The sequence below is a fragment of the Homo sapiens genome, chromosome 2 (assembly GCF_000001405.40).
Source record: "Homo sapiens chromosome 2, GRCh38.p14 Primary Assembly".
Taxonomy (NCBI): Eukaryota; Metazoa; Chordata; class Mammalia; order Primates; family Hominidae; genus Homo; species Homo sapiens.
In genome coordinates this window covers 206935271-207007359 of record NC_000002.12, presented here as the reverse complement: position 1 = coordinate 207007359, position 72089 = coordinate 206935271, and the positions used below count along the sequence as shown (strand labels likewise).

Sequence of the window (72089 nt, the reverse complement as noted above, 5' to 3'; positions counted from 1 at the left end):
ACCTAGAATTACTTCTACTTTTCTCCTTCTACTGTACTGACCTACTCTGCCCACCATGGCTAATCAGTCCTATTGTATATACCATCAAATTTTCTAGCACTTTTCCTCTTCTCCATTACCAATGTCAACTCCTTGGTTGATATCCTGGTCATTTCTCCACTGTATTCGTGCTATAATAAACTAAACTGAACTGGCCACCGCATTTCACCCTCCCTTGCTTCTCTATTCATATTCAAATTGATGACAGGTTGGTTTTCTCTAAAACTTAAAAGGGATGAAAGAATGAATGACAAAACAAAAACGAGCAATTTAGAATGAAATCTACTCTCAAGTACAAATAGTATAATAGCAACAAATCAGCTAGAAAAAAATACAAGCTGTGTATACTCCTTTAAATTGAGGTAAAATGTACACACAGATATAAATCTTTTCTTTTTATTATACTTTAAGTTTTAGGGTACATGTGCACATTGTGCAGGTTAGTTACATATGTATACATGTGCCATGCTGGTGCGCTGCACCCACTAACTCGTCATCTAACATTAGGTATATCTCCCAATGCTATCCCTCCCCCCTCCCCCCACCCCACAACAGTCCCCAGAGTCTGATGTTCCCCTTCCTGTGTCCATGTGTTCTCATTGTTCAATTCCCACCTATGAGTGAGAATATGCGGTGTTTGGTTTTTTGTTCTTGCGATAGTTTACCGAGAATGATGATTTCCAATTTCATCCATGTCCCTACAAAGGACATGAACTCATCATTTTTTATGGCTGCATAGTATTCCATGGTGTATATGTGCCACATTTTCTTAATCCAGTCTATCATTGTTGGACATTTGGATTGGTTCCAAGTTTTTGCTATTGTGAATAATGCCACAATAAATATACATGTGCATGTGTCTTTATAGCAGCATGATTTATAGTCCTTTGAGTACATACCCAGTAATGGGATGGCTGGGTCAAATGGTATTTCTAGTTCTAGATCCCTGAGGAATCGCCACACTGACTTCCACAATGGTTGAACTAGTTTACAGTCCCACCAACAGTGTAAAAGTGTTCCTATTTCTCCACATCCTCTCCAGCACCTGTTGCTTCCTGACTTTTTAATGATTGCCATTCCAACTGGTGTGATATGATATCTCATTGTGGTTTTGATTTGCATGTCTCTGATGGCCAGTGATGGTGAGCATTTTTTCATGTGTTTTTTGGCTGCATAAATGTCTTCTTTTGAGAAGTGTCTGTTCATGTCCTTCGCCCACTTTTTGATGGGGTTGTTTGTTTTTTTCTTGTAAATTTGTTTGAGTTCATTGTAGATTCTGGATATTAGCCCTTTGTCAGATGAGTAGGTTGCAAAAATTTTCTCCCATTTTGTAGGTTGCCTGTTCACTCTGATGGTAGTTTCTTTTGCTGTGCAGAAGCTCTTTAGTTTAATTAGATCCCATTTGTCAATTTTGTCTTTTGTTGCCATTGCTTTTGGTGTTTTAGACATGAAGTCCTTGCCCATGCCTATGTCCTGAATGGTAATGCCTAGGTTTTCTTCTAGGGTTTTTATGGTTTTAGGTCTAACGTTTAAGTCTTTAATCCATCTTGAATTGATTTTTGTATAAGGTGTAAGGAAGGGATCCAGTTTCAGCTTTCTACATATGGCTAGCCAGTTTTCCCAGCACCATTTATTAAATAGGGAATCCTTTCCCCATTGCTTGTTTTTCTCAGGTTTGTCAAAGATCAGATAGTTGTAGATATGCGGCGTTATTTCTGAGGGCTCTGTTCTGTTCCATTGATCTATATGTCTGTTTTGGTACCAGTACCATGCTGTTTTGGTTACTGTAGCCTTGTAGTATAGTTTGAAGTCAGGTAGTGTGATGCCTCCAGCTTTGTTCTTTTGGCTTAGGATTGACTTGGCGATGCGGGCTCTTTTTTGGCTTCATGTAAACTTTAAAGTAGTTTTTTCCAATTCTGTGAAGAAAGTCATTGGTAGCTTGATGGGGATGACATTGAATCTGTAAATTACCTTGGGCAGTATGGCCATTTTCACGATATTGATTGTTCCTACCCATGAGCATGGAATGTTCTTCCATTTGTTTGTATCCTCTTTTATTTCCTTGAGCAGTGGTTTGTAGTTCTCCTTGAAGAGGTCCTTCACATCCCTTGTAAATTGGATTCCTAGGTATTTTATTCTCTTTGAAGCAATTGTGAATGGGAGTTCACTCATGATTTGGCCCTCTGTCTGTCTGTTGTTGGTGTATAAGAATGCTTGTGATTTTTGTACATTGATTTTGTATCCTGAGACTTTGCTGAAGTTGCTTATCAGCTTAAGGAGATTTTGGGCTGAGACAATGGGGTTTTCTAGATATACAATCATGTCATCTGCAAACAGGGACAATTTGACTTCCTCTTTTCCTAATTGAATACCCTTTATTTCCTTCTCCTGCCTAATTGCCCTGGCCAGAACTTCCAACACTATGTTGAATAGGAGTGGTGAGAGAGGGCATCCCTGTCTTGTGCCAGTTTTCAAAGGGAATGCTTCCAGTTTTTGCCCATTCAGTATGATATTGGCTGTGGGTTTGTCAGAGATAGTCTTATTATTTTGAAATACGTCCCATCAATACCTAATTTATTGAGAGTTTTTAGCATGAAGGGTTGTTGAATTTTGTCAAAGGGCTTTTCTGCATCTATTGAGATAATCATGTGGTTTTTGCCTTTGGTTCTGTTTATATGCTGGATTACATTTATTGATTTGCATATATTGAACCAGCCTTGCATCCCAGAGATGAAGCCCACTTGATCATGGTGGATAGGCTTTTTGATGTGCTGCTGGATTTGGTTTGCCAGTATTTTATTGAGGATTTTTGCATCAATGTTCACCAAGGATATTGGTCTAAAATTCTCTTTTTTGGTTGTGTCTTTGCCCGGCTTTGGTATCAGAATGATGCTGGCCTCATAAAATGAGGGAGGATTCCCTCTTTTTCTGTTGATTGGAATAGTTTCAATCAAATTTCAAGAAGGAATGGTACCAGTTCCTCCTTGTACCTCTGGTAGAATTCGGCTGTGAATCCATCTGGTCCTGGACTCTTTTTCGTTGGTAAGCTATTGATTATTGCCACAATTTGAGATCCTGTTATTGGTCTATTCAGAGATTCAACTTCTTCCTTGTTTAGTCTTGGGAGAGTGTATGTGTCGAGGAATGTATCCATTTCTTCTAGATTTTCTAGTTTATTTGCGTAGAGGTGTTTGTAGTATTCTCTGATGGTAGTTTGTATTTCTGTGGGATTGGTGGTGATATCCCCTTTATCATTTTTTATTGCGTCTATTTGATTCTTCTCTCTTTTTTTCTTTATTAGTCTTGCTAGCGGTCTATCAATTTTGTTGATCCTTTCAAAAAACCAGCTCCTGGATTAATTAATTTTTTGAATGGTTTTTTGTGTCTCTATTTCCTTCAGTTCTGCTCTGATTTTAGTTATTTCTTGCCTTCTGCTAGCTTTTGAATGTGTTTGCTCTTGCTTTTCTAGTTCTTTTAATTGTGATGTTAGGTGTCAATTTTGGATCTTTCCTGCTTTCTCTTGTGGGCATTTAGTGCTATAAATTTCCCTCTACACGCTGCTTTGAATGCGTCCCAGAGATTCTGGTATGTTATGTCTTTGTTCTTGTTGGTTTCAAAGAACATCTTTATTTCTGCCTTCATTTCGTTATGTACCTAGTAGTCATTCAGGAGGAGGTTGTTCAGTTTCCATGTAGTTGAGCAGTTTTGAGTGAGATTCTTAATCCTGAGTTCTAGTTTGATTGCACTGTGGTCTGAGAGATAGTTTGTTATAATCTCTGTTCTTTTACATTTGCTGAGGAGAGCTTTACTTCCAAGTATGTGGTCAATTTTGGAATAGGTGTGGTGTGGTGCTGAAAAAAATGTATAATCTGTTGATTTGGGGTAGAGAGTTCTGTAGATGTCTATTAGGTCCACTTGGTGCAGAGCTGAGTTCAATTCCTGGGTATCCTTGTTGACTTTCTGTCTTGTTGATCTGTCTAATGTTGACAGTGGGGTGTTAAAGTCTCCCATTATTAATGTGTGGGAGTCTAAGTCTCTTTGTAGGTCACTCAGGACTTGCTTTATGAATCTGGGTGCTCCTGTATTGGGTGTCTATATATTTAGGATAGTTAGCTCTTCTTGTTGAATTGATCCCTTTACCATTATGTAATGGCCTTCTTTGTCTCTTTTGATCTTTGTTGGTTTAAAGTCTGTTTTATCAGAGACGAGGATTGCAACCCCTGCCTTTTTTTGTTTTCCATTTGCTTGGTAGATCTTCCTCCATCCTTTTATTTTGAGCCTATGTGTGTCTGTGCATGTGAGATGGGTTTCCTGAATACAGCACACTGATGGGTCTTGACTCTTTATCCAATTTGCCAGTCTGTGCCTTTTAATTGGAGCATTTAGTCCATTTACATTTAAAGTTAGTATTGTTATGTGTGAATTTGATCCTGTCATTATGATGTTAGCTGGTTATTTTGCTCATTAGTTGAGGCAGTTTCTTCCTAGTCTCAATGGTCTTTACATTTTGGCATGATTTTGCAGTGGCTGGTACTTGTTGTTCCTTTCCATGTTTAGTGCTTCCTTTAGGAGCTCTTTTAGGGCAGGCCTGGTTGTGACAAAATCTCTCAGCATTTGCTTGTCTGTAAAGTATTTTATTTCTCCTTCACTTATGAAGCTTAGTTTGGCTGGATATGAAATTCTGGGTTGAAAATTCTTTTCTTTAAGAATGTTGAATATTGGCCCCACTCTCTTCTGGCTTGTAGAGTTTCTGCCGAGAGATCTGCGTTAGTCTGATGGGCTTCCCTTTGAGGGTAACCCGACCTTTCTCTCTGGCTGCCCTTAACATTTTTTCCTTCATTTCATCTTTGGTGAATCTGACAATTATGTGTCTTGGAGTTGCTCTTCTCGAGGATTATCTTTGTGGCGTTCTCTGTATTTCCTGAATCTGAATGTTGGCCTGCCTTGCTAGATTGGGGAAGTTCTCCTGGATAATATCCTGCAGAGTGTTTTCCAACTTGGTTCCATTCTCCCCATCACTTTCAGGTACACCAATCAGACATAGATTTGGTCTTTTCACGTAGTCCCATATTTCTTGGAGGCTTTGCTCATTTCTTTTTATTCTTTTTTCTCTAACCTTCCCTTCTCACTTCATTTCATTCATTTCATCTTCCATCACTGATACCCTTTCTTCCAGTTGATTGCATCGGCTCCTGAGGCTTCTGCATTCTTCACGTAGTTCTCGAGCCTTGGTTTTCAGCTCCATCAGCTCCTTTAAGCACTTTTCTGTATTGGTTATTCTAGTTATAAATTCTTCTAAATTTTTTTCACAGTTTTCCACTTCTTTGCCTTTGGTTTGCATGTCCTCCCGTAGCTCGGAGTAATTTGATCGTGTAAAGCCTTCTTCTCTTAGCTCGTCAAAGTCATTCTCCGTCCAGCTTTGTTCCATTGCTGGTGAGGAACTGCATTCCTTTGGAGGAGGAGAGGCGCTCTGCTTTTTAGAGTTTCGTTTTTCTGTTCTGTTTTTTCCCCATCTTTGTGGTTTTATCTACTTTTGGTCTTTGATGGCGGTGATGTACAGATGGGTTTTTGGTGTGGATGTCCTTTCTGTTTGTTAGTTTTCCTTCTAACAGACAGGACCCTCAGCTGCAGGTCTGTTGGAGTACCCGGCCATGTGAGCTGTAAGTCTGCCCCTGCTGGGGGGTGCCTCCCAGTTAGGCTGCTTGGGGGTCAGGGATCAGGGACCCACTTGAGGCAGTCTGCCAGTTCTCAGATCTCCAGCTGCATGCTGGGAGAACCACTGCTCTCTCCAAAGCTGTCAGACAGGGACATTTAAGTCTGCAGAGGTTACTGCTGTCTTTTTGTTTGTCTGTGCCCTGCCCCCAGAGGTGGAGCCTACAGAGGCAGGCAAGCCTCCTTGAGCTGTGGTGGGCTCCACCCAGTTCGAGCTTCCCAGCTGCTTTGTTTACCTAAGCAAGCCTGGGCAATGGCGGGCGCCCCTCCCCCAGCCTTGCTGCCGCCTTGCAGTTTGATCTCAGACTGCTGTGCTAGCAATCAGCGAGACTCCGTGGGCATAGGACCCTCTGAGCCAGGTGCGGGATATAATCTCCTGGTGCGCCATTTTTTAAGCCCATCGGAAAAGCGCAATATTCAGGTGGGAGTGACCCGATTTTCCAGGTGCCGTCTGTCACCCCTTTTTTGACTAGGAAAGGGAACTCCCTGACCCCTTGCGCTTCCTGAGTGAGGCAATGCCTCACCCTGCTTCGGCTCGCACACGGTGTGCGCACCCACTGACCTGGGCCCACTTTCTGGCACTCGCTAGTGAGATGAACCTGGTACCTCAGATGGAAATGCAGAAATCACCTGTCTTCTGCGTCGCTCACGCTGGGACCTGTAGACCGGAGCTGTTCCTATTCGGCCATCTTGGCTCCCGGGCCCAGATATAAATCTTAACTATAAATTTCAGTGAGTTTTGTGAAAATATACACCAAGGTAAATAATACTCCAATCAAGATATAGAACATTTCCATCATACTGGAAATTTCCTTATGCCTTTCCCTAATGACTAATGATTTTGAGCACTTTTCCACATGTGTATTGGCTATTTATAGATCTGCTTTTGTGAATTATCTGTTCATGTTTTTCACCTATTTTAAAATTTGGTTATCTTTGACTTGTGGATTTATAGAAATTTTGTTGTTGTTGTTGTTTGTAAATTATGGGCGATAATTTTTCAGATACAATTAATATGATTGTATTTTCCCAGACTTGCCTTTTCACTTACTTAATTGTGTTTTTTGAGGAGAAAAATGTGAATTTTGATGGCTACCATACTGCCAATTATTTTCTTTTATGATCAGTGCTTTTGAGTCTTGTCTAAATTTTTGCCAACACCTGGATTCAGTGTTTCTCTTCTATTTTCTTCTAGAAAACTATGTAATTTAAGCCCTTTTGTTTAGGTCTAGAGGCCGTTTTAACTTAATTTTGTGGAGGGTGAGAGGTAAGGGTCACAGTTTATTTTTCTTCCCTATATATAGCCGACACCATTTGTTGAAAAGATTTTCTTTCCCTATTGAATTGCCTTGGTTCCTTTGTTGAAAATCAGTTGACTTTATATGTGTCTATTTCTAAATTCTGCTCTGCTCTAGTGACCTATTTGTCTATCCTGATACCAATTCCATATCGTTGATTATTATACCTTCATAGTGAGTTTGGAAAACAATACACCTATTCCAACTTTCCAAAATTATTTTGGCTATTTTAAGTTTTAAAACATTTTTCAAATAATTAAGAAAAGAAAAGTCAGTTGAGATTTTGATTGATATTGTGTAGAATCTTTAAATTTGTTTGGGGAGAATTGACATCTTAACAATAGAGATTTTTCCAATCCATGAACATGGTGTATTTCTTCATTTTCAAAAGGTTTTGTTAATTTTCTTATAGGTGGAAGTCTTGCAGATCTTTAATTAGATTTATTATTACATTTTTAAATGCAATTTAAAATATTTATTTAAAAATTTTTAATTTTAGTTGTTGCTAGTATATGGAAATATACCTAGAATATTATACATTGTTATGTGAATATGTGAATATATGTAGTTTTGCTTTTCTTTCTTTCTAGTCACTATGCCCTTTATTTCTTTTTCTTGCCTTAAGACTTCTAGTTCAATTTGATTAGAAGTGGTGAGAATTTGCATTGCTTCCTATATTAAAGAAAAGGTCCAGCGATTCACCTCTGAGTATGATAGTAGCTTTGGCTCTTTTGTAGATGCCATTTATCAGGTTGAAAAAATTTCACTTATATATTTAGTTTACTGAAAGCTTTTATCATGAATGAGTGTTCAATTCTGTCAAATATTTTACTGCCTCTATTAAGATGAGCATAAAGTTATTCTCTATTTTCCTGTTAATGTGGTGAATTATGTTGATTGATTCTTAAAAATATTAAACCTGCCTTATATACCTGCACTAAACCTTACTTGGCCATGATGTATTATTCATTTTAGGTTCCACAGAATTTAATTTGCTCACATTTTATTAAGAAGGTTTGTAACTATGTTCATTAGAGATATTAGTCTACAATTCTCTGTACTTGTAATTAATATTCTTTGACAGGTTTTTGTGTCAGGGATATGTTGGCATCATAAAATGAGCTGAGAAGTATTTACTCCTATAGACATCTTTATTACTCTCTATTGCCTTAGAAAGATGTCTTTTATACATTTTTCTGTTTGCTTTTTTGTGACTCTAAGGTCTAGTGTTTCCCTAACCATCTGGGAAGCTTATTAAAACAAAAATTGATGGGACCTTTAACCAGAGCTCCTAATTTGGTAAGTCCAAGTAGAGGCCAATAGTTTTCATTTTGAACAAGTTCTCAGGTGATGCTGACACTTGGTCTGTGAGCCATGCTTTGAGAACCACTTTTCTGGGCATTAAAACATGCATTTTTAGTTCATCATAATGCACTTAGAGTTGATTTTCTACCAGTTCACATAAAATGTATGAATGTTACAATATTAAAATTTTATTTAATTGCTATCTTTTATTGCCATATATTGTTGTCATACGTGTGTGTATAGATAATGTATCTAAGTAATAAAAAATACAATTTTATTATTTTTCTTTTAAAAAGTGAATTGTTATTCAGCCAAACAGAGAAAAAATACATATTTTACATTAATCCTATATTTACCATTTTAGATTCTCTTCCTTTCTTCCTAAAGATCCAAATTTCTAATTGATATTATTTTATTCAAATTGAAAAGCTACCTTTAGCATTTCTTGTAGTGCCCACATGCTGGAATTCTCTCAACTTTCATCTACCTGAAAATGTTTTATTTCACCCTAATTTTTAAAGAACATTTTCACTGCATATATACTTCTGGTGGAGAGTTGTTCTTACTGTTTTTTTAGCACTTTAAAGGTGTCATTACATTGTCTTTTTACCTTAATTGTTTCCAGGGATAAGTCAGCCATTTTTTTCCACTTTATTATTCTCTTGGATGTAAGATGTCTTCTTTTTCCCTCTGGTTCCTTTAAATTTTTTTTTATATATTTGGTTTCAGTAGTTTGCTATGATCTATCTATGTGATTTTTTAAAAAAAAGTTTTGCTTGATGTATTAGTCAGAGTTCTACAGAGAAACAGAACCAACAAGAGACAGATATAGATGTAGAGATAGAGATAGATAGATATAGATAGATAGACATAGATGTATAGATATATTTATTATGAAAATTGGCTCACACAACTATAGAGGCTCAGAAGTCTTATGCTGCCATCTGCAAGCTAGAGATCCAGGAAGGCTGGTGGTGTAATTCAGTCCAAATCTGAGACCTAAGAACCAGAGGGCCAGGTGATGTAATTCCCAGTCCAAGCCCAGAGACGTGATATCGAGGAGTGGTGATGTCCAAGGGCAGGATCAAATGAACGTTTCAGCTGAAAAAGAAAGCAAATCTGCCCTTCTTCCACCTTTTTTGTTTTATTAAGGCTCTCAATTGGATGATGTCTATCCTCAATGGTAACAATGATCTTCTTTACTCTGTTTATTGTTTCAAATGCTAATCTCTTCCAAAACATTCTCACAAACACACCCAGAAATAATGTTTTACCAGCTATCTGAGCATCCTTTAGCCCTGTTAAGTTTACACATAAAATTTACCATTATTCTTGAGTTTGTCAAGTTTCTTAGATGTATATATTGATATTTTTCTCCAAATTGAGTAAACTTTTGCCAAAAATTATTCATGTATATCTTCATTTATTTTTCTGCCCAATTCTGTCTCTTCTTTTTTGGATCTCCACTTACACATATGTTATTGTATGTTAGACCACATAATATTGCCCTACAAATTAATAAATCTGTGTTCGTCTTTCTCCTCTGCTTTTCAGATTTGATAATTTCTCTTGATCTAGCTTCGTGTTCATTCACTCTTTCTTATATAGTCTCCAACGTGCTGGTAAGTCTATCCAGTGAATTTTTCATTTTAGATATAGTACTTTTCAGTTGCAGAAATGTATTCTTTTTTTTTTATAGTTTCCATTCCTAGGTTGAGATTTCCTATCTGTTCAATTACAGTGACAATCTTCTCCTTTAAGCCTTTGAACTTATTTACAATAGGTTTTTTTCATGTTCTTTTCTGTCTTGGCTAGGCATATTATTGCTTTTATTCTTTATTATGGGTCACATTTTTCTGCCTCTTCCAATATCTATTAATTTTTTGTTGTATAATGGACCTTGTGGATGATATGTTGTAGGAATCTGAATTGTTTCATCTTCTTTTAAAGAATGTTTAGTTTTGTTCTGGGAAGCAGTTAAATAACTATAGAAGTTTTTATGTTGAATTATTTTTAGGGCAATTTTATGGTGATTTTGACCTTAATCTTGTGCTGTGGTTCTTTTTCTATTAGGTTGGTGCAAAAGTAATTGTGGTTTTTGCCATTACTTTCAATGGCATTACTTTCATTACATTCCCTTTTTTTTTTTTTTTGCCATAACTTTCATTACTTTCTCTTCATCCTGGATGTGCTAGGACTCCAGTGTTCTCAGTACTGCACAACTTCCTATTTCTCCATTCAGCTGTCAGCCCCACAGCAGCTGTTCTCTACTAGACCTTGTTAGGTCTTGCCCTGAAAAAAATCTCAGTGCATTCTACAGCCATAGACCTATAGTGAATCCTCACACAGACTTCTGAGATATCTGCTTTTGGAGGTGTCTCTTTTCTGGTACCCTGCCCTGCAAATTCCAGTTACTTCTGCAGCCTGGAATCTTATTTTCTGCCTTTTCAACTTAGCAAGATTGCCGCTCCACTTGGGCCCCAGTTTTCTACATTGTGGAAGGAAAGTGCTTCCCCAGCAGAAAGCTAAGGAAACCTTGTTTGTTTCCCTTCTCTCAGGAATCATAATCTTTCACTACCTGTTGTTCAATGCTTGAAAACAGATGCCTCATATATTTTGACCATATTTATACTTGTTTATGGTGGGAAGGAAGATTCATTACTAGTTATTCCCTAATGATTGGAAGCAGAAGTATGAAAATCATTTGTACCTTTAAGATATTATGACAAACCACAATGGGTTTGATAAAAACAATGCATTAGGACCTGAAGTCTGTCTCACTACCATCCTCATCCCCCCAGTCATCTGAAGATTCTGAGCTCTGATTATTGCTGGATGTTCCAGTGTGGCTAAGACTGTGGGGATAAGACAGACCCCAGTGGTATTTTAAATTTTTTGCACAAGTTGCCATCAATTAAAAGTTTGAGAAGTTTCACATAAAAATTCAGAGTTTTTACTTTTTTTGTAAAATGGAAAGATAAGATGGCACTCAATGAGCATGGAAATAGTAGTCTGAAGCAGTATAGCAGTTTCCTTCTTTAGACAGGGTGTATATTTTCTGGTCTGCCCACAGTCCCATGCCAGTTCATTTTACTCAATCATGTTGCCTGTCTGAACCCTGTAGCTATTTGTATGTGTGACCTCAGCATGTGGGCAGAAAATTTTACACATAGATGGTGTCTTCGTCCATTTTGTGTTGCCATAAAGGAAAACTTGAGGCTGGGTAATTTATAAAGAAAGAGGTTTAGGCCAGGCGCGGCGGCTCATGCCTGTAATCCCAGCACTTTGGGAAGCTGAGGCGGGTGGATCATGAGGTCAGGAGATTGAGACCATCCTGGCTAACACAGTAAAACCCCGTCTCTACTAAAAATGCAAAAAAAATTAGCTGGGCGTGGTGGTGTGCACCTGTAGTCCCAGCTACTTGGGAGGCTGAGGCAGGAGAATGGTGTGAACCCGGGAGGCAGAGCTTGCAGTGAGCCGATATCGCACCACTGCACTCTAGCCTGGGTGACAGAGCAAGACTCCATCTCAAAAAAAAAAAAAGAAAGAAAGAAAGAAAGAGGTTTATTTGGCTCACAGTTCTGCAGACTGCAGAAGAAGCATAGTACTGGCATCTGTATCTGGTGAGGACTTCAGGCTACTTCCACTCATGGCAGAAGGTGAGGGGAGCCTATGTGTGCAGAAATCACGTTGTGGGAGAGGAAGCAAGACAGAGAGAGAGAGACAGAGAGACAGAGAGGTATCAGACTCTTTTTAAACAACCAGCTCTCAAAGGAACAAATATTCATGAGGAAATTCAAACATGATTCAAACACCTCCCATTAGGCCCCACTTCCAATACTGGGGATCAAATTTCAACATGAGTCTTAGAGGAGACAAACATTCAAACCATAGCTGGAAGAATGCTCACAATGTCCAAAATGATATACTCCATCACTGCCACATTCTCCATGATAACTTTATTGCATGAAAACACACAGTTTTCCTAAGCTCCTTTTGGGGATGTACTATCTCAGTAAGGAAGTGAAATAAAGGAACATGGAGTAGAGCTATGGAATGGAGTTAAATTTGACCAGTGTACCCTGGTCTTCATGCAGGTGGCAGTTCATTAGTAAGTGGTCAGAGGCCAGCTGTGCTATTTGCTCCCATTCTGATTCTGAGGTTGAGATGTGTTTATGTTTTTCAGCCAACAAATCTTGCTCTTCTTTAAAACTTTCTCAGGTATTGCTTTCCTGGAAATTCAGTTTGGCCCAGCTCTGAATTGTATACCCATAGTTTTACTTGAAAACTCAAAGAAATGAGAAACCGTATGTGTTTTGCTTATTGCTTATGCAATAGGGAAATTGGTCTTGGTGTCTTATAATCAAAACTTTGCTTTTAAAAAATTTATTCTGTATGTTTGCATGTGTGTTTGAAGGGATAATGACATTAATTAACATGTTTTATTACTAGGCACTCTGCTAAGCATTTTATATGAAAGATTTTTTTTTGTCTTCAACAACAATCCTGTGAAGTAGGAATGAACGTTATTCTCTTTTTACAGATCAGAAAGGGAAGTGCAGAGAGGTTAAATATCTTGCCTGAGATCAAATGGCAAATAAATAGTGAAGCTGGAATTTCAAATATCTGAATTAAAAATACCTGAACCAAGTGCTAACCAGTTTGTGCCCTCTGACACTCGTATAACAGTCCTGAGCAGCTGTGCCAAAGTCTGCCACAGACTGCACCGCTCCCTCCTCCCCAGTCCCCCCACCACTATAATAGGCCCTCAGGTTGCACAATCTAGAGGTATCTTTCATACCGGGAGTTGTGAAGCCTGGAGGCCCTGCTCACTCAAGTATTCTTTATGAAAAGGAACCTCTTAAAGTACATGCCTTTTTAGATAGACATCAGCAAAACATGCAGAATGAACCACAAAATGTCACAGTGAAATGTGCAAATGACATGGGAAGTGAATATCATCCGCTGTGCTCTTCTCTGTATATTGACCTCACATCTGTTAGGCTCAGAAAGCAGGAAGAACTAGGGCTTGAAAGAAAACCCATTAGTGTTCTCAGGGCCAAAAAGCCCTGGAAAGGATTGGCTGCAGAGACCAGGTAAACTTTGATGAATGTTGTCTCTTCTCATGCAAGGTGATAAAACACTAAAGCTGGAAGGGGCCTAGGAAGATATTTTTCTTTAGCTCTCTCATTTTACATAGGTAGATTGAAGGCCAAAGATAGGATCTGATTCGCCAGCTACCAAGTTGGTGATGGCAGAGTTGAGACTTCCAGTCCAGCCCAGGTCTTTCAACTCTCCAATATAGTGCTCTGTGCATAGCACTAGGGTGATTTGGCTGGGAAGAACTTCAGGTCTGCTCAGAAGATGACCCCACTCCACCTTCTGGCTGAAGAAGAAGGGAAGAGCAATGCATACAGAAAGGAGGAACCAGCAGTGGGAGAACAGTGATGATTCAATCACGAGCCAAAATACCAAGTTATTAAAAATAGAGCTAACTTTTTCCCTTCTATTACCACCCAAAGTTTCATAGACATCTCCAAGCTGTCTTTAGGAATTGGAAGTCAAGGGAAACAGAGGATGCTATTTTATTTTATTGGTTACCTCTCATACTAATCCAATGATTAGTGATAGGAAGCAGAGAAATTAACATTGTGGGGATACTGAGGAGGACCCACTGTCTGGTCTGTATAACATTTCATTTCAGTACTTTGACATGACACCTGCCGCTGGAAGCTCTTTTATGTGTAGTGAAGTGAAGAAAATGGGTTTGCAAAGTTGAACTGATTTTCCTAAGGTTGTAGAATTATTGATTTCAGAGGTAAGACCTAGAACTTCTAAGCATTTTGTTATTCTTTCTGTGGATATGCAATCATACATCATATAAATTATATATATACACATTTAAGGGAGACATCAGTGTGGGGAGGCAAATTTTGAGTGGTGGACAGAACTGGGTTATTGTACCCATGGACAAATACAGGCTCACTAGCTGTGTGACTATGACCAGCCACTCAAATTTCCTGGGCTTTAATGTTCTCATCTGCAAAATAATAACATAAATATCTGCCTCATGGGACTAATATAAGAATTAAGTGGTTATCCTTACATTAAATAAAATGATTTGCATGTAGCAAATGTTCAAGAAATGTTACGATTTGTTCTCTGCATTGATAATCAAAATATTGAAGAGTAACAAAAATAAAAGATCTATAATTGGTTAAGCATAATCAAGATATCAACAGAAATACCTAACCATGACTGTAATACGCCTTCTGATCAGACTTCTCTCTGGAATAATTATTTGTTTGCTTCCTTTTTTGATTTTTCAGATATTCCAATTGGCATGCAATAGATAGAATATAGCTCTTTAATCTTTCCCAACCTCTCTGTTTATCTAGAATTAGAAATCCTTTGGGTAAAACTTTGCCTATACTAATTTTGATATGCTAAGTTAGTATGTGTATGGTTCTAAAGGGAACAGTTGAAAAGAATAAAGATTATAGATAGGACTTTATTCTAAGGGTACAGACTTTATGTCAGCCATGATCTTAAGTTTTAGACATGGGACTTAGAGATCAAACATAAATTCTACCTCGAATAAGGATATCTCTTATGGCTTGCAACCACAGAAATGATCATAAGTGAAAGAATTTAATACATTGCCAGGAATGAATATAATGAATTGTAACCAAATTTGTAGTAGAAGACCTTTTGGTATATCTTCCCAGCCCCTTTTCTGGGAACTGTTCACCTACCCAAATGGGTGGACTCTTGTAGCTATTTCTGTACTGACCAACAGTTACTTTACTGGTCATAGCTGATTGGAAGAGATGGACACCTGCCCCAATCTGGGCCAATTAGATTCTCTGCTAGGAGTTTGGACCTAGTATGGTCATCAGTTACTTGGGGGTCTGGATGTTAGGAAGCAGTGTGATGCTAGGGCTGTGATAGAGCTGTCTCTCCATGTGCAAAAGGTGTGAAAAGAGAGAAAAATAAAGTAGGCACATGGAGGGAAGTAGAGGCAAGGAGCCCTAGTGCCACAGAAAGATTTGCAATAGCTCCCTTGGTCCCTACTGATTCTCCAGGCTCTGATTTCTTCTTTCCTAGAGATGAAGCGTTGTTGAGTTCTGTGTGATACACATGGGTCCTTCCAACAAATTCTCACTTTCACGCATTGGAGTCTGTTACTTGTATCAAAGATCTCTTTAATGAGACAGGGTCTATGTTGATTTAGTGGTCAAGGTTATTATTCAGCCACTCTGTATTAGAAATGTCTTATTGGGAAGGATGAGTTCCTTATGCCGCCATACAAGGAAGAAGGGCCTTGGCCAGAGCAGAGCCACAACAATCTCTTTATTTAAGTTGACCCACTGTGTATTTCTGTTTTTCCCTCCATGTACATGTATTCTCCCCAATTAAACTAGAATCTTCTTCTGGAAGATGACTCTCCCTGCTCATCTTGTCATCCCCTGTAGCACCTGCACTGTGATGTTATTGAATTTGTTGATGGTGTTTATGTTAAAAGAAATTTTTAAAAAACCTCAACTTTCTGCTTCAATAATTTTCCATTTGGACAAAACTTCTTTTGCTTCAATTTAGGAAATAATCACATTTCTTTCTCTTGTTGTTGTAACCAATCTCTCTTCGCAGCTTTGTGTCAATGAGGAGATAGGTTTATTTAGCCAGTAATTTCCACTGCAGAAATCTTGGGCCCAGATTGCCCTGCAAAAGCAATATGTTCTGTTTTATTTTTATATTACATTATATTTATTTTAATTGCATTCTCCATCTGGTCAAAGATGGCATTAGGCACCGTAAATGGAGAAAAGAAACAAAGAGATATCTAACTATGATAATAACTGGGACTATTATATTTAAAAATCATCTAGGGGCACCACAACCTCCAGGCATGAGGCAAATTCCACAGCCCTCATAGGAGAGAGCTCTAGAAGGGCTGCGGAGAGGAAGAAAAATGGACCAGATCATGATTCGCCGTGTCCCCTGTGCAGCTCTCCATGGACTCTTGTACCTAGCCCAGGCCTGGAATCAGTTCTAGGACAGCATAGGGCACAGTATGAAATGATACATGTAAATCCTAAGCTATCTGGAGCACTTTTACGATTTCCAAAGTGGTTGCAGAGGGACATTAATGCACAGTTTCAATCAAATGTTTTATTAATAAACTTTCAAAGAGACCCCTATGGGAGAGGTCATTTTCTTCTCATTTCAGGAGATGTTTCTGCAAAGCTCTGCTAACAATTGGAGGTCTTCCAAATGAAGCTGATGTTATTTCAATGGTTTAGTATACCAGAAACCAGATCCTAAAATCAGATGTCTGCAGTGGAAGGCTAGGCACTCAGCATTCAGGCCAGGATGCTTTATGAAGGGTTATAGGGGATGCTGAATCGTCTGTTCCAGCTTTTAAATCTGAACAAATTATGAGACTTAAGAGGAGAGTTTACACATGAAAGTTTGCCAAAAACAAGTGGGTGGTGACATTCCCCGAATGTAATCTATTCCTCCTCCCACTCGCTGCAGTCTATCACTTAGGATAGTTTATGTTTCAAAAAACAAAAACCCATTTGAAACTAGCTTAAGCAAATAATGGAATTTGTTGGTTCACATACTGACGGCTTCAAGGTATTTGGCTTCAGGTATGGTTTGAGGCAGAGATTCACCATATTCTCAGGGGCGCCATGGATTTGAGAGGCTTTCATCCACTTTGGGTGTCAGATCTTTTCTTCAGGTTGGTCCCAGGCTGAGGTTCCAGAAATGGTTATATGTCTCCAAACATCACATCCTTTCCCCACGCCGATCAGAAGATGAGAAAGCATCTTTCCTTAGTCTTCACCAAGAGCTAGGAATCATTTTCCCCCTGGAACTTCAAAGTCTCCCTGCATTTTATTGGTTCAAATTAGATTGTGTTCTCATCTCAAAGGTAATTGCGAGGCCTGGGAAGGGGTAGATGGACTTTGCAGATCAGCTTGCATCAATCAGAACTCACCCCTGGAACAAAGTCAGATCACTCCTATTGGAAGTGGGGCTTTTTCCCAAATGAAATCTGGGGTGCTGTCATCATGAAAGAGGGGGGAATGGACATAGGCAATAAAATCCCAGGTATCCACTGCAATGTGCAGAACCATGACGGGCACCACCACCCACCCCTGCCCTAATGGGCTTCGTATAATGGCTTCTACTCTTGATACTAATTTTAACATATTTTACAGAATAATAAAAAATATATATAACAACAAAGGGTAAAAAAGGACCACTGGGATTCATCAGGTGCTTTTTGTCCTAAGCAGTCTGAGAGGACCTGTCCCTGAAGTGGCCTGCTGGAAGAAGGAAGATGATGGAATAGGTAGAATGAAGAAAGCTGTGGTAGGCAGGGCGGGCACCCCACCCTCCTACCTTTCATCAGGCTGCAGAGCCCTTCCCCAGCCGCTAGAGGGCTGCTGGGGAGTTGCTAATAACTGACCGCATTGCCTTGCCCACCTCCCTCCCTGTCCCCATGTCAGTTGCTGACAGACAAGGCACAAAAATCCAGCCCCCTGTCCTCGAGCTGGGGCCGATCTGTGGTGCATTTGTCTTCTGATCCTCCTGGGCCTCAAGCCAAGTCTAGACTTCACCTGAAACCACTTCCTGGCTCAACCCTTTCCCTTCCTTTTGGTCCTCTCACTCCCGTACAGCCATTTCCTGAAGAGCAGCCCCTCCATAAATCAGATCACCTGAATCTCTACCTCAGGCTCTGGTTCTAGAGAACCTGGCTTTAAACAGAGGCTACTTGGGATAGAGAAAGAAAAACCAAAACAAAAGCTAACAAATAAATGGAACAGAAGTCAGAGCCTTGGTTCAAGGTGGGTTTGATGAGTAATGGGTTATAAGAATCAGAAGGTGCTTCAATTAATTAGGACTCAGTGGTTTCCCAGTAACAGACAGTCCTCTGAAGTGACTGAATGCAAAAAGATGATGTATTTCAAAGAATAAGGGTGCAGGCTGGGCACAGTGGCTCATACCTATAATCCCAGCACTTTGGAAGGCTGAGGCAGGTGGATCACTTGAAGTTGGGAGTTCAAGACCAGCCTGGCCAACATAGTAAAACCCCATCTCTACGAAAAATACAAAAATTAGCTGGGTGTGGTGGTGCACACCTGTAATCCCAGTTACTCGGGAGGCTGAGGCACACAGCCTGGACAACAGAGTAAGACTCTGTTAAAAAAAAAAAAAAAAAAAGAATTAGGTTGCCACAGAGGATCTATGGGCTGCAGGTCAGCCACAGTAGAAGGCCACCCACATTTTCCTCCTTTCTGTCACCTCTGCACCTGCTTCACTGTTTTCTTCTCTGCCCACCAGGCCCTGTGGAGGAAAGCACAGTCATGATAAAGCTCTGAATATTTCACTCGCTTCCACCTGGGAGATTGGACTGGACTCCATTGTCCCAATTTTTGGTTCCAGTAGAAGGAATTTTCATTGGTCCTGTGTCAAGTTAGCCCTGGACCAATCAATCTTAGCCAGTGTAGGATAAACATACCTGGGGGCAGTGGCTTAAGCACATCCTTAGAATGACCCTGGATGGCAGATGCATCTGAAGGTGTGCTCCAAGCTAGGGAACTTGAGACTGGGCAACATGGAGATTGTTCCTTGTCTATGAGAAACGTCAGAGCCCCAGACCCATCCCCTGGAACACAAGCTTTATGGAGATTGAGGCCCTGAGTTTTGGGTTAAATCAAGGTTGCCAGGTGGAGGTCGTTTAGGGGAGGGTGTTAAGTGAAAATGCTATATAAACTGCATGTTGTTTTCAAGTGGTTCCCCACTGGGCCATATGGATATCTTGTCCGGAACCCCTGGGCTATAGGTAAGGCAGATATCCTGTCCAGCTCAACCACTGCCACTGGACTCTCTCCTCTATATGTAAGCCTCTAATGAAACCCTATGTCTTGTTTGCTGGTTCTAGGTCTCTTCTTTGGCCTCTTGAACCTGGTGCCTTCCTCACTGAGGTAAATAGAAGTTTGGCACAGCAGCCAGGAGCAAAGGTTTGGGGCAAATGTAGCATTGTACAAACACACCCCAGAAGCCTACTTTTGTGGCCATATGAAAGAGAAAAGATGGTTCTCTAAGAAAGGCCACTGGCAGATAACATTATGGACGCCCACTATACTAGTGAAAGTAACATGCCCCAAGGGAATGTCACTTTATGAATTCTACCACCCTGAAAGTGATTTCTATCTTTGCCCTAGTCAAAACAATTATTAATGATGAGGGCAGCATACTGATTAGATTCAGGGGACACTTCAAACTGGGAGAAATAGCTAATAAGTTAGGTGACAGAAAAAGGACACTGAAAGTTTGGTAGACTTTCCTAGTGCCCAAAACAATAATATTACATATAATGGGATAAAGACTCTTTAATTAGGTTAACAATTGACTTGGCAATAACAGCATAGAAGAGCCCTGACTTGACAATTAGTTATTAAAAATCTAAGAATTTTAGTTGACCATGAGCTGGTTGTGGCATGACTTCGCTTTAAATAAAAGATTTGCCATCTCATGCTGCATTTACAAGTACAGTATCCAGATCAGATCAGAGTAGGGAGCAGGCAATGTGGGAGAAGGTGGCTCCTTCTGTGCTCTGTGCTTGTTAGATCAAAGGTGTGTTCAGCCCTAGGTGTCATATTAAAGGCCTCAGAAATCTGAACTCAGAAGTAGAGGAATGCATATTTATTTAGCAACTACTAATTACTAGATACTACAGAGAGATTTTAAAACACAGTCCCCAGGTTAGATGAGTTGTCTAGAAATTCAATTTTATGAAAACTGAAACTGAGAATGTTTTTCTGAGAGGAGAGAAGACCTCTAGAAGGAACAGGATAGCTGTGTTCAGATATATGATGTTGTCATGTGGACAACACTGAGCTACAATTGAGCTACAATTCAAGACTAAGACTGGTCCATGCTGTTCAAGAAGGTAAAAGAAGCACACCAAATGTCTAATAGAGAGAAGCTAAGGCAGATTTATGCTGAATAAGAAGGAGTTTGCTAGCAATTAGACATGTTCTGTGTGATGAAACTGGTTTGTTACCAAGTGATGAGTCTATGCTGCCTCTGGAAGTGTCCAAGAAGAGAAGGGAGGTTAACAACCACCATACTAGGTTGCTATATGCCAGTTTACATGATACGTGCTTTATATCTCAAATCCTCACAATAATCTGGCAAGGCAGAAAAAAATACTGCTCCTATTTTACAAATGAGGGACTTGAGGTCTAGAGGGGTTACATCACTTGCTTAGTATCTCATTACTTGTAAGTGGCACAGCCTGAATTCAAACCCATGTCTGTGTAGTTTCAAAGTAGGGATATAGCCAAGTGAATTCCTGCCTTAGAAGGTGTATTAGTCTGTTCTTATGCTGCTAATAAAGACATACCCGAGACTGGGTAATTTATAAAGGAAAAGAGGCTTAATGACTCATAGTTCTATGTGGCTGGGGAGGCCTCACAATGGTGGTAGAAGGTGAGGAGGGGCAAAGTCACGTCTTACATGGTGGCAGGAAAGAGAGTGTGGCAGGGGAACTGCCCTTTATACAACCATCACATCTCGTGAGACTTATTCACTATCATGAGAACAGCACGGGAAAGACCCACCTCCATGATTAAATTACCTCCCACTAGGTCCCTCCCACCACACGTGGGAATTATGGGAGCTACAATTCAAGATGAGATTTGGGTGGGGACCCACAGCCAAACCATATCAGAAGGAGGTTGGAGAAGACAAATATTAAGGTTTAGTATACTAATTTTACTACTTTACTGAGCCTCAGTTTCTGCCCAGTAGTCCATGATCTCTGTATGGGTACAGAGTACCCATAATTCTAAGTATCTTTTTGGAAGAACAAACAAGATATTCTCCTTTTATGATATCAGAGTAAAAGAAAATAGATATATCAGTAAGGATCTGCTAAACTGCAGTAATAAACAATCCCTAAATCTCAGTGGCTTAACCCAATACCTTCTGCAGGGATCGGCAGGGGAGTCTTCCTACCATAGTCAGGGAGCCTGGCTGACGCAGGCTTTATCTCACCATGTGCTTACCTGATCACAGCAGCTGCAGACAGAAAGCATCACAAACTATGCACTGGCTCTTAACACTTCTGCCTGGAAGTCATGTACAACCCTTCCACTCACATTTCTTTGTACAACACCTGGTCACACCTAACTTCAAAGAAGTTGAAGAAGTACAATCATATCACGAGACCAGAGGTAGAAAGTCATACAGATTTGAGACTACACAAGTGATTTCCACAATCACATTTTGATAACAGTCAATATTGAGTTGATATTTAAATTATAACTATGATCATTAAGAATTTTTGAAGGAAATAGTGATGGAAAGATAGTGTGGAATGCATGCCCTGAAAATGTGGGGAATAATAAATTAGATCTCATGATACCAAATCTTCAGAAGACGAGTCACATTAATGGTTTCCATTCTGTGTCGTGGAATGTCCCAGACACTTTTATAATGGGTAAGGGGTTGGGCTCCAGGCTCCTTTCCTTTTCTGTCCTCAGCTTTGTTCATCTGCTTTATTTGGTGTGTGGGGTGCATGTTTGTGTGTGTGTGTGTGTGTTTTTGATGAATTTTTGTTTCTCAGCACCCATTCCTCTCTTCTAACAGCTCCCAAATTTCCATGTGAAGAATTACACCCTTCATATTGTATAAAGCCTCAAGATGTCCTGACTATAAGCCACACAGGCTATTGGTTTCTACGAGAAGCTCTCACCACCTAGGTACAGCCAAACATGTGACCCCAGCTTAATCAGACTCTCTCCCCTTAGAGTTTGACCCTCACACCAGCAACTACAATGGCAAAAGAAAAGGTAAAAGTTCGTTGCCACTTTGGTTGTGCAGTATTAAATTATTTTTCAAAATATGGCTTTATGTTTGATCCCCAATCTAAGGAATCAAGCATTTGCCTGATGGTCAAATATCTGAATCCAGATAGTTCCTATTGACTATTTGGCAGGAATGTTATATCATTAGCCGTATTTAAACTCATAAATATCAGCCATGAAGATTGAGGAGATGGTGCCAGGATGATACAAATTATTCGTGGAAAATGGTGTCACTGTTGTGCAGAAAGGGCACAACCCTAAAAAGCACCTTATTCAAAGTCAGTAAGTGTGTGAGACAATGTTCTTTCTCTTCATCACAGAGAGAATTACCTGTATATTCAAAGCCTCATGCTTACATCCTCCCTTCAATCAGGTGCAAGCATTAGTATCTTTCAAGTGAATTTCCTTATGCTTTAGTTAGCTCATTAATTTATCTTGCCTACAACGAAATAACCCTAAGTGTATAAAGATTTATCAAGGTACGTTTTTATTTTCTTGCTTGTTTTTTTGCAAAGAGTTCCATGCTAAAATATTAAAGTTTGGACCAAATGATTTTAGATATTGCTCCTAGTCTTATGCTTTTAAGCTTAAAAAACAACAGAAGAAAATGCGTTTTGCAGATCTGGCAGCTGACTCAATGCAAATGTTACCACCAACAGGAACCACAAAGAAACCTAGGTCAGTAATATGATCATGTAAAAGATGTCTCAATATCTTTCCCACCATCTTCCTGCACTGGCCTGTGAAATTTAACTCTTTCTTAATATTTCTTAAATGACATTTTTCTTAAATGTTTCTAAACATTTAAAAGCTGCAGCCTTGCTGCATGTTCTGGAGCTGTGTGATACGGGTTTTCCTTGTAAACCTCACTGTATGCTTCTCTCCGTGATGACGAATAGGAACATTATCTCCTGCACTTACTGACTTTGAATGAGGTGCTTTTTAGGGCTGCGCCCTTTCTGCACAACAATGACACCATTTTCCATGAATAATTTGTATCATCCTGGTACCACCTTTACAATCTTCATGGCTGTTATTTCTGAGTTTAAATATGGCTAATGATATAACATTCCTGCCAGACTGTAGGAAATACCTGGATTTAGATATTTTGGCATCAGGCAAACACTTGATTCCTTAGATTGGGACTCAAACAAAAAGCTGAAAAGCTATCTTTGGAAAACAATTGAATGCAGGAATCATAAACATCATAATGAGCTGAGGGTAGACCATGCATTCCTCTCACTAGAGTGGGTAGTTGGTATCTCATTAGGACTGTTGCATGTCTTAAGAGTTCTAGCTGTGTGCTCTGTTTGGGATTCCTGTTATTGTACGGGTTGCAAAGAGTTAACATGCATTTTCTCTGTGATCTATCCAATGTGTACTTATTTTGTTTATAGGACCTTGCCACCTCACCATAATGTTTATAGGTTTTCTTGATGATTTCATTGCCTCTAGGGAATGTACTGCATCTCACCTCTTGCACATTACTCTTCTGTGGGAATCTGAACATTCTGTGTCTTGCGCTGCCCAGAGGAGTCTACATTCCACTCCTGCCTTCTGCTGAGTCCCCATGCTGAAAGCCCACCTGCTTCAGTAATTCTCCAGTCTTCCCCTTCCTGCCCCCCTCACTTGATTATTGATGAGCTTTCTTGAGCTGCCACCACCCCATTAAATAACCCAGTTCTGCACTTGGTGAATGGTTTCCCACTCTCTGCAAAATAGGCACTTCTCCCTACTTGTCCAGAAAGCAGTCTGGTCGCTGCTAGGAAGGCCTGGCCTCTTGGCAGAGGGCCATAGGAAGAACATCACCCCAGCACTGAAAACCAGTTTTTTGGTGTGTAAATGTTTTGCTTGTTTGTCTGCTTTGTTTTTTAGCTTTAAAAACATCACTCGGCCATGGGAAAGGCAGGTATATTTTGATTGCTACCAGCAAGGCATGGAAACACTACTTCTGTGCGTTCTCAACATGGATCACTCTTAGAATTAGGTAAGAGAGCTGAATAAAGAGAGTTTTGCAGAAGAAGGGATTTGCGGAGAATATAGAACAAAGTTCCAGTGCAAGAGGGTTGAGGAAATCAGAAAGCAACTAGTTTTCTAAATTAAAGGGAAACCACATACAGACTCTGGATGAATTCAAAGGCATTTAAAGGCTGGGCTTTTTTTCTTTAAGTATCATTTTCATTTGCACAGATTTCCCAAGCAATCCACCTGGCTGACTTTACTCTTCTCTCATCCATATGGAGGTCTCTGGCTAAGTCCAAGGAGCTATAAACAAAAAAATACAAATAAGAACTGTGTAAACAGGAAGTCAGGCTCCCAAGCGAGAAATGTGTCTAGTAAACGATGTGACAACACTAAGGAGTCATTGTAGCACTCCTTGCTCTGATCTTATCCAGCTCTTTCATTTCTGTAAATGTGCCTGCGTAAACCAGCACCCCAGCCAACAGCCTATTGCAGGGGAAAGACACCTGCCTAGCCTCCCTCTTATTCCTCCATCACTTAGTCTGTCCCGAGATGTCATTGTCAGGCATTGGAAATTACAGAGTCAATCTGCCCTGCCTGTGATGGACTCCGTGTGAATACATCTCTTATGTGTGTTTCACACGCACGATCTGGTCAACACCCAGTGTTCTTTTTTCTCCTCCCTCCTCCCATCACCATCATCCACACGTGGCCATTCACCTCACAGTCTGGTATCTGGGGCCAACCTTACCTCTCAGGGGAGAGACTGATTTGATTTGCTCTTCACCCTGAACAAGGAGACCTTTCATTTAAAAAGGGAAGATGCTTTATTTCCCTGTGAATTAGAATAATGAAATATTTCTTGTAAACCTGGGAATTAAAATGGAGACAATATGAGTCCTTCAGTTTCTTTTATTGGTCTTCAGAGGTGAACGTGGGAGCAGTTGTAAATATGCATCAGGGTATCTCCTGGTCTGATGGTATTGAAACTCCATTCACAGCAATGCTAAGTGTCGCTGCCGGATTTGTCTCCAAGAGCTCCCTCCCATTTCTTCCCACCCTCTACCTCGCTTCCAGCTCCCTACCCTGGTTACAGTGACTTTGAAACTAGTAAGAAGCATTTTGAGGTGACACTCGAGTAGCTGTGTGGTCTGGAATGCATTATAATGTTATGTCTCAATTACAATATTCTTTGGTTGATACACAAGGCAGGCACAGCCAAGATCCAGCCTTAGGGCGCACTGCCACCTCCTGGAAAACCCTCTGTGTGCGGCGCCTGCTATCATCCTTCCTCCAATGCCACCAACCAGAAAACAAGCACTTGTTCATGGCCTTCTGTCTTTAGAATCCAAGATCTGGGCACACCTAGCCATCTTCTCCTGTCCCTTCAAATTGGAATGTACTAATTCCTGAAGGAAGTGAAAATGTGTTGCATTGTCTTTTCTTTTTTTCTTTTTTTTGGAGACAGAGCCTCGCTCTGTCGCCCAGACTGGAGTACAGTGGCATGATCTCGGCTTATTACAACCTCCACCTCCTGGGTTCAAGCGATTCTACTGCTTCAGCCTCCCGAGTAGCTGAGATTACAGGCATGAGCCACCACACCTGGCTCACCTGGCTCATCTTTTATATTTTTGGTAGAGAAAGGGTTTCACCATGTTGGCCAGGCCGGTCTCCAATCCTGACCTCAAGTGATCTGCCCGCCTCAGCCTCCCAAAGAGCTGGGATTACAGGCATGAGCCACCGCACCCGGCTGCATTGTCATCTTAATTACAAACAAGTAACTAGGTTGGGGAAGCCACTGGTGCAGAGATCCGTGATCATTACTCTCACCTTCTGCTCCTGAGGCTGGTAACAGACGCTGCTTACTGTAAATGAGTGCCTGGCACCAGTAGGATCCTGCCCTCGGGATCTCTGGAAGAAGTGCCAACATTATTTACATCATTATGCCTAGCGTTCCATTATTGCAACGCTAACCATGTGGAAGTTATTTATATCCCACTGCTCAAGGTCATTGCCAAGGTCTGATGGCAAAAATTCAAAAAATTGCAACCTCAGGCATAAATGGGTTAAGGACTGGACCAAGGACTTGGAGCAGAAGTCACATGCACAGGCAGAGTGTTGGAGTGGAGGAAGCCCTGAGTTCTTCGGCCCTATTGCTATGTGGTGATTGTTTGAGATTCCACCTTACCAGCATGTTGAGATGTCTAATGAGATATTTTCAGAAAACACCAAAGACACAGAAAAGCACCTATAGGTTTCCATTTAGACTCACAGCAAATGAAGACCAGCACACACAACTGTGTCTTCGAAGCAACCCTGCTGACTAGAGGAGGCTAGCTGTCAGGTTTTGGCTAGAAAAGCAAAAATACATCTGGGGAGATATCAGTCCCATCATCATGAAAAATAATGGGATAACATTTCTCTATCAACAGCTTTCCTTTAAAATAACAAAAATATGATTATCAGGCAAATAAGAACATATTCTCATTAATTGAATTGATTGATTTCAGTTAATTACCTGAATTGCTTAAATTCAACTAGTATCCCTCTGAGTCAGCAGTTCTTATCTTTTGAAAGGGGGGTTACAGACTCTTTGAAAAATATTTTTAAAATGTGAAAATGTCTGTATGCTTCTTCCAGAAAAATGTATACACATTTTTTCTATTATTTAATAATATCTGTGAAACCCCATCACCACTGCCAAAGTGATCTTAACAGCACTTAATTAAAAATGCCTCTTGTAGCTAGTTTTCTTTGCAAGCCTGGGTTCAAGTTTTGGGCATCCTGGTTAATTTGGGGAGAAAGGAGGGGCCACAGGAATATTTGCAATAAGCAGATCCCTGGGTTGGGCACCTACAAGAAATGGCCAAGGATATTTCCACTTCTCTTCTGTTCCCTGGCCTCACACTGAAAGTAGATTTAAACGTTCATCTTTTGAAAATCCTGGACCTTCAGAGACACACATCTGAAAAGCTCAGATAACACCTTGCTTCAGCTCAGCTCCGGGAAAACAAAGCTGAATCAGGGTTCTGCCATAGCACCTGTTTGGACATGCTCTCTGTATTTAGCCCTAGAGAAAAACCCTAATGAAAGTGATTTGGGAACATAGGCTTTCTTGTGGCAGGAGCATCAGACACCACATTTTCTGACAGTATCATTAGTATTAATAGTCTTAACTCCTAATATTTACTAAGCTCTTACATTGTGATTAGAGTAGGTGGTCTAGGGTGGACAAGTCACTCTGTCATGGAAAATCATCATTCAAAGCACTTTACAAACGTTAACCTACCTAATCTCCCCAACAGCAGTGTAAGGTAGGTCCTCTTATCCACAGTTTATCAATGAGGCAGTTGAGACACAAACATGTTCTGCGACTTGCCCAGGTACACAGCCATGAAGTGACTGGGCGGAGCTTTACCTGGGCAATATGGCTTCAGAGTTTTTGATGTTAACGCTTCCCTAGAGTGTCTCTCACTTACCTGAATCCTGGGAATGGTTCATGAAAATAGATTCCTGAAGATTTTGTGTAAGGGCACAGAGGCATGGTTGCTACAATTAAGCAGACACAGTGAGTAGAATGGACTTTGGCTTTGCTCTGGGGAATCCTGAACCTAATTTTGAATGTATGCCCAGCACATAGTTGAGAAATAAATGATTTTACCTTCTTTTTGAGAATATGACACTTAGAATCTGCTAGGGTGAACTCTGAGACTTGTAGAAAGGCCCTGTGCTTTTTCTGGGTTAGGGGGAAGCTGTTGCTTTTTTTTTTTTCTTGAGATGGAGGTTCGCTCTTGTTGCCCAAGCTGGAGTGCAATGGTGCAATCTCGGCTCACTGCAACCTCTGCCTCCCAGGTTCAAGCGATTCTCCTGCCTCAGCCTCCCAAGTAGCTGGGATTACAGGCACTTGCCACCACGCCCGGCTAGTTTTTTGTATTTTTAGTAGAAACAGGATTTCACCATGTTAGCCAGTCTGGTCTCGAACTCCTGACCTCAGGCGATCCACCCACCTTGGCCTCCCAAAGTGTTGGGATTACAGGCGTGAGCCACCGCACCCAGCCAGTTGTTGCTTTTTAACTGACCAGTGTCTACTCACTCTTCTTCCAACATAAGCGGCCTGATTTTATTTCCTATCTCAACCTACGTGGTTTGGGAAGCTGGTCTATGAGTGAACATGTGACCTGGGCTGGGACAACAGCATATTCCAACTTCTTGACTCATGGAGGCCCATTCAGTCCCTCTTTGGGAATTGTACTGGAATCACTACAAAAGAGAAACACTTTTTTTCCAGGGTTGTGGAGAGGATAGGATCCAGGACTAGAGCTGCAGGGGATGGGCGGAAGGACAATAAGAGCAGGGGTTGCATTTTGCTCTCACATGGAAAGAGCCTGCTTCAATAAAACCAACAGAAAAAGATCTGATGCAAAATTAAAATAGGGAAACTCATTAAACTCTGATAACATCTTTGGAATCTCTGGATTCTTTTATTCTTGAACTCCCTTCAGATCTTTTAGTTATATGAACCAATGAATTTGGGAACAGGAGCTAACATCAGATGCTTGACTTTCTGAGAAGTAAAGAGCCAGAGACATCCAGGTTATTTCTTTTTTTTTTTTTTTTTTTTTTTGAGACAGAGTCTGGCTCTGTTGCCCAGGCTGGAGTGCAGTGGTGCAATCTTGGCTCACTGCAAGCGCTGCCTCCCAGGTTCACGCCATTCTCCTTCCTCAGTCTCCTGTATAGCTGGGACTACAGGCGCCCACCACCACGCCCAGCTAATTTTTTGTATTTTTAGTAGCGATGGGGTTTCACCGTGTTAGCCAGGATGGTCTCGATCTCCTGACCTCGTGATCTGCCCGCCTCGGCCTCCCAAAGTGCTGAGATTACAGGCGTGAGCCACCGCGCCTGGCTGGTTGTTTCTTGACTATGATTTAATTCCAGCCTCTTCCCCACTCTGAGGGAGGGCATGTTCAGGTTTAGCCCCTTCTCCATTGCTTCTGCTGCAAACCCCTGATTCTCAACACTCCTCCCCAACTACCGCATCCTGCCTCATAAAAGATGCTGAGATTATTTTTAATTACAAATGTAAAATTAACTGGTATGTCCATGGCTATTATCAGGATCTCAAATTGAAGATTGTGTCTTGTACAGAGTGCAGATCATTTAAGCAATCAGACTACTTCCAAGTTTTTCTCACATTCTAAGAAAACTAATGAACCCTTCCCTAGCCCGCTCCTATGCCCGCCCCACAGAGGTTGAGTTAATGGCTCTTCTCCGCTAGTTGCTTGCACGTGCTCTTCATTTTAGTACTTACCATTTTGTGAGGTGTTTGTTTACTTTTCTGCATTTTGAACTAGACTCTAAGATCCTTAAGGGCAGAAACTTTTGTCTTTCTTTTGTATTTTACTTCTTTTTATTCGAAAACTAAATCAAGATACCTCTGCTTACCTAGTGGCAACTTTTCCTAATTATGAGCCAAATGCTCTATTGCGTTCCCCAGAGAAACAGCATCAACATTGCCTGGGAACTTGTTAGATATGAAGATTCTCCACATTCCCGCCTTCTGTCCCACTGCTGAATCAGAAACTCTGATGGGGAGATGGAACCCACCAGCTCAGGTTTTAACAAGCCTTCCAGATGATTTTGATGCCCACTAACAGTGGAGAATCACTACTCTAGCTTCTTGCCACTTGATGTGCAGTAGTCTGAGGACCAGCAATATCAGCATCACCTGGGAGCTTGTTAAACATGCAGACTCTCATGCTCTACCACTGATCTATTGATATGGACAAGAATCTGTGTTTTAACAAACTTTCCAGGTGATGTCTGCACTCTAAAGCTGTGCTACCTAAATTTTCAAGAGCATCAAATTACCTAGGGATTTTGTTAAATGCAAGTTCTGATGTTGAAAAATTTGATTTTTGAGCAAGCTTTCATCTAAAACTAATGCCACTGGCCCTGGACCACAATTTGAGTAGTAAGTGCTTCAGGTCTGCAGGGAAATTGGGGGACAGGTAGTATCTTTAGACCCATTACCCAGCCTTCCCAAATCAGAGCAGTTCTGTTTTTATCTGACTTATATTTTATGCTTCAAGGTAAATTTTTATTTGAAATAAGAATTCTCCTGCACAACAAATCTTTGAAGCAACAGCCTTTGAGAAAATAGTCAACCTTTAAAGTGATAGACTTGCAAACCTAATTATAAAGGAAATGCCATAGGGTGAATTAGCGTATGTCTAAGAGGAAACTGATGGAGATTATAGTTTTTAATTTTTTAAAAGCTTTTTCAAGTTTCCATATTGAATGAGGTTTGAAATATGAGCTTGAAATGAAGGTTGCATGTGACTCAACACCTGACTATAAGATTGAAAACTAACCCTGAATTTCAACTGACACCTCAGCGTGACAATTCTGCATTTCCTATTTCCTATCTGAAAACACATGGCTCCTCATTTTTCCATTCTGCTTCCCTTCTGGCTTCTGTAGGTCTATAAGTCAATTTTCAGCATTATTATACTTTCTCAGGGATGAAACAAAGATGATTGAAGACAAGTTCTCATGATCTTATAATACTTGAATCCTTCTGAATAACCTCTCTGATTTCTGTCCCTTTGTGGGGAAAGAATGGAAATTTCTGTGGCCACCAACTCAACTTAGTTGTTATTCAATTCATGTGTGTATGAAACCACCTTGGCAAAAATCATAATAGTGAGAAAATTATGGCAGTGAAAGGGGTTTCATCTAACTAACTCCATCTTGCCTTTAACTTCCAAAATGCCCTTGGTCATTCCTGGGCCAAGCTAACTTTGGGAAAAATTTAGTTTATAGTTTAAATGATAATAGCCCTTCCCCAACTAAACCACCTTTGTAAAACTAATGGAAGGCCACCATATTAGGAGTATGAGGGGCCTGATTTATGCTAAGATGTAGGCCTTAGATTACCAGCCATTATTTTGAAGGTCGTAAGGTTTTCAACTTCCCCAATTACTTCTGTAAATAACACCTCTATTGTAAAACTTAAGATTGGCCCTTCGAGATGTCTTTTCAGGCTTTTGCATTTCTGATGATGCCTCACCTGGACTAGTGACTCCTCTGTGGCCCCCACCCAGAAGTAGACTCAGCACGTGGGGGCCATTTTCCATACCCCTATGATTGCATGCCCAACCAATCAGCATTCCCCTTGTCCTAGCCTCCTGCCTCCCAAACTATCCTTGAAAAACTCTAGCCTCCAAATTTTCAGGGTGGCTGCTTTGAGTAATAATAAAACTCCCATTTCCCGTTTAGCCAGCTCTATGTATATTAAGCTCTTTCTCTATTGTAATTCCCCTGTCTTGGTAAAGGAGCTCTATCTAGGCAGGGGGCAAAATGAACCCATTGGGTGGTTACATGCCCAGCATAATATTTTCTGAACTGTTTTTCCTGACTTCTTCCCTCTAATTATTTCACCTTAGATCATCCTTCCAGAGTAATCCTTACTCTTTACTCCCTCTGCCTCTTTACTGCTTTACTACTTCTGCTAGTACTCACCACAGCCTATAGGGAGAATGTTTAGACTCTGGTCTGGCATTCAGGCTCTTCAACCACCTGATCCTAACCTGACTTTACACCTCACCTTCTCAAGATCCTCTATCTAGTCAACTGGGTTTTTGTGGGTTCAAACTCATAATGGGAAGACACATTACTCTTTGCCTCCTTTGTGTCTCTGTGGTTGCTTTTGCACCATCTATGTAAATAAAAAGGACACTGTTCATCTTTTATTGGAAGCATCATTTTGGAGCTGACTTTCAAAAATGTTTTTCTTTTTCTTAAATCCTCAGCAAAAACATAATAAGAGCTCTGTAGGAAAGGAACATGTTGGCAGGATAAGACTTAATACACTCAGCATTAAAGCTCTTTGGAGCTTTATTTTTTAATTATTTTAAATGAATAAATCCTGAGACAGAAATAAAAGTCCTTTTTCAGAGTAGCTGAGAAAAGACTATGCAGTCTTGATTACAGTAGAGTGGAAAACTATAATAAGTGGCTATTATTTTCTCATAAAGTCTTATCATAACACCAAATACTTTAAAATTTACAAGTCCATAAAGACTAATCTTTTTTTTACTGTGCCTTCAACAAGAGGTTCAACTAAAAATATATGTTATGCTGAAATGAAAGTCTTATCTGGAAGAAGACTTCATATTCTAGAATGAGAAAATATTCAAAATAGATTCATACAACATTTGTAATCTCCAGGCATATTCTGAATATTGAATAATAGTAATACTTGTATTAAAGGTTATTTTAGGAAATTAAAAACTTATGATGTTTTGGTAATAATTCTAAAACACTGACAATTACATTGGGTTCCCTAGAGGCAGGTCCAGATGTGAGGAGTCATGCATAAGTGATTTATTAAGGAGGTACTCCCAAAATAAACTAGTACGGGAGTGAGGAAGCAAGACAAAGAAAGGGAGGAAGCCAAGCAAGGGTGCAACCTCAAGGCAAGTTCTTTGGAGAGTAAGTTTAACCTTATCCCACACTATCTCTGGAAATAGTTACACTTCCCACTGCAAGAGAACTGGGCTTTCACACCCCTGGACTCATCCGTTACCCTCTAAGCAGAGACTGGGGGTTTCTGGTGGTGGATGTATTAAATCAAGTTTAGCCTAAAGCTGCTTTCTTACATATTTTAAGTTCATCCTAAAGGTTTCTTTGTACATAGTGAGCCATAACCTAAATGGAGGTATAAACAGACTGTAACCTACTCTTGTGCCAATCACAGAGTTTTGGCCAATCAAAGGGGGCCAACTGTTCAAACTGTGTTCAAATAAGGCAAAGGACATGCTGTAACCAATCTGACTGTTTCTGTACCTCACTTTGGGTTTTCTATATGTCACTTTCCTTTTTCTGTCTATAAATCTTTTTCCACTATGTGACTTTGCCAGAGTCTCTCTGAGCCTACTCTAGCTCAGGAGTCTGCCTGATTCGTGAATCATTCCTTGCTCACTTAAAATCTGTTAACTTTAATCTGACTAAAGATTTTCTTCTAACAGGTGTCACTGTCACACACTTCTAACTCCCTGTAGCTGCAGGCAAAGTACATGCAGTAGCTCAAGGGTAGCCACTGGAAAAAGTCATGAGTATGAGCCATTGGAGGCAAAAACACGTCAAAGATGGAGAGCGATGCAGGAGAAGTTACCTGAAGGAGTTTTGGCAAAGCACTGGCAGTATCCATTAGAGAGTACTTCTGACATCCTAAAACTGGAAAATCCCTATTCCAATAAAATTAATCAATCATTAAGAACAGTGTTATCAGCCGGGTGCAGTGGCTCACGCCTGTAATCCCAGCACTTTGGGAGGCTGAGGTAGGAGGATTGCTTGAGGCCAGGAGTTCAAGACCAGCCTGGGCAACATAGCTGTCTCTACAAAAAAATAAAAAATTAGCCACATGTGGTGGTGTGCACCTACAGTCACAGCTACTCAGGAGGCTGAGGATGGAGGATCACTTGAGCCCAAGGGTTTGAGGCTGCAGCGGGCTATGATTGTGCTACTGCACTCTAGCCTGGGGCAATAGAGTGAGATCCTGTCTCTAAAAACAAACAAACAAACAAACGTGTGCCCGTGGGTGGGCATATTCTTAACCTCTCTGTCTCAGTTTCTTCATCAAATAAATAAAATATCTAACTCAAGATTCTTATGAGTATTGTCAGAGGTGTGTGAACCAGAGCAACTCCATCTTGAATAGGGTCTGAGTAAAATAAGGCTGAGACCTACTGGGCTGCATTCCCAGAAGGTTAAGGCATTCTAAGTCACAGGATGAGATAGGAGGTCTGCACAAGGTACAGGTCATAAAGACCTTGCTAATAAAACAGGTTGCAATAAAGAAGCTAGCCAAAACCCACCAAAACCAAGATGGCGACGAGAGTGACCGCTGGTCGTCCTCACTGCTATACTCCCACCAGCACCATGACAGTTTACAAATGCCATAGCAACATCAGGAAGGTACCCTACATGGTCTAAAAAGGGGAGGCATGAATAATCCACCCCTTGTTTAGCATATCATCAAGAAATAACCATAAAAATGGGCAACCAGCAGTCTTTGGGGCTGCTCTGTCTATGGAGTAGCCATTCTTTTGTTCCTTCACTTTCTTAATAAACTTGCTTTCACTTTACTCTATGGACTTGCCCTAAATTCTTTCTTGCGTGAGATCCAGGAACCCTCTCTTGGGGTCTGGATTGGGACTTTCTGGTAACATCTTCACACAAGATAATACACATAAAATATTTCAATCGCTGCACATCATAAAATAAATTAATAATTATTAATAGTTTTTTTTTAAACTCTGTATTTAGTACTGCAATTTTATGTTCTTGGGCAGTGGGCTTCTCTTAGTGACATAATAAATTTATACCAGATTCAAATGATATACATAAGATATGAATAATACTGGGGTGGTGTAAAGAATATATTTTTAATAACATATCAGGAGACTGATAAACTGCATAAGGAAGAGAAATAGGAGCTTGGTCATACATAGTGAAAACAAAAATATAACTCACTTTGACAGTGCTGTAAAAAAAAAAAAAACCCTAGAGCTAGAAGCTTGTATATCACCTGCATTTATTATTTTGCATCATTTTAAACTCTAAATTCACCTGTAAGTCAAGAAGATCTAGATCCTTTGTAGGAATAGTTATGGAAAAAGCACTGATAGAGTTTGGTGGAAAGACAGAAATAGTAACAGAAAAGGCAGAATAGTCAAACTTCCTAAAAATAAAAAAGGAGGCATTATAAACATACTTTGATTAGCACTGAGAGAATCTTAAATTGAACCATGTAAAATCACCAATACTTGAATTTTGTTGACCCACAAAAGCAGCAATTTCATAGGATTCAAACTGGCACATAAAACCTACTGGGAGACAGTCCTTTAGAACCTCTTTTTCTCCTGCACATCTTCCTAGCTGGGCCAAGGATGCAAGGCCCTGACCACTTTTACCTGGGCCATTTCTCAGTTTTATTTGCAGTAAGCAAGCAACCTTGAGTGATGGGGACATGTCTTCTTCTGGGATAAGATCAGGCTTGCTTATTGCTTGCTGTAGAAGCAGTGAATTCCAAAGTTTAGTGTTTCTCTCGGTTGCACAACTCGCTGCATGTGCACGTGGCATCTGGGCTCTTTGCATCATCCTCTTGGTGCTTGGGAGAAGGAGGAATCCCTGTAAATATGCTGATGCTCATGCTGCTTCATGTGCTTTGGGAAATAGTGTCCTTTGACTCTGACTGGGAGTTTCTTGCCTTCTACTAACATACATGAAGCATTAACAAACTAACTTCTTAGCTTTAAAGTAGGATGAAATCAAATCCCAGACCTAACCAAACTACAAACAGGATACTCTCAAGAATGCATTAGTAGCATCAGCTGTGAAGTTTTCCCAGCCAAATATCATTTTCCACCACGAAGCTGAAAACATTCTTAGAAAGATCAGTGTGGTCATTCACCATCTTTCTATCCCTGTTCTTAGGATTCTTTCACAGGAAGTAAAAAAACTTCCAGAAGCAGTAAAAAATGTGTCATGTGTCCCAGTATCCTATTCCCCCAGAGACAGGCGAAGCCCCTCAAGGAAGCTATGATCACATCCTGAAATCTGGAAAAATCCATGTGGGAGGTTTCAGGCAAGCTGATTGATTAACTGAGTTTCTCTCTATTCTCTTCTGACTTTATTTGCCCATGAGCTCCATCTCTAGACATGAATTAAACTTTGTAGATCAGAGCTCCCATAGTACTCAGAGGTCTGAATTATTTTTAAAATAGCCTTGGAGATAAAACCCAAGCTAGATGAACACTGATAACCAGTGTCTCTAAGCACAGCTCCCCTGCTTTCTTCTTGAATATAGCATTGGGTGGTCACACTAGTTTTCTTCCCTTCTAGCCTGACCGTTGATGAAACCAAACCATTTCCTCCTGACAATACCACAATTGTGGAGTTGGCATTTTTATGTTAATAGCAGTTCCCTGATTCATTAAACCCTATTGCCTCTGACATTTTCCTTTCTGACCCTTATCAGCCACACACTAGCAAAACATGAAGAAATAAAGACGACAAAGAAAGGCAATAAAAGGGTTACAACCAAGAAGTGTATTGTGACTGTGACCAACAAGGAAATTTGGCAATGGGTGACTGAACACCCAAGGATGCCCTGTCAGCTGGTCACAACTACATTTATTCGAAGCCTGACAACTGCTTAGCACCATTTCAAGGTGTCACATAGAGATACATAGGAAATGACAGTCATGGCTGCTACTTTAACAGCACTCACAGTTTAATAGATGAGATAGCACAATTAAATGCCTAGATATCCGTACACGTACAATGTGGGCCTTCCTCTCCTCTCTACTGACTTTTCATAGTATGTGTCACAAACCGCAATATTTAGTTTCTTTATTTGTGTTCTTGCTTATTGTACTCCCCTAGAGCTGGGATTCACCTGGTATGAAACAGCATGTCCATTCCAATTATTTATGGCTTCTAGTCCTGATTTCACCCACTGGAATATAAATTTCAAATAGACGGGGACTATGTCTATCTTATTCACCATTGTAACCCCAGAACCTATCAAAATGCACCTAGTAGATCCTTAATTTTTTTAATGAATAAATAAGTAAATAAAACCAGCAACAGTCATCAAGAGAGATTGTATAACTTATCCTCTGAATGCTGCTACTAACTCATTAACACAAAATTAAGAAAGCAAGACCCTGGTTCAAAAGTATAAGCAAAATTTTTGAAGAATACAGATGAGAAAAAATCCCCAGACCCCCAGGCAGAAGACCTATTCCTACTTCATTTTCCTTAGTGAATGTTGAGATCATAAATCACAAAAATTAGTAGAACACAAAAGGCCCTATCAGAATCTCATTGTGTGACTTTTAGTTAGATTTCAAGAGCAGTGGGGTTCCACTGGAACTCACAGGCTTCTCCACGTTTAAAGCTGAATAGGATAATAGCCATCTAGTTGAGTTGCCTCGAATTGTAGCTGAGCTACCGACTATGAAGCTAAGCCAGTGAAGCTCAAGGGTGTGATATAAACACCAGATAGAGTCATTTCACTGATGGCCCCAATTCTTCACTCACCACCTTCTGTTCTGCTCCACCCCTTGATGCAGAGCTCAGCCATGTGACTTCCTTTGGCAAATGGGATGTTAGCAAATAGGATGCAAGCAGAGGTTTGAAAAGCACCCGCACATTGAGACTTGCTCTGCTGCTTTTGCTCCTTCACCATGGCCATGAGTGCATAGTACTAATGTGCTGGACGAGAAGATACATGGAGCACAGCCCCCGTTCCTCATTGCAGCTGAGGCTATCCTATACTAGCCTACAGTAGCCAACCCCCAGAGTGAGTTCATCCGAGATCTACCAGCTGCCCTGAAACTGACCATGGATGCCTAAGCGAGAACAACAAAGATCACTGCATCGTGACCTGTAGATTTGCACCACTTGGTTTTAGAGAGGTTTGGTTTGTAGCATTATTGTAGCAATAACTAACTAATACCTAACTAATTCCTCGTATAAAGGAATAAAGCTCAACTCACAGAAAAACAAATATTAAAACGCAGACATGATTTTTCCTTATTGAAATAGGAAGTATTTTTAGTTAAATTATTTGGTTTCTTTACAACCATAACACACCGTTCCTCCAGCCACACTCATGCCACTGGGGTTGAGCAGGCCTGGGCAGAATGCACTTAGAGAAGAGACATGCAGGACACCAGCAGGCCCAGCAGCATAGTGGCAGATGTCACCCTTCCAGCACTGTCCGAGTGCCAGTGTTTCGCATACACATCATCCAGGACTGACAGCACAGCCTCCATGGTCTCCTCACAGGTGGGCTGGATCTGAGCTTCTGGCAGAACAAACCCATATGTTCCACTGTCCCTCAGCTCAAACGTATATGAGAAGGGAATCCCAATGTCTCGGGCCCAATCTCTTGAAGACCCTGATGAGGCATCTACAGGTGAAAACATGAAGGCAGAGGTAGAAGTCATACTTTGGAAGAATGGATTTCTATAGCCATTTCAGGAACTAAAGGTTCACTTAGTAAAATAAAGAAGCTCTTTTAGATCAGGGTCTCAGAAATAGCTGTCTTCTCTTTCTTCTTGGTTGTAAGCCCCTGCAGGGTGGGAACCACGTCTTATTCAGTATCTCTGTCCCCCATCATACCTGGCACTGTGTCTGGCACATAGAAAGGTTTGGCTAAAGTTTCTTAGCTGAGTCACTGACTGACTTGGCAACCTAATATTGCCTGGCAAGAGTGAACTGAGTCATTTAAAGAAAGGAACAGAAACAAAATGACCCATAAGAAAAATATTATACAGGTATTTAGAGGGGGGCTCATAGAGGGTGGAGATTGGGGTTGGGAGAAACAGAGCGCTCTCCTTTCAACTAAATTCTTGTCTTTAGATTTTTTTCTCCAGGGCTTTCTTAGCCTGATGGGTCCTCTGGGAACTGAATTGACTGACCAAAGGTCAGTGGACAATGTCCTTCCTGTTAACTCTTGTGCCTTCTAGCTTGCCAGCTCTTTTTAACTGAAGCCAGGAGAAGTTCTGGTCTGAGCCAACGCATTAATTCTTTTTCTTTTAGTTCATACCTTATCCCTAGAGAGTATAATTCCGGATTTGTACAGACTCCCTTTTATCCTTGGTCATTTTGATTTGTACAACTCCCTGTTGATCCCAGGAACTCTTCTGTTCCTCTCCCGCCTATCTCACCATCCAAAGTCCACTGACTTCTTTTGTGCCTTAGATACTATTGAAGAGGCAAAAAAAGATACTTACATAAAATATCTGCACTCGATCCAACTCTATAATTGGTTCCATACTTTGCTTTCAATGCATTTGCTGCCTTCTGTCCAACTTGAATCTGTAGGTGGGAAATGCAGAGACAGATATCTGGTGTTTAAAATAAATCCAACAATCCAACCATTTGGTGTTTTGTCCAGATTCATCTCCAGAGTTTTAGGCCACCTTTCCAACTTCCCATCGGACATCTACATCTAGGTAGCCTGCTGGTAACTCAGATTCAGCACACTTTATCCAGTTTCACCATCTCTCCCACTAATAAGGCTGCTCTGACTTTCATATTTCTGGGCTTGCATTCTCTTCCAAACACACACGTAGAATTCTGCAGGCATCTCTGATATTCCCTCTCTAAAACAGTTTCCAAGTTGCATTTCCAGTGCCATCATTCTATGTCAGACTCTACCTCTGAAATGGTCTGTTGCATCTTCTAATAGATTTCTCTCACCAATCCTTCTTTCAAGTGATCCCACCTGGCTTCCAGATGAAATTTGGTAGCATACAGCTGTGATCATGATCCTGTGGAAAAGTCTTCAAGAGCTCCTCATTGCTCACTGAATTAAGTACAAACTTCTCAGCCTAGTTTTTGAGATCCTCTCCAATATGACTCTAACCCACCTTCCCAACACCATATTTTGTCATCCCTCCTAGATGATAGTCAAAAACTCATTTTCCTACCATTCCTCAGCCTTACCCTACATTCCTCAGCCTCTATCTTTCCTCAGGATATTTCCTCCACATGGGACCCCTACCTCTTATCTCTGCCTGCTGAAATTCTGCCCAGCTTCAAAGGATTTTTTCAAATGCCAGCTTCTCCAAGAGGCCTTACCTGATCCCTCCAACTGGATTCTATCTCTCCCCACTTTGAATCCCCATAGCTGTTTCTTCATTCCTCTCTCTGACCCCCCTCTTCTTTTTCCTTATAGTGTTTAATCTCATTATCTATATCTATATCTATATCTATATCTATATATCTATATATATATATATATATAGCATTTCAGAGCTGGAAGTCATACCCATCCCCACACCTACCACCACTTCACCTCTGCAGCCCCTTTCCAGAGATAAGAGTCATTAACTGAGGCCCAAGTCTACTGGCTGGGCTTATTGACCTTCTGTTGCATGTCGCCTAGGTTTGCTGACAGATGCTCTAGGTATTCCCCAGCCTAAACATGTGTGTTCTACCTGTCGGACGGAATATCCCACTGCTTCCCCTGACAGTCTCCCTCCCTGCCTGGACTGTGATCTGCCAAAGCCTTACCCCTCAGGGCTTCCTGACTGCACTCCAGGTGCACCAGCTCCCCGGATGCCTGACTAGGGACAGGTCTCATTTTAGATTCTCCTTCTCCCAGCTCTGTATTGTCCAGCTGAACCCTAAGATGTTGCAGAGTAGTGCTTGTCTAGAGAGGGAACTGGCCCAGCGAAATTCAAAAGGAACAACATTTATGTTGGCCAAAAGGCAGTAAGGAAGTTGGGGGGATCATACTGGACGGTTGTGGGCAGTGTTCTTAAGGCACTTGGGGCTTTCTGTGTCTGACTAAAATCAAAGGAAAAACACTCTGTCAAACATACTTGCAAGTCACTTGCTTTCTCTCCACTCAATACTAAGAATGCCATCTTTGGCCATTCACCTCCCTCACTTCCTAAAAAGGGATTCTGAGTCTGCCTCAGTTCCTGGGTTTGTGTTATCCAGAATTGAGATAATGGGTAGGAGAGGCTAAAAACGCTGATTTAATCATTTACACTGGGAGGCGGTACAAGAATGGTCTGCTGGAGAGAGAAATTCTGGTAAGGAAATGAGAGGGAGGGGTGGGCAGGATTCAGGGTAGCTGCTGTATGTGATGAAGTTGAGAGAAGGGGCCTGGGAAAAGCATTGTGATTTACCAACCACACTCCCTTCTGAAGTTCTTTAAGAGTCTCTAGCAGAGATACGAATTGCTTTTAATTATTTTTAATTCCCATTTTTTTTTTTAAATGGAACTCCATGCTAACTGGTCCATGTGGGGCCTTACCTTTCATTGGGATATATGCATCAGACCAGACTACACTTGCCATCCCAGTGGTTCCTTGCTTTTTTTTTTTCTTTCCTGCAGCTTGCCCTAGACAACAAATTTTTTTTTTTTCACATTGCCAGCTATCATTTATTTTATCCGATATCATTGCCTTTCCTCGAATCCTGGCTGTGGGGTAGGAAACAGTCTTTCCAGTTTACCCTTCTTTGTTGATAAAATAACTTTTGAGCTCTATTTTAATAATTCCATGAGGAATTACTATGCGGAAGCAGAGAGGAGTAAGAGATAGACATGAGAAGCATTCAGTTGTGATCCTCAGCTTAGCAATTTGGGCATTTCTGAGAAGATAAAATGGAAATCCCCCAGACTACCGAATTCAACTTCTGTCTCTGGAGGTGGAACTCCTGATTGTACTTCTCTCTCCTTCGACACTACATTGCAAGGCTATAATAGAGCCAGTTTCTCTGCCGCCTTTTTTTCTCAGCTTATAGGTACTTCCTAATAAAAATAATAAAAACTCATTTGCCAATAGTACATAATACACATTTGTAAAAACCTCCGGCCCGCTTAACAACTCCTTCTCTGGGCCCAGAGAATTTCCTGTAAGCATATATTCAGAGGCAGGCCCACAGAATGGTTGAATAAAGCTCTGGCCTAGTAGGGGTGGGGGCAGCAGAGCTTGGGATGGAGTACAGAGGTTGATACAAAGAGAGTTCAAATGGAAAGAATGTAAGCATGTAAAACATTAGAATTCTTATAGCTATTCTCATTTCCAGAGCAGTTTAGAAAGAGGCTATATATAGTTATGTTTCTCCTACACAGTGATTGCCAAGCTGTCTATCATGTAGTATAATATTTACCATGATTTCTATAAACTTTTGGTTTTTGTAAATAATAGAGATTAATTACTAGTCTCTGTGGCTTGTAAATAGTACTAGAAATGGAAATCTCCTTGGAGCAGTTGGCTTGATTCTGTGTCTTTGCGCACTCTATCAAAGCTTGCCCCCAAGAACCTAAAAACACTGCTAAGTAGCTTCAATGAGGTAGACGTGTGGTAGTAAAATATTCACAGTCTTTTTATCGAAAAGTCTTGGAGACGACTGTTTATGTGAACTCTTCAGCACCTGAGACTGTAAGAGATACAGAATTGAAGCCATCTTTCTCAATTTGATTTACTGGTTTCTGTATATAGTGCTATGGAGTTGCCAGTTATTCTCTTCTTAGAGTTACTGTCCAGTAGTGATGGTGCCATTGCCTCAGGTCCCTCCTGCTGTCTTGCTCCTTCTAGCCTCTGGCCACAGCACAGGGCTCTAACCAGACAGCCAATCAGCAGTACAAGACCCTCCAATCTTTGAATACAAACTTTGCAAAATGGTCACAGAGCATCTGTTTTCCTGAACCAATTAGAGAATGAAGTAGCCAAGAAAAATACTGGAATATACTAGCCTCCTTTTTCTGCTGGCGGAAGACCCCTTTCCATCAAAGATCTCTAATTACCTGTCTTCGGAGATTCATTTGTGTTTGTCACAGATCCCTTTAAGCAGAAAGTAGGAATCTACAACAAATATCCCTGAAACTGGGAAAAAGGAGCATTCTGGGCTTCTTGACTGAAATATCTGATTCTGTAGATTTCTTTATTGAAGAAATAGAACTTCCAGGGCTCACAAACGAGAAGGAAATAGTGCATAGTTGACTGGGAATCTAGCTGATAATGACTCCTAGAAGTTGCACATCCTTTCTGAGCAGAGAGAGGCGTGCGAGGTAGTGGGATGATGAATGTGGCCTCTGGAGTCTAAAGACATGAGTTCTAGCCTGGGCCCCACCACTTCCTATTTATAGAGTTCTGATGATAAAGTTAACTCAGAGTTTCAATTTCTATACTCCAAAGTGAATGTAATATATTATCATGAGGGTCAAAGGAGATAACAGCTATAAATCTCTCTGTAAATTGTAAAGATCTAGGCAGATGTTAGTTATTTCCACATGTTACAAAATGATCATATAGTGCAAGTGTTCCTGGACCAAGAAAAGAAAGAATAATTGCAAGAAAGGTACTTGAGTGTTGTTGGACATTTTTGACTGTTGGGAGAAGGGCTCCTTCCAACAAAGGTCTACAGTGGTTTTTCTTTTAGTGTTCAGGCCTTGTGTCTTCTGGGTCGTGCTCCGGAGGGAGATGTGCAAAAGGTATAACCTAACCAATAGGTCATCAGGCCTCTGTGATATTAAGAACAGAGCAAGCTTAGCCCCACTTCTTCTCAGCATTTGCATAGAAAGAGGAGCATGTTTAAAAAAATAAAAAGATAAACAGAAAATAACAAGTGTTGGCAAGAATGTGGAGAAACCCTTATGTACTGTTGGTGGGAATATCAAATGGAGCAGCCTCTATTAAAGACAGTATGGTGGTTCCCCAAAAAATTAAAAATAGAATTGCCATGTGATCCAGCAATTACATTTTGGATATGAATCAAAAAAACTGAAAGCAGAGTCTTAGAAGTGCACACCCATATTCATAGCAGCATTGTTCGTAATAGCCAAAAGGTGAAAGCAACCCAAGTGTGTCCGTTGACAGATAAGAGGATGGGATGAACGAAATGTAGTATATACACAAAATGGAATATTGTTTGGCTTTACAAAGGAAGAAAATTTGGATACACCCTACAACATGAGGAAACTTGGGATAATATGCTTAGTGAAAGCCAGTCATAAAAAGATAAATACTGCATGGTTCCCTTATATGAGGTATGTAGAGTGGTCAGATTCATAGAAACAGACAGTAGAGTGATGGTTGTGAGGGACTCGTGTAGGAAGAAATGGAAAGTTGTTTAATAGGCATAGTTTCAATTATGCAAGATGAAGAAGTTCCAGTGATTGGCTGCATAACCATATGAATATACTTAACACTACTGAACTGTATACTTTAACAATGGTTAAGATAGTAAATTTTATGTTTATTTTACCACAATTAAAACGGAAAAAAAATAAAAATAAAAGGAAAACAAATATTACAATTTGCAATTCTAAATTTATCCTCTCTTTGACTTGTGTCTGTTGTCCTCTGGTTCACAAAAGGGCAAAGAGCCCAGTCCTTCTCAGTAATTCTGCCCAACAGTGCTTGGGTAAACACAGCTTCAGAGAAGGACACGGATAAGACCAAACAGTTTCCCTGCTCCAGCTTGCATTTCGCTGGCACTTCCCCTTACAAATAATCCTAGGCAAATACTGAAGGAAGAGTTTAGAAGAAAATAGAGCATTGTGTTTAGCAGAGAAGAGAGCAGATATTATTTAGCCATGTTATTTTAGATATGCCATATTCCACTAACAGCTGGCAAGTTCTTGAAAGCACGGTTCAAAAGCTGTAATTGCTGAACGGAGCTCCAAGAGAATTTACAGAAATGAAAGTGCATTCCTGCAGATTATTAACATAATCATCTCATTTATATTATAGATGAATACCTAAGATGTCTCCCAACTTGACACTTTATGAAACAGGTAGTTAATTAATGTAGGTAAAGCAGCATTTAACCCGAAGCCTTCCCAGCAGGCGTCTGGCAAGGTGCAAAAGCAGGAAAAAGAATATAGGGATAAGCAGAGAGAACAAAAGGGTGGCTGGAGCCAAAATCTTGGAAATGGAAATCAGAAAAAGGAAGGCAGAGGTCTTGCTGAGGTTTTTCTGGAGGCCTTGGTGCTATGGACTCACCATTTCTGGGTGGTTACTTGATTTATTTTTGGTGTAGCCGTAAGGTGTGAGAATTAACTGCCCATAAGAGTGCATGGTCAGGAAGCACAAAATATCATCCTTCTTGCTCTCTATGAAGCTGGCAACAGCTTTAGTCTCTGGTTCAGACACTGGCCCTGTCCCACAGAATGTTTGATCTTGGCAGTTTCTAGAGGCACCAATACCTAGAATATGGAAGAAACCACAAAGAAGGCTGCATGATCTCAGTTTGGAAATGACCAATGGCAAGGAGTCATCCATACTCAGGGCCTCTGTGAGTAGAATCAGCGCTTGCCCTTGGTTGTCTGAGTTAGTCCAGGCTAAATTAGTCAACTTGGATAGTCACTGAAGGATAACCATTCTAGAAGGAACTCAGAATAGCAGAAAGGGATAACGTTAGGATTTAGAAACAAACTCCATGCTTCCATGGCCCGGGAAAGGGGATACAAAATGAAATGGCATTTTAGTATACTTGTATTTTTTTTTTTTTTTTTTTTGAGACAGAGTCTCGCTCTGTCGCCCAGGCTGGAGTGCAGTGGTGCCATCTCTGCTCACTGCAAGCTCCACCTCCTGGGTTCATGCCATTCTCCTGCCTCAGCCTCCCCAGTAGCTGGGACTACAGGCACCCGCCACCACGCGAGGCTAATTTTTTTTTTTTTGGTATTTTTAGTAGAGATGGGGTTTCACTGTGTTAGCCAGGATGGTCTCAATCTCCTGACCTTGAGATCTGCCCACCTCGGCCTCCCCAAAGTGCTGGGATTACAGGCATGAGCCACCGTGCCCTGCCAGTATGCTTTTACTTAAACCTGTGGTGGGCCCTGAAACAAATGCCTGGAAAGCAGTTCTTGGGTTCCTGGGTAAGGTTCTGACATTGTCTTTTTGATTTAAGTTTTTCCTTCATGTCTTACTAGCTTGAGTCTCATTAGAGCTATTTAGCAAGGACATAAGTAGTCTGTAATCCTCATTAATAATAATAAGAATGATCAGCTGAGCACCTCCTATCTGCTAGGTACTGTGCCCAACACTTCCCATGTAGCATCCCATTTAATCCCTACAACAACCTACTGATAAGGTAGGGCTACTGTGGCTCACATTTTACGTAAAAGAAAACTAAAGCAGAGAGATGAAGCAATTTTTTCAAGACCACACAGCTGCCAAGTCTCAATTTTAACCCTTCCCATCTGGTTAATGGCAACGTTCTCAGCCATTCCTCCTTCTTTATTTGCTTCCAATTCACTGGGCATATTGAGATTTGGAAACATGAAAATGCCATAAGGAGAGAAAAATGTTTGCTTTGTTTACTGCCTGCCCCCTGCTATGAAATAATCTGCAAGGATAAGTCTCTGATTTTTCTTTTCTTTATGATAATTCATATATTTAAAAACAAAGGGATGGATTTGAAATATATTCACACTGGTCTAGGTCTACTTTTTTCTTGTTTAGCCAGCTTCACTTGGAGTCCTGTACTTGAATGCTGATAGCTCTTACTATGTAGATAATATTATCCTGTTAGAGGGAATAAAACTCATTAGGAAGCCCAGAAAGCTGTACCATATTAGATGTTATTTTCAAAAATTATACATTTAGTAATTCACCTCTTTTCTTACTTCTCAGCTTTATTTGTTCATAATTCATCTACTAAGCATGTACTTACTACACCAAGATGCATTGAAATTTCGATTGAGATCCGTCCCAAAACATGTGCCATTATTATGGGGTGAACGGGATTTCCTCCAAAGACGATCCTGTAGCAGAGGAACATACGGATGTTGCTGTTCTAAGGTTTCATAAATCACAGTGTTAGTGATGATAGGTGGTCCTTGAACATGAAAAATGTTTCCTAGGATTATCTGGAAGAACTTCCCTTTAACATTAGGCAGCTTGTGTGTGTAATTTTTAGTCTTACAGATGGGCTAGCAGCCCCCAATACTAGGAACATCTGTACAACCAAAAGTATACATACATGTAAACAATTAAATTGGAGGAAGTAGTTTGGCCTTTTCCTCATGAGCAGATTAGCAGTGCCTGTGGACGTGATCTGCTTACTCAGGGAACGTTTGCTTTGGAGTCATTTTCTACATTCAAGTGATACAGGATGAAAGGGAAATAGCTTGACAGATGGAAAAAGACCATTCCAGGTGTGTCAGAGATGGTCTCTGCACATTTCTGGAAGCTGAGGACTGATGAGTGGAGATGGGAATAAAGACAAGTGTCATCAGACAAGCTCAGAGGGAAAACTCGATTCACACACCAGGCCAGAAAGGCTGTTCCAGAGAAAGGGGCCCCTGAAGTCCTTAGGGGAGCAATGGAAAAGGGGAGGCAATGCATACTCTCTAGAAATAGGGGCTCTTATTTGAAGAGTGATAGGCTTTAGGAACATTTTAAAGAGACAGTTGTCTGCTGCATAAAAAGACTTTATGTGATGTTTGCCCCCTGTGTGAATGATTGCATTGAAAAATGTAGGCTGGTTTTGTGTTTATACATTATTCATTGCCTTCATGCTTCTAGAACTGATTTGACATGGATGCAAGTTGGTACATGAATTTTTATCAATATAATCCTAATTGGGTGGCAGGCAATCCACAAACATTAAGAAGATGGAAGAGGAGAGTAAAAAACAAAGAAAAAACCTGTAATGGACTTCAACTCTAAAAAGGCCTTAGGCTTCCTTAGGCCTAAACTTAATGTAGATGGTTTGATTAAAAATGTTAAGCTGATTTTTATCCCAAATGGGGTTCCTTTCTTTACATAGGTATGAAATATTTTTAGAGCCGGAATGGATAACATTGGAAAAATTAACCTGAATTGAGCTTTAGTTCATGAACTCATCCCAGGACCAAACATGGTGTACTCACAGTTGTCCAAGTGTAGATATAACCATCTATGTTAAGAACTGGAAGGACATAGAAGTCCAGGTTCCTAAGGAGCTTGCGTATACTTGAGTTGTCTTTATGGTTTTGTAGAATCTGGAAATTTAAGAAAGAAATGTTCAGAATTATTTTGAGATCTTTTCTCTCTTAATTTTCTACCAATTTCAACTTAATTATAAGAGGTGACTGTACATCACACCTCCACCCTCCAGTCCCCAAGCCCTCCTCCGTGTCTTATTACAGTAGTTGTTCCCAAACTTTATCACACATCAGAATCACTGAGGGACCTGTTAAGACACAGATTGCTGGCATCCACTCTCCCTTACCCCATTCACCTCCTGCCATCCCTGTCTCCGCACATTTCTAATTTACTAGGTTTGAAATGGAGCCCAAGACTTTGTATTTCTAGTAAGTTTGCAGTTGGTATTGATACTGTTGATCTGGGGACAACACTCCGAGAACTACTCTTTATGAGTTTCTCTGTGTTTGGGTTTCTGAAAAAACTGACCAAGAAAGTATTCTATATTACTTTTAAAGATTTCTTATTCCCTCAAGGGAGGATTATAAGTAATACACAAAAATTCACTGTGCTGGGTATTTTCCATATGCTAAGTCTCTTAATCCACACTACAGACCCATGAAGTAGTTATTTCGTACTCTTTTTACAGATGAAAAACTAGAAAACTGGCTGGGCATGGTGGCTCATGCCTGTAATCCCAGCACTTTGGGAGACCGAGGTAGGTGGATCACCTGAGGTCGGGGGTTCCAGACCAGTCTGACCAACATGGAGAAACCCCATCTCTACTAAAAATACAAAATTAGCTGGGCATGGTGGTGCATGCCTGTAATCCCAGCTACTCAAGAGGCTGAGGCAGGAGAATCGCTTGAACCCAGGAGGCGGAGGTTGCAGTGAGCTGAGATCGTGCCATTACACTCCAGCCTGGGCAACAAGAGCAAAACTCTGTCTTAAAAAAAAAAAAAAAAAAAAAAAAAAAAAACTAGAAAATTTGCCAAATACTATTAGAAAGAGGCACAGCCAGGATTCAAACTCATCTCTGACTCCATAGACATATGTTCTTCTACATTTAGATATGTTTACCCTCCAATAAAAATTATTTTGGATGCACTAGAAAGAGATCAGAATATTAATTCAGTTTTCAGTGAAGTTCCTCATTAATTTTATTTCACTTGAGGTGAAGGATTAGCACAGTAAAGAGTTGCATCACTAACATGTGAAAGAAGCGTGGTTTGTAAGCAGCCAAGAAGTGACAGATATTTTATGGGGGTGATTTACCAGTATGAGAAAGCTAAAGACACTTACTTCTTTGACGAACCATTGGCAAAAAGCAGGAGCAATCCATTCTCTGGCGTGAATTCCACAGTCCATCCAAATGATTTTCTTGGGATTACCAGATGGTTGGCTGATCTGGAGAAGATATCCATGCCCCATTACTAAACAATTGCTGATTATTGTAAGCCACTGTGCAAAGTTATGAGATTTTTAATTCCCCTAGAGGTTCCTTTTTCACTCCACTCTGTGGTTTCAAGAGGGAGGCAAGGATGCTAATGAGACACCCATCAACATGATTCTTTCCTCTGCTACTCTTGTTCTCCTGCCAGTTACCTTGATGGTTGTTCTCAGGACTGCACACTGGCTCCCCATAGTACCCACCCAAAGAATGATCTTCCCTATACCTTAAATTACTCCCTAACTATAGATAAAGGCATAACCCCTAATCCACAAGCTAAAAGGCTAAATATGGATAAACCTTATAAAACCTTTGCACTTAGAGTTCACTTAGAGCGGTGAAGTGCACAAGAGGTAATATTCAAGAATCATAGGTCTTTAAAATGAATCCCAATCTCCACTCAAAATTCTTGAAATTTCAAATGGATTCAATTACACAAATTCCCCTTCCCCTCAGAGACTCCCTGACTCCCTGCCAGCCCAATCTTCTTTCCTTCTCCCCATTTGCTATTCTTGTACATGAGTGCAGCCTCACTCTAAGGAAGATTCCCCTCTTTCAGAGCGGTAGGTGGGTGGGAATTAACTGCTAATTGTGGATTCTCTTTGGTGGAGAAGAGGCTGTTAACACTCCCATGCTTGGAACAGTCACATCTGTTTTGGATTTGTAAATAGCCTAGACCAAGGCTATTTGTTGAAAACCATTGGAAGCTGAGGTGATGAAGGCCCCCTTCCTCTCTATGAGAAACTTACAAAATGAGATAAATACATGGCTGGATCTATCATATTCAAGGAATCTTCTCCTTTTAGCCTCATCTATTTTTCAAATTGTCAGGACAATTCCTAATCCACCTCTTACCTTAATGTTCTCTTTTTTTTTTTTTTTGAGACAGAGTCTCGCTCTGTCACCCAGGCTGGAGTGCTGTGGCATGATCTCGGCTCACTGCAACCTCCACCTCTCGGGTTCAAGCAATTCTTCTGCCTCAGCCTCCCAAGTAGCTGGGACTACAGGCACATGCCACCACGCCCAGCTAATGTATTTATTTTTAGTAGAGACGGGGTTTTACCGTGTTAGCTAGGATGGTCTTGATCTCCTGATCTCGTGTTCCACCCGCCTCAGCCTCCCAAAGTGCTGGGATTACAGGCATGAGCCACCGCACCCGCCAATGTCCTCCTATAATTAGCCTTTTTATGAGTACGTGTATGCTAGTTACATGTTTATCTTTATCAACTCTTTATTATGTGCAACTCTTTATTATGTTCTATTCTTTTTAATATGCCCTAGGCAGAGGATATTTAGATGTCTTTTTGACTGCTTTGGCGTAGACTTGGATTGCCTATGGAAAATCAGGTAGGCAGGTGGCCCATGCTTAATACATCAACCAGTTGCTCACATAATCCCTGGGTAAATTCCATTTCAGAGCCAATAATTTTTTAAGAGTTGTAGTTAACTCTCAAATTTAGGGCTGTACTTTGTAAATTAACACACCTACACTAAGTAGTAAGAGGGCAGTAAACTAAGTAATGCTGGTTCTTAATGCCATACTACTTTAGTAGTGGTTCTTAATTAAAGAGTGGTCCTGGACCAGTGGTATCAGCATCACCTAGGAACTTGTTAGAAATGCACTGTGGTATCGCTTCTCAGCCTTTTGGCTATGATCAAGTGTAAAAATGCACTCTGGTTCTGAAACTTGAATGTGTATCAGAATCACCTGGAAGAAGCCTTGTTAAAATAGACTGTTGGGCTCCAGCCTCCGAGTTTCTGACTTAGTAGACCTTTGCAGGGACCTGAGAGTGTGCATTTGTAACAAGCCCTCAGGTGGTGATGCTGCTGCTGCTGCTGCTGATGATGATGATGATTTAAGTGCTGCCCTTTGAAAACCACTGGTTTGGTGCAGAGATTGTCAACTCTGGTTACACATTAGGATCACCTAGAGAGTGTTCGAAGTATGCCTGGTCCCATCCTGAAACAATTAGGTCAAAATCTCTAACCAAATTAGGTGGGGTCTAGGCATAAGGATTATTGGCAGCTCTCTGGTGATTTTAATGTGCAGCCTGAATTGAAAATCACTGGTGCAGAACCAGGAGCTCAGGGGTCCTGGCCCTGTGGAAAAATGGTTTTTCGGTCCCAAATACTTTTGGTCATGTTGCATGCAAAAGGGGTAGGAGACGCTGGAGACCTGGTTATCCCCCTGGCTGTGCTGACATCTGGCTGTGTGGCCTTTCACAAGTCACCTCACTTCTCTGGATCTTTGTTCCCTTAACCATAAAAGGAAGAAGCTAAAAATGAAGATTATCTGTGGTTTTTAAACATTTTTCTTTTTTTAAAAAAGAACATTTTAAAATTTAAAAATATAAACAAAATAACAACTTAAAATACAGGTGAGAAGTGAACTAGCTCTAGTTGAAGCATGAGTGGGCATTGTCCACTTCTGGGCCCTGCTGTTTTTCAGCCCTACCCCCATGGTCCCACTCAGTTCTCCAAAATTCTCTTCACTCCTGAACTTGATTTCACCCAGATAATTAAGGCAAGAGCATCTATGAGTTTTGAACTTTAAGAGCCCCATTTGGGGTGGAAAAAGCAAACTGATTCTGCATAGCCTCTTTTCCACACTTCTGATTAGAGTCCCTGAATAGTAAACACATATCCTCCTGGATAATTCTCCTGGTAAGGTAATTCTCAGCCTTCTCACTCACCTTCAGATAATACATGGGGTGGGTCTCATAGGTCACTCCTAGGAAATGCTGTGTCACCACTTCCTTGTACTTCTCACTGATCTCTCTCATCCACTCATAGATCTGAAACAGCAAGGGAGGACTGTGGCTATCAGTAGGAAGATTGTTTGCATGCCTCTGATTAAGATAACTGCTTCTTTCACTGACACATTGAACTCTGTTATCTTTGCTCTAGATTGCAACAGCTGTGTGGTAAAAGAAACAGAAAACAACCTCCCATCTTTCCCTTTCTTTAACAATTTATTCTGTCACCAAGTCTTAGGTTCTACCACTGCACTTTACCAATAAGTTATTAAGAATTAACAGTTTGAATAACCCACCAGTAACACTTCAGAAATATTGTATAACAGTACATCCTTCAATTGACCACCAGCCTTAGCTTTCATGTGGCACACAATCATGCCAGAAATTTCAGGTGAGGCTTATTTTGTGAGATTTTCTTCCATCTTTACAGATCCCGGTGATATCTTTTGCTGATGTCCATGTGATATGGTTTGGCTGGGTCTCTACCCAAATCTCATCTTGAATTCTATAATCCCCACATGTCATGGGAGGGACTCTGTGGGAGGTAATTGAATCATGGGGGTGGGCTTTTCCCATGCTGTTCTCATGATAGTGAATAAGTCTCACAAGATCTGATGGATTTAGAAGGTGCCACCCCCAACCCCTTTCACTCTGCACTTCTCCTTGCTGCCGCCATGTGAAGAAGGACTTGTTTCCCCTTCCACCATGATTGTAAGTTTCCTGAGGCCTCCCCAGCCCTGCTGAACTGTGAGTCAATTAAATCTCTTTCCTTTATGAATTACCCAGTCTTGTGTATGTTTTCATAGCATTATGAAAATGGACTACTACAGTATATTGGTACTAGTAGAGTACGGTGCTTCTATAAGGATACCTGAAAATGTGGACATGACTTTGGAACTGGGTAAAAGGCAGAGGTTGGAACAGTTTGAAGGGCCCAGTAGAAGACAGGAAAATGTGGAAAAGTTTGGAACTTCCTAGAGACTCGTTGAATGGCTTTGACCAAAATACTGATAGTGATATGGACAATAAAGTCCAGGCTAAGCTGGTCTCAGATGGAGATGAGGAACTTGCTGAGAACTGAAGCAAAGGTGACTCGTTATGCTTTAGCAAAGAGACTGGAGGCATTTTGTCCCTGCCCTAGAGATCTGTGGAACTTTGAACTTGAGAGAGATAATTTAGGGTATCTGGAGGAAGAAATTTCTAAGGAGCAAAGCATTCACGAGGGGACAGAGCATAAAGTTTTGGAAAATTTGCAGCCTGACAATGCGATAGAAAAGAAAAACTAATTTTCTGGGGAGAAATTCAAGCCTGCTGCAGAAATTTGCATAAGTAATGAGGAGTCAATTATTAATCACCAAGACAATGGGAAAATGTCTCCAGGGCATGTGAGAGACCTTCACAGCAGCCCCTCCCATCACAGGCCTGGAGGCCTAGGAGGAAAAATTGGTTTCATGGGCTGGATTCAGGGCCCCCTTGTTCTGTGCAGCATAGGAACTTGGTGCTCTGTGTCCTAGCTTCTCCAGCCATGGCTAAATGGGGCCAAGGTACAGCTCAGGCCATGGCTTCAGAGGGTGAAAGCCCAAAGCCTTGGCAGCTTCCCCATAGTGTTGAGCCTGCAGGTGCACAGAAGTCAAGAACTGAGGTTTGGGAACCTCCACCTAGATTTCAGATGATGTATGTAAATGTCTGGGTGTCCAGGCAGAAGTGTGCCGCAAGGGCAGAGCCCTCATGAAGAACTTCATGAAGAACTGCTAAGGCAGTTCAGAAAGGAAATGTGGGGTTGGAACTCCACTTAGAGTCCCCACTGGGGCACTGCCTAGTAGAGCTGTGAGAAGAGGGTCACCATTCTCCAGACCCCAGAATGGTAGATCCACTGACAGCTTGCACTGTGCACCTGGAAGAACTGCAGACACTCAATGCCAGCCTATGAAAGCAGCCAGGAGTGGGGCTATACCTTGCAAAGGCACAGGGACAGAATGTCCAAGGTTGTAGGAGCCCACCTCTTGCATCAGCATGACCTGGATGTGAGACATGGAGTCAAGGGAGATTATTTTGGAGCTTTAAGATTTAATTACTGCTCTATTGGATTTCGGACTTGCTTGGGGCCTGTGGCCCCTTTGTTTTAGCCATTTTTTTTGCATTTGGAATGGGTGTATTTACCCAATGCCTGTACCCCCATTGTATCTAGGAAGTAACTAACTTGCTTTTGATTTTACAGGCTTATAGGTGGAAGGGGCTTGCCTCATCTCAGATGAGACTTTCAACTGTGGACTTTTGAGTTAATGCTGAAATGAGTTAAGACTTTGGGGGACTGTTGGGAAGGCATGATTAGTTTTGAAATGTGATGACATGAGATTTGGGAAGGGCCAGCGGTGGAATATATGGTTTGGTTGTGTCCCCTCTCAAAACTCATCATGAATTGTAGTTTCTATAGTCCCCAGATATCATGGGAGGAAGCTGGTGGGAGGTAATTGAATCATGGGGTGGGAGACAAGTTTTCCTGAGCTGTTCTCGTGATAGTGAATAAGTCTCAGGAGACCTGATGGTTTTATAAAGGGCAGCTCCCTTGCACACACTCTCTTGCCTGCTGCCATGTCAGACATACCTTTGCTCCTCCTTCACATTCCACCATGATTTTGAGGCCTCCCCAGCCATGTGGAACTATGAGTCCATTAAACCTCTTTCCTTTATAAATTACCCAGTCTCGGGTATGTCCTTACAGCAGCATGAGAACAGACTAATACACCATGGTTCCAAGATTAGAGAAGACCTGATTATGGCCTTCTCACATGTTCTCACATGCCAACAGAAGTTTCTGAATCAAGTCCTAGGCTAGGTGTTTTGATTCAATTGAGTAGACCTGAATAGCAGCTGATTTAATTACAAGTCTTATGTTGTGCTACAAAGAGTCTTATACCTTGGTCTGGAAGTCCGTAATTTGGGGTTCCATAACAATTAATGCAATAAGAAAATTCACAAACATAAGACATATTCAGACAATCATCAGCATTTCACACCTCTTACAATCAATTTCTATATAGTTGATGTCTCTGACAACAACCAAGAGTTATAGTAAATAATAGTTAATTGGCTGGGCATGGTGGCTCATGGCTGTAATCCCAGCACTTTGGGAGGCCAAGGTGGGTGGATCACGAGGTCAGGAGTTCAAGACCAACCTGGCCAAGATGGTGAAACCCTGTCTGTACTAAAAATACAAAAAAATTAGCTGGGCATGGTGGTGAGTGCCTGTAATCTCAGCTACTCAGGAGGCTGAGGCAGAGAATTGCTTGAACCCAGGAGGTGGAGGTTGCAGTGAGCCAAGATTGCCCACTGCACTCCAGCCTGGGCAACAGAGCAAGACTCTGTCTCAAAAAAAAAAAAGTTAATTGAGGGATAACAAATATCCTATTTGAAAATTGTTATATCTCAATTGACATTCATTTTAGCATGGGCTAGGTATAGATAAAATGTATTATAACAGTAGTAATACTTACTCAAGTGAGGGTATTTTCATTTCAGTCTATTCACTGAAAAGAATAACAGCTTACCACATGGGTAGTTATGTTTATATCTGTGATGGGACTAGGTGAGATGCAGATGCCTTATGTCTTGAGAGAGCTACAAATAGCAGCCAGTAGCAGCAACAAATATTCTTTATTTATTGCTTGTTCAGTACACAGTAGTAGTGTTTATTTCATTTACTCTCACAACAATGCTACAAGATAGATACTACTATTTCTGTTTCACAGATGAGGAAGCTGAGGATTAAAAAGTTTAAGTGTCTTTGTGAAAGTCACACTGCCAGCAAGTGGTCAAGCCATGTGTGAACTCATCTCTGATACCAGGTCATAAAGTGTCCATGGGCCATACTGGACCTTTACAAAATTGTAGAACTTTCAGTACTTTGGGGTGACTGCTATATAAGAAAGTATAAATCTTTTCTTGTACTTGTTGAAAAAAAGTCTGGAAAATATGAATATATTCCTAAATGCTGAGAGAATAAATTGGTAAAGGTCATTTGAAGGGCAAATTGTGCATTTATATAAAAATGTAGACATGTGTATTCTTTGACCCAGCAACTCTATTTTTAGAAATTTATACCTCAAAAAAGATTTGCATAATGTCACATACATACACACACGTACATAAGTAGAAGCTAATTTTTCACTGTATCCAATTTTGGAAACCACCAAACTTATCTTAATAGCAATACAAATATTTCTTTTTTTGGAGGGGAAGCTACAATTCAGTTTATTCTCATATAAATTGTAAAGCATTAAATAATATTCTGACCTTTCCAGTTTTACTGTATGGAGATTATAGAGGGTGTAGTTGTAAGGTATAATTTACATGGTCTTGTCTATTTATACTTAAAAGGTACATGCAAGATAATTTTTTTTGGTTCCACCCCTTTTTTTTTTAATTATACTTTAAGTTCTAGGATACATGTGTACAACATGCAGGTTTGTTACATAGGTATACATGTGCCATGTTCGTTTGCTTCACCCATCAACTTGTCATTTACATTAGGTATTTCTCCTAATGCTATCCCTCCCCCAGGCCCCCACCCCACCCACAACTGGCCCCGGTGTGTGATGTTCCCCCTCCCTGTGACCATGTGTTCTCACTATTCAACTCCCACTTATGGGTGAGAACATGCAGCGTTTGGTTTTCTGTCCTTGTGATAGCATGCTTAGAATGATGGTTTCCAGCTTCATCCATGTCCCTGCAAAGGACATGAACTCATCCTTTTTTATGGCTGCATAGTATTCCATGGTGTATATGTGCCACATTTTCTTAATGCAATCTATCATTGATGGACATTTGGTTGGTTCCAAGTCTGCTATTGTGAATAGTGCCACAATAAACATACATGTGCATGTGTCTTTATCATAGAATGATTTATAATCCTTTGGGTATATGCCCAGTAATGGGATTGCTGGGTCAAATAGTATTTCTAGTTCTAGATCCTTGAGGAATCGCCACACTGTCTTCCACAATGGTTGAACTAATTTACACTCCTACCAACAGTGTAAAAGCGTTCCTATTTCTCCACATCCTCTCCAACATCTGTTGTTTTCTGACTTTTTAATGATCGCCATTCTAGACGTGAGATGGTATTTCATTGTTGTTTTGATTTGCATTTCTCTGATGACCAGCAGTTTTGCATATGTCTGTTGGCTTCATAATTGTCTTCTTTTGAGAGGTGTCTGTTCATATCCTTTGCCCACTTTTTGATGGGGTTGTTTGTTTTTTCTTGTAAATTTGTTTGAGTTCTTTGTAGATTCTGGATATTAGTCCTTTGTCAGATGGACAGATTATAAAAATTTTAAAAAGTTTTCCCCTCTTGAGAACTACTGCATGTGTCCTGTAAATCCTACAATAAATACATTTTCAGCTAAATATGATTCAATCAGAAGGCTTCTCCACCTCACACCCATATAAACAGCAATGCTGCCCAGCTTAAACTTGCTAAGAACTTGACAAACAAAAATAAGAGTTAATTCTGGTTCATGTTCAGAGCAGCAAAACTGGCTCGTTGGGATGTTCTTGTTCATTTTCTTTTTGTTATTAATTTTTTAAAATTTCATATCACCAGCTTTTACAGCTTCAATGGTGGTGGCGGGTGGGGAGATGTTCAGGAATCCCTTGAACTCAATGTATTGGCAGATCTTAACACCACATTTTCAGCCTCTCTAATGCATGGATATTACTAGTGAACCATTCTTTGCCCATCCTAAAGTAGGTTGTGACAACCACCAACCTCCTGCCATGTGTCCTTCCTTACCTCTCCCATGGGGTGGTATATGTTATAGGAATACGTCTCCAGGCTCCATGGACTCACTGACTTGTCCACAATCTCTTGTCTGTGTTGGGCTAAGGATCTGCAAAGGGAAGAAAGTAAGAGGAAAAGCAGTGGTGAAACTGGGATATCCTGAGGGTTGGCGGGTTGTTGAAAAAGGTAGTAGAATCAGTGTGCACAGGACTTGGAGGACAAAAGCCTGTGTTGGAGTCTTTGGCTCTGTGACTTACTAATTATGAGACCTTGGGCAGCCACTGAGCCACTCTGAGCTGAAGTTTCTTCATCTGTAGAGTGAGAACAATTATTCCAACCTTGCAGGGAGGCTAGGATAATTCAATAAAATGTTGTAGATAAAAATACTTTAAAATTTGTATATGAAATAATAACTAAGATTTATTGAAGTGAAACTTACGAGACATGCACTGTTCTAAGCAATTTAAATCTCATTTATTTCTCTCTAAAACTCTGAGATAGGTACTCTTATTATCTCCATTTCAGAGATGAAGAAACTGAATCACAGGGAAGTGTTATTAGGGCTTTAAACCCTGACAGTCTGACTGAAGACCTTGCAATATTAACCACTGTACTGCATATAATGGTGAGAACTAATCTTTTTTTTTTTTTTGCAATGGTTTATCTTTTTAAAAATAAACTTTATTATTTAGCACACTTTTAGGTTCACATAAAAATTAAGCAGAAAATGCAGATAGTTCCCATTTACCTGCTATTCTCACACATGCACAATCTTCCCTGCTATAGACATCCCACACAACAGTGGTACATTGGTTAGAATCAATGAACTTTGATACATCATTATCACCCAAAGTCCATTGTTTATATTAGGGCTCACTCTTCATACATTGAATGGATTCTGACATATGTTTGGTGACACATATTTACCATTACAGTATAATACTAAATTGTTTTGTTTTGTTTTTGAAACAAGGTCTTACTTTGTCACCCAAACTGGACTGCAATGGTATGATTATAGCTCACTGCAGCCTTGGGCTCTGGGCTCAGAATATCCTCCTACTTCAGCCTCTCAATTAATTGGCACTACAGGTCCCAGCCACTACACTCCGCTAATTTTTAATTTTTGTAGAGACAAGGTCTCACTGTGTTGCTCAGGCTGTTCTCAAACTCCCGGCCTCAAGCAATCCTCCTGCCTCAGCCTCCTAAAGTGCTGGGATTGTAAGTGTGAGCCGCTGAGCCAGGCACAAAATAGTTTTAATGCCTTAGAAATCCTCTGCATTCTTCCAATTTATCCCTCCCTTTCCCTAACCCCTGGCAACTACTGCCCTGTTTACTTCTCCATAGTTTTGTCTTTTCAGAATGTAACATAGTTGGACTCATACAGTATGCAACATTTTCAGGTTGACTTCTTTCACTGAATAGTATGCATTTAAGTTTCCTCCATGTCTTGTCATGGCTTAATAAGCTAATTTCTTTATTAGCACTGTGTAATATTCCATTGTCTGGATATACCACAGTTTATTTACCCTTACTCATCTACTGAAGAACACCCTGGTTGCTTCCAAGATATGGCAGTTATGAATAAAGCTGCTATAATCATCCCTGTACAGATTTTTATGTTGACATGTTTTCAATTCATTTGGATAAATACTAAAGAGTGCAATGGTTGGATAATATGGTAAGAGTTTGTTTAGTTTTGTAAGAAATTGCCAAACTGTCTTCCAAAGTGGCTGTACCATTTTGAATTCTCATCAGCAACGAATGAGAGTTCCTGTTGCTCCACATCCTTGTCAGCATTTAGTGTTGTCAGTGTTTTGGATTTTGGACATTCTAATAGGTGTGAAGTATATTATCTTCTTGTTTTATTAACAAGTATTATCATCTTATTTTAATTTGTGATTCCCTAGTGACATATGATGTGGAATATCTTTTTTATGTTTTCTCGCTGTCTCTATATTTTCTTTGATGAGGTGTCTGTTCAAGTCTTTTGCCAATTTTTTATTCAAGTTATTCCTTTTCTTGTTGTTGAGTTTTAAGAGTTATTTATATATTTTGGATAACAGTCCTTTATCAGATGTGTGTTTTGAAAATATACTCTGTCAGTTTGTGGCTTGTCTTTTTGTTTCTTAACATTGTCTTTTGCAAAGTAGAAGTTTCCAATTTTAATGAAGTCTAGCTTATCAATTCTTACTTTCGAGGATTGTGCCATGTGTGTTGTATCTAAAAACTCATCACCATACCCATAGTCATCTAGGTTTTCTCTTATGCTATCTTCTAGAGTTTTATAGTTTTGCATTTTCTATTCAGGTCTATGATACATTTTGAATTAATATTTGTGAAGGTGCGATGTCTATGTCTAGATTTACTTATTTTGCATTTGGATGTCTAGTTGTTCCAGCACTATTTGCTGAAAAGACTGTTTTGTTCCTTTGTCAAAGATCTTTTGACTATATTTATGTAGGTTTATTTATGGGATCCCTATTTTCTCCCTTTGATTTATTTGTTAATTTTGTTACCAATAACACCTGTCTTGATTACTGTAGCTTTATATTAAGTCTTGAGGTTGGGTACTGTCAGTCCTTTGACTTTGTTCTTCTCTTTCAATATTGAGTTGAATATTTTCGGTCTTTCACTTTTCCATAAAAACTTTAGAATCAGTTTGTCAATAACCACAAAGTAACTTGCTATCAAGTTGGGAGGAACTGACATCTTAACAATACTCAGTCTTCCTGTCTGTGAACATGGACTTTCCATTTATTTAGTTCTTCTTTGATCTCTTTCATTAGAGTTTTTTAGTTTTCCTCATATAGATCTTGTATAAATTTTGTTAGAATTATACCTAAGTATTTTATTTTGAGGGGTGCTAATGTAAATGGTAACTTGTTTTTAATTTCATATTTTACTTGTCCATTGATGTTACATAGGAAATCAATTGACTTTCTAATATTAACTTTGTATCCTGCAACTTTGCTATAATTGCTTATTCCAGGAGACTTTCTTGTGGTTGATTCTTTCTGATTTCTACATTGATAATCATGTCATCTTCAAACAAATACAGTATTATTTCTTTCTTCCCAATCTGTATACTTTTTATTTTATTTTCTTGTCTTATTACATTAGCTAGGACTTTCAGTATAATGTTGAAAAAGAGTGCTGAGAGGGAACATCCTTGCCTTCACCTTAGTAGGAAAGCTTCTAGTTTCTCATCATTAAGTATAATGTAAACTGTAGATTTTTTGGAGATGTTGTTTATCAAGTTGAGGAAGTTCCCTACTACCTTTTTAATCACAAATGTGTGTTAGATTTTGTCAAATGCTTTTTCTACATCTATTTATATAATCATGTTATGTTTCTTCTTCAGCCTGTGGGTAGAACAGATAGTACTAATTGATTTTTGAACGTTGAACCAGCTTTGCATACCTGGGACAAATTCCACTTGGTTGTGGTGTCTAATTCTTTTTATACATTGTTGAATTTGATTTGCTACTATTTCATTGAAGATTTTTCTATCTGTGTTCATGAGAGATATTGGTCTGTAATTTTTTTTTCTTTTAATTCTTTGATTTTGGCATTAAGATAATACTGATCTCATAAAATGAGTTAGGAAGCATTCTCTCTGCTTCTATTTCTGGAAGACATTGCAGAGAATTGGTATAATTTTTTCCTTAAATATTTGGCAGAATTCACCAGTGAACCTATCTTGGCCTGGTGCTTTCTGTTTTAGAAGATTATTAACTATCTTTTTTTTTAATTTAAAAAAATTTTTTTAAATATTTATTTATTTATTTTGAGTCGGAGTTTTGCTCTTGTTGCCCAGGCTGGGGTGCAATGGCATGATCTCGGCTGACTGCAACCTCCGCCTCCCAGGTTCAAGCAATCCTCCTGCCTCAGCCTCCCGAGTAGCTGGGATTACAGGCATGTGCCACCATGCCTGGCTAATTAACTATCTATTCAATTTTTAATAGATATGGGCTTATTCCAAATGTCTATTTATGCTTTATTTTTTAACAAACAGCTTAATAAAGCTACTCAGTGCCTCCTCTTTGCCAGATATTGTGCTCACACCTAAGAGAAACATTCATGCAGAGTATATAATTTTATTCTCACTACAACTCTGTAAATTGTTATTCTCCATATGTTACAAATGAGGAAACTGAGACCAAGAGAAATTAGGTAATTAGCAAAGAGTCACAGAGCTAGTAAGTCATACAGCGAATATTCTATCTCTAAGCCGCACAAACATTTGTTGAATGACTTAGTTTCCTAGTTTAAATGCCCTATGTAAGCAAGAAATGGGGTTATATTTTTATTGTCAGGGCATATTAAGTGGTAATTCATTTACCCAGCAAATATGTATAGAATGGCTACTATGTTAATGGCATTGGAGTATGAACTTTTGGAGCTGTTGGGGTACAAACTTTTGTATAGTGATACTGAGTTGCAATGAAGTGTGTTAGAGATCTAATTAGCTAACATTTCTATGACTTTTACCTATTCTTCTACATTTTCTTGAGCATTCAAAAAATGCTCAAAATAGTATTGTGTCTTCTCTTTCTCTAAGTCTTCATTTCTTTATTTGTAAAATGGGAATAATAATAGTACCTTCCCAAAGGATTTTTATGAGGATTAAATAAGATAATCTGTGTTTAACAATAAGCACAATTTCTGACATATAGTCAATTCCTAGTAAGTGTTAAAATACAATTCAAAACAAAGCATAAGCCCTATTTTGCTGCATGATATTAAAAATAAAAATTGTACAAAGAATAATTTAGCCATCCAACTAGTATTATCCTCAAACAATGCCAAACTACAAAATGTTTTGATAGAATTAATTAAAATGCAAGTTCCAGTCATATCTATGTAAGTCCTAATTTTATTTTTTTTCTGGTTCACTTAGCATCATGTACCACATTAAGCTACTCGAATGGAAATCAATTTCTCCAGACAATTCCACTACTTTAAACTTAGAGTTAGATTTATTATTATTAATTGTTAGTAATATTAATAATAATTTTAACAGAAGCTCTTTGTCCTCAAAATTAAAGATGTTTTATTACATTGTTCAATGAAGTTTGCCCTATTAGCTTGTCCAAATGAAAAGACAATCTCAGTGTCTTCATGAGATAGAATTGTCCAAATAATTGGTTAAAACAATGAAAATGAATTTTAAAAGAAGATTAAAAGAAATAAATGTTATTTACATTGTAATAGCTGAGAAACAATCATCTTCATGTTATTCACAAATCTATTTATAATATTTACCATTCATTTGATTTTTTAATAAACAAGGGTGCTTCAGAGTGAGAAATTTTAATATAAAAATATATACTGGTGCAAGTAATATGTTGAGGCTGCTTGCTTTACAAAAGATGATCATTTTGTAAAGAAAATACATGTATTTTCTAGTGTATTTAAAATTCATAAAAATTCATTCTTAACATACATTTTCAGGAGCAAATTTCGTGTCTTTATAAAGTAATCAGCAAATATGTATATTTTATACTAACAATAGTTAACCCTTACTGAGCACTACATGCTAGGCACTGGTCAAAGCACTTTATATTATTATCTTATTTAAGTCACTCAACCACCCAGTGGGTATATATTCTTACTACTCTATGCAAAAGTAGTAATAGGTAGTAGTAATTGAAAAGAAGATTTATTTCTTGCAGAATTAAAAATCTACTTAAGACAATAAGACATAAACACATCAAAAGCAAAAAAACTTTGTCATTAAATAACAAGGCATGAGGTATGATAAGCTAGTGCCTGATTAACTATCAATTAAATGGTGCACAAACTGTTTTAAGGTCAGGAGAGAGAGAATTCCAAACTCAAGCATAGCCAATAATAACAACCAATATTTTACTAGCAATTATGTATGCTAGAAACTGTTCTAAAAACCTGATATCTATATCATGTCTGTCCATCTATCTGCTTATCATCTATCTATCTATCTATCTATCTATCTATCTATCTATCTATCTATCTATCATCTATCCATCATCTATCTATCTATCTATCTATCTATCTATCTATCTATCTATCATCTATCTATCTTCATTTGATCGTAACAATAATTCTTAAGGTAAATACTATTATCCCAGTTTTTTTTTTCCTGAAGACTTTGTTACATAGGCTTAACTATTCTTTTATGACATCCTAGAAAATAAGGACGAAGTATTAATTAGTCCACTTTTAGGGGCTAAAAAATCGTCCAAATTGTCTACCTCTGATTGGGACTATAAAGAGAATAAAAATAAGTATTATAAAGTCACTGAAAAATCATTTTAACCCTTTCTCAGAATGGAAAGAGGAGAGGGAATGAAGCAAATGAAGAGGATATCCTTTTAACTCCTCCCAACCCCCCACTCCCTGTCTCTCATTCCTCACACTGGCTGTTTGGCCCATCCTGTCCTGCCATGAAGTGAGATTATTGACAATGCTTCCCCAACAGTATTGAGAACAAGGAAGCTGGCTGTTCTTCCTTCCTTCACATAGTTTAGCAAATGTTTGGGTTTTTCCTTATCACAGTTATCTACTCAGTGGTCTAGGAAAGGGAGTACACTAAAAAGTGGGGTTTGCACCTGGTGCATTCTTGTTTCAATTGGGCTGGGATTCCCTGGCAATGCCATAACACTGAGGGGAATAAATTAAATAAAGATAACCTAACACCCTCAGGCATTTGCCTTACTCTTGGCTACAATGTCTACAAAATGTGAGTCTGTTACTTCCTAAGCCCAGCATTGAGCAACTGGGTCCATTTCATATGCAAAAAAAGTGAATGGTCTGGGATTTAAGTGAAAGCCCCGATATTAAAAATGCTTATCACTTGTATATGAAACTGAAACACAATATGTAAACCTCAGAAACTCGAATACTTTGTTCAAATGAATGCTTAAACCATATACTTAGAAAAGGCTATTCTCTGTTTCTAGGCAATTTCTTGGGTGATGCATAAAACATGTAGAGAGGGGAGGAAAAAGCTGGCTAATCTCCCAAATTATCACCAGTCTCATCTCACTGATCAAATGAAAAGATTATTGTACTTTGTGTATTCTTTTTGAACAGGAATTCATAAAATGTTTAATAGAGAAAATGATCCTTTGGGGTACATTATTAATAAAGTCTGCAGATCAAAGATGATGGTCTGATAGCATTTTGACTGGAATGTATAAAGAGGCAAAAAAATCCTAATGAATATTGAGGCAAATTTTGTATTTTAAATACTTGGTGAAGAAATAGTTACATGAATATTTCATGATAGTTCTGTATTTTCAAACTTTATTTTTCTGCTTACAAAATTAACATATGCCTAACATGGAAAACGTAGAAGGTATGGAGAGGTAAAAAAGGAGGAGAAAAATAGAAAAGAGAAGAATTATCAATAATTCCACCTCCCTGAGTTAACTGCTACTGATATTTTGGCATGTTTCCTTCCAGACTTTTATCTGTGCATTTATTTTTCTTAAATGCAGGGCAGATTATATCTATATATAATTTTGTATTCGTTTCTTTGTATTCTGTATTCTACCAAAGACATTTCCTCAAACCAATGAAAACTCTTTAATGGTTGCACACTATTTGACAGTAAGTATATGTTACATAGTATCATTTATTTAAATATTTTCTTCTATGCTGGATATTAAAGCTATGTCCCTTTTGGTTTTTATACTATTATAAATAATTCTAGAGATAATACCTTATTGTGTAAATCTTTGTTCTTATTTTTTATTGTTTCCTTGAGCTACGTTCCAGAAAGAAGAATTAGTAGATCAAAGAAGATGAACATTTTCAAGCCATTTGATTGATATTGCTAAATCCCAAATGATTATACAGAGTTACACTTTTTCAGGATGTATGCAATATATAACATATGGGAGATTACCTCCCTAAATGCTCAAGAGAAATATTACAAAGCTTGTAATCTTTATTAATTTTAAATTTTCTAGACTATTATCACATGTAGTGAATAAAGATTATCAAAAATTGCAGCTAACATGTTTTGAGTTGGCGAGAGTTACATAAAAGTGACCATTATTTTTTATATCAATAACTAATAATTTAAATAAAAACAGCCAATAAAGACAAGCACGGTCAAGTGCAGTCATGAGGAACCATCCAATGGAAGCTGTCTCATCTGAGTCCCACTGCCTGAGCCTAGTCACTTCAATAATTTAACCTGGGCTTGGAATCTAATTTTTTAAATTAAAGTTTTATGTCATGTTCATTGTACGATATTTGCAAAATGAATAATAGTTGAGGGAAGGGAGAAAATATCACCAACCAAAGATAACAATTACCATTTTAGTACATATTTTTATTTTATTTTTTAAAGTACTCCATTAGATTTATATACAGCCTCTTTCCTTTAGCATAAAACATACATTTTCCTATGCCATTAAAAAGTTTTATACTTATTTTTCTATTGCATGAATAATATCCCATTGTCCTATATCACATATCAGCATTTACATAACCTAACATAGACATTCAAGTTGTTTCCAAATATTAGAATATATATATTATAAATAAAGTTGTATCCCAGAGCTGCATAAAACTCTTTCAGACTTTAGTTTATTTCCTCAGTATAGATGTCCAGAGGCAGGAACACTAGGCCAAAAGATTTATGTTTTAAGGCTCTTGATATTTTTAAGCAGCATAATTTTTTTTGTATTTCCTGTAAAATATGTAAGAGTCTTCATTTCCAATTTATGGATGAGGAATTTCAGAAAGGAAAATAAATGCCCTATGTACATGAAACCAAGTAAACTAATGGAAAAATGAGAAAGAAATATTCAAACAGGTTTTTGATATCACAGAGATCCTGGACTCTGTAAGTATCTGAAATTGAACTGAAGATAAGGAACAAGCTGAGGTCACACAATTATTGTGGGACAAAAATTGGAGTGGGTTTCTATGTTATGTGAGAGCAAGTTCATTGCAAGATTTCTTTAACCATGAAGCAAAAGAGGAAATACCAATTATAACCACATATACTTCATGAGATATGCTAAATGAGCAAAATAATGATTTGCATATGAACAAGGGAAAAACACACTTTATATGGAAACTATACACACACACATACACACACACAGATTTCAATAGAATGTATTTAGAGAACTTATGATTCATTAAGAGTAGGGAGAGACCACAAAAATGGGCAAATGACATTAATGGGCAATTTATAAAATGATAAAATTAGTAATAAAATATTTACTCTTATAAATCAACAAAATACAAAGGAAGTCAACAATGTGTATTTTTTACTTGTCAATTTGCCAAACACTTAAAAAGTGCTTTCATACACTGTTATTGGAAGTGTAGACTGATGTAATCTTTCTAGAGGGTAATTGGGCAATGTGTAGCAAGATCCTTACATTTTCCTCAGTTACTGACCCAGTAATTCCACTTCTTAGAGAAATAATTAAAGATTTGCAAAAAGCAAAAAAAATTATGTAGCTGGTTGCTCATCACAGCATTATTTGTAAAAATGAAAAAGCAGGAATTGACTAAATGACAGAATATTATTAGCAATTTCAACTGTTTTAAATAAATTGCTAATGCCATAGGAAAATTTCTGTAATACAATTTAAGTGAAATATTTCAGAAATAGTGCTGCATACATAATCAGGTAGCTATCTGAAAACATTAATAGTACTTATCTCTAGGTGAAATTATTTGGTCATTTTAACATTTTTCTTAATAATTAGGATAATGTGATTTACCAAATGAGATACTATGAAAATGAAGGATATAGAATTTGTATTACAATTTTCTTTTTCCAATCACAAAACATGACATGTCTATTTGTATATCTCATGCATTGTGTTAGGAAATGTTTGCTAGATATTTATTCATTTATTCAAGGATTATTAGAGGATTATGATTATTCAGTGATAAATTTCAGTGGTCTTTATTATTCTCATCTCATGGTGGTATATATGAGTAGCAAGGAAGGAGAAGCCAGCTGCATTGGTCTTAAAAAGAAACCATTCAATTTAGACAATCTAAATTATAATAATCAGTTCCTCTTCCCACTTTACACTCACCTATCATATCCCAGCCCTCCAGGAACCAGCATCCCCAAAAGATAAAGGGTTTCAAGCAGAGGCTTCATTCTGCCACACAGTAAGTTAGAAAATTCTGGGCCTCTCTGGCAGTGGATCAAGTGTCCTTGAGAATGAATGCATCAAGACTGTGGCTCCCACAATCAAGATGAGATAAATCAGTTAGTGGATGTCTCAGCAGAAAGTCACGGGCAATTGCTTTATTAACTCTCTCATGTCCTCAAACACCTTTTCCAGTGTGGGAAATGCTGTACCATTTGATATTTCATTTCTTCTCTAAAACCAAATTTACGTGAGCTCTCAACTTCACCAGATCCTGAAATAAATTTCCTCCCTATGTAAAGTCACCTTGGAGTATTTCTAGGAACCCCCATCACTCGTGCTCAGGAGCAATCATTCCTGCTCTTCCCCTCACACAGGTTGAATGGGAATAGTAGGCTAGTCTTTGTGAATCATGAGCCTGTTCATGAGACCAGAAAGAACACTCTGCTCTGGTCAAAATGGACATGGTCATTATTCAGAATCTCCACTTCCTCCTTCAATCTAAGGCTTTGATTGGGGTCAAATGCCTTCTCTTTTTCTGATGAACCACATCACCAGCTTCTTAAACAAACCCAGATCTCTTCAAATCTGAGCAGTGAAGACAGTTTCAATCCTTTCCCATGTGGATTTTACCCCACGCCCCTCTTACATGAAGGACTCTGTCAGATACTCCGCCATGTTTTCAGACATAGCCAAGTTATGCTTGAATCTCATTGACCAGTAAAATTAAAGACTCATGTTAAGACCATTGCTAATAGTCTAACTGAGCAAGGCAAACTTTAGCGCAGAGCAGGTAGAGTATTTAAATGGAGTCCTTGGCATTTAGGGACCCAGTTTAAATCTTCTGCCCTGTATTCATGTATTCATTCTACAAAAATCTCATGAGTACCACTGTATACCAGACACTATGCTAGATACTTAAGATACAAGGGTGAACAAGGCAGAGTCCCTTCTTTTATGGAACTCACAGTAGAGTTGAGAGAAAAATAAACGAGTATACAAACAAATGTTACAGTTTCAAGTAAAGAGAATGCAGTTAAAAAACTAGAGGAGATAAGCGCTTCCATGCTGTCTCCAGGCATGCCATCCACCCAGTCCCTCCATGTGTTTAGCAACCCAGAGGCTCTCCAAACTCTGTTCCCTTGTGTTTTTATGAAGACTTCATTACATAGGTATGATTGATCATATCATTGGTCATTGGTGATTAAATAAATCTCCAGTCCCTCTTTCCTCCCCAGAGATGGGAGGGGATTACTGAATAACATGGCTGATTCTCCTGGCAACCAGCCGCTATCCTTAGAAACTTTCCAAAAGTTACCTGTTCACTTAAACTTAGACATAGTCAAAAGGGACGTCATGAATAACAAAAATGGCCCTTTCACCTTTATTGATCTTATCACTGAGGAAATTCCAAGGGTTTTAGGAGCTCTGTGTCAGGAACCAGGGACAAAGACAAAATATGTATTTCCTATTGTATCACAATATCACGATGGTGTTTAAAGCCACTGGGCTAGAGGAGTTCATCTAGGGTGTGGGTATAGACAGAGAAAGACAAAGACTGAGACCTGGGCTGACCTAACATTTAGAGGACTTGGTAGAAGAGAAGAATCCAGCGAGGGAATTGTGAAGAACAGCCAGTGAGGTAGTTAAAAAATGGGTGACTATTGTGTCCCAGAAGCCAAATGAGGAAAGCATTAAAAACAAAAAAAATGGGAGTTACCCACTGGTCAAACGAGGACGAAGAACTAACCAATCATAACCAGCAGGATAGAGGCTCCTGGAGACCTTGAAAAGAGCAATTTCAGTAGATAACGTGGTGGGGACAAACGCCTGCCTGGAGCTGGTTAAAGAAGGAAAGGGAAGTGAGAAAGTGGAGGCGGTGAGTATAGAAAACTCAGCATAGCTTGCCTACGATAATGGCACCTTAAAGAAAACTGCATTGTTAGCATTTTGCATCCTTCCCTTGGGATTTAGTTAATTCAAAAATCCTGAATTTGAATTTTGCTGTTCAGAATGAGGGGTAAAATGCAACACTCATGCCACTCTCTTCCTCACCCAAGTGAGGGGACTGGCAGGAACCTTGGTAGTACTAATTTTGGAGCAAGGGTTCTAATGGTGCTGTCAGTTCCACAGAAAGAGAGGGGGACCTGGAAGTTAAGGGTGTCATCTTTCCATACTCTTGCTAATTGGAATGGGCTGAGATGGATTCATGGCAAAGGGACGTATGGGTAGTCTAAATAAAAAGAAAGACTGCAAAAGGCTTCCCCTGCTACCAATATGTAGTTCCATACAGTTATTCTGAAACAAAAGAATATAAATAAAAGTTTAAAAACACATAAAAATGTAGTCAAATAATACACACAAATTGTTAGTAAAAACCTGCAAATAATTTTTTAAATGTGTTGTGAGGACATTTGATATTACTACACAGGATTTTCTTAACTGTCACTGATAATTGGATTTTCCTCAATCCCCACGTCCAATTTCACTGTAATATGTGGTCTCCTGCCAACCCCCCTGGCCAAAGATTATCTTTCTGTAACCTTATGGAATGCAAGCAGTAACCCAGGGAACTCAGGGCCAATGAAGTGGAACCATGGGCTCCTCACTAACAAGGGTGAATTATTATCACATCTTTCCTGGTGATTAGATTATTTCTTATCGTTGTGTTTTATAGCTTTCTAGTTAGTCATCTCCACACAATTTATTCACAATAATAGTGTTTTATTATTGCTGTTTTATAGTTCCTATAACAGTAAAATTTGTTCTCAACTCTATTATTACAATATTCAACTACTAATGGATATTCTTATTTTTATTTGATTGTGTTTTAAAGCCATAACAATAAAATTTACTCCCAAAAATATTACTGCAAGTTTTATGCTCTTTAAACTACTTGATAGAATGCCTGCAAACACATGTGGTCCTTTAAGCCACATGAGAGAAAGCCTGCCAACACATAAACATTGTTCTAGGGGAAAAAGGGGGGGGAATTGGTTTCAATTATGGTGAAACTTGCGTTCTTTGATGGAGTAAGTAATGGGATGAAAGAAATGAAAGGACCTTAGAGATAGCTGATTTCAAAGAGAATTATATTCTAATTGGTAGAATTATTTGTTTAAAAAATCAACCTCTTTTTATTACCTGCCAAGCCCTACACATTTCCACCGACTTCATCCTCCAAAATAATGTGCTCTCAAAAGGCCCAAGATTTCTCTGGGCTCAAAATTGCATGGCTTGTTGCCACATTAGTTGGATAGAGGCTGCTATGAAATATTATTACCAAAAGCCAGGGTCATGTTGAAGGTGAACAGCTTCAGTGACTTAAGAACTGGAAGGCACACAGCCAAGTCAGGTCACTACCTCTGCTGCTTGTCAGTTGCTCTCATTGACCCTGAACCCAAGGACATTGCAATAAACTTCATCACTTGCTTGGTGTGCATTGTTTGTGCCTGGAACACTGAATCAAAGGGACTATAACATGAATTATGACCCACCTAGTGGAGCAAAGTACCAGTGGGATTCAAATAATTGGTATATCAGACTGGCAGCAATTAAGGTGTGGTTAAGGGCTTGGTCTCAGATGGATAATACATTGACTTATGGTCACAAGGAGAGCTGGAGGCAGGTTGGGTGGAGATATAAGCTGGTTGACACTCAGAACTTACAGCCTTACTAGCAGAAGAGGCAAAATCTAGATTTGATTTCTGAGGCAGCACCAAGGAGAGGTTCTTCTGACAGAAGCTTCAGCAGATTGCTGCCATCATCTAAAGCAAGAAATGAGCAGATGGATAGATGGATGGATGGATGGATGGATGGATGGGTGGATGGATGGATGGATACATGGGTCCACAGATGCACGGATGCATGGATGAATCTGTATCTATGTTCTAGTCAGATGGCATAAATCCACTGACTAGATGTAGCCCTCATATACACAGGTAGGGACTTAGCTTGCTGTGACCATCTTCTTTCCTTTGCCCAGCTGTGGAAGTGTGCAAGTCAGCTCTACCTTCAAGAAAGAAACCGCTGTCAATTTCTCGCTATGGGTAGCTTCAGAATCTGACTCTGTATTCAAGCTGGGACTATGTGCTACCTGGACATCCTCTAACCAATGACTGAGCACAGAACTGGCATAAATGCTCACCATTGAACCAATGCAAGGTGCCTCTAGGAGCAAATTTCTTGTGGCTGTACCACAGTCTGAGGCCTTTCTGGCCAATCTTCCTTTCCTCCTTCTATCTTTTCACAGGTGTCAGATCTGGGTGTAAGGCTCTCCTTGCTTTCTCTTGCTTTTTCTCCCCTTTATCTTTCACAAAAATTACACCCCTAAAATC

At 39.5% G+C, this 72089-nt stretch overlaps 1 protein-coding gene across 2 annotated transcripts, besides 1 other annotated feature; it reads right to left on the bottom strand.

Annotated features, from left to right (window-relative positions):
* Nucleotides 25373-25522: a silencer, noted in NCBI's record as "silent region_12270". NCBI's record gives its function as "represses an Ori minimal core promoter by ATAC-STARR-seq in GM12878 lymphoblastoid cells {active_cell/tissue: GM12878}" and the evidence as "EXISTENCE:reporter gene assay evidence [ECO:0000049][PMID:35858748]".
* CPO (carboxypeptidase O) lies at nt 37886-67842 on the bottom strand. 2 transcript variants are annotated; one of them, NM_173077.3, is made up of 9 exons: nt 67693-67842; nt 57647-57743; nt 51796-51897; nt 48955-49059; nt 47619-47729; nt 46418-46508; nt 44746-44948; nt 39013-39097; nt 37886-38186 (listed from the first exon to the last, which is right to left on the bottom strand). In NM_173077.3, exons 1-9 carry the CDS (start codon nt 67758-67760, stop codon nt 37924-37926), a joined length of 1125 nt encoding a protein of 374 aa, NP_775100.1. In that variant the 5' UTR covers nt 67761-67842; the 3' UTR covers nt 37886-37923. The 2 variants fall into 2 exon arrangements, with proteins under 2 accessions (NP_775100.1, XP_047299379.1); XM_047443423.1 differs by lacking the exon at nt 44746-44948.

What these genes read in the sequence shown, in the direction of transcription:
- CPO (NM_173077.3), bottom strand. Translation starts at nt 67,760, where the DNA reads ATGAAGCCTCTGCTTGAAACCCTTTATCTTTTGGGGATGCTGGTTCCT. An exon ending in TATACCACCCCATGGGAGAG is followed by an intron (nt 51,898 to 57,646) that starts GTAAGGAAGGAC and finishes TTGCTGTTTCAG; the next exon opens with ATCTATGAGTGGATGAGAGA. An exon ending in TTTCAATGCATCTTGGTGTA is followed by an intron (nt 44,949 to 46,417) that starts GTAAGTACATGC and finishes TCCATATTCTAG; the next exon opens with GTATTGGTGCCTCTAGAAAC.